This window comes from Megalobrama amblycephala, linkage group LG2 (assembly GCF_018812025.1).
Source record: "Megalobrama amblycephala isolate DHTTF-2021 linkage group LG2, ASM1881202v1, whole genome shotgun sequence".
Taxonomy (NCBI): Eukaryota; Metazoa; Chordata; class Actinopteri; order Cypriniformes; family Xenocyprididae; genus Megalobrama; species Megalobrama amblycephala.
In genome coordinates, this window is record NC_063045.1 from 5,116,237 (window position 1) to 5,188,325 (window position 72,089).

Sequence of the window (72,089 nt, forward strand, 5' to 3'; positions counted from 1 at the left end):
ACTTATGGTAGGAAATTTAAAAATTATCTTCATGGAACATGATCTTTACTTAATATCCTAATGATTTTTGGCATAAAAGAAAAATGGATAATTCTGACCCATACAATGTATTTTTGGCTATTGCTACAAATAAACCCCAGCGACTTAAGACTGATTTTGTGGTCCAGGGTCACATATGTATTGATGACCGAAGTTTGTTTTAAACCCTATAGCCTCATTCGAATGCTCCTTCGAACCAATACTTATTCTTCACCCTGCTAAGCAAACTTCAGCACTGGGCAGGTTCCTAGCAGGGGTGGCATAAGTACTGAAAAATAAAGAAGTATCTATTGTTGTTTTAAAAAATGTAGTGTGAATAGAGTCCCCAAAACCAAACATATAGGCCTACTAATTAGCCCAATAAGAGAAAGAACAGGTTAGTAAGTGCAAGTGTTGTTACAGCATTTAAAATGTAAAAATACACTTTTTTACAACTCATGTAGTTACTGAAAACATTTGCTTGACTAAAATGTTACACTTTTGGTCATTTATAATTCAGCTCATCTCTAGTAGTAGCCTAACCTAGTATTTTTTATTTACTAAATGTACAAGATATGTACAATATTCAGACATAATTTGTGTTAATTATATGTTTTTTTATTATTATTATTTTTTTATAGGAGGAGTTAAATGAGATACAGGACGTTTGGAATGCTCACCGCATAAGGCCGTCTAAAAACACCAATGTACCCTGCGGTATACCTGACGTCATGTTTATGGCACCTCACCTGTGGGGTGTGGGGGATCTTATTGTTCCACTGACAGAAGACTTGACTACTTGCAAAGAAAACTGCAAGTTCTTAAGTACTGTTCCATGTGATGAGGACGTGTTTGATTTGTGCACCATCCTAATGGAGGAATCAGGCTTGCGGTTTCCCTCTACACGAACACAAGCACTTGAACTATATTTACATCTTAGAGATGCTGTGCGTCTACATATATTTGGACAGGAAAATTAAATTACCTACAGTTACACATTGCCTGAATTTTCTCTTGGGTAATGATTAAAGGACTGTATAATACAGTGCATTAAGTTAATTATAATGTTTATTTCTATCGTTTCTAGCCTGCAGTCAGAGTTGTTTTGTTTAATATTCTTTAATTAAATAATTTAATTATACTTTCTATATGAACAAATTTGTTTTACATTGTTTTAAATTTGTTTTTGAACAAATTTGCTTACATTTTTATTTTGTTATTAAAAAGATATTGTTTGTCAACATAAATGCACAAATGACTAGGCTGGTAAGAGGTCCAATGGTGCAGTGTCAATCAGGTCATTGCATTTATTTGCTTACAGTTCGTTGTAATACATTTGTTTTTTTGTTTGTTTTAAATACTTTAGGTTTTGTTTTGATTTATTCTGTTAAATCAAGATCATGTGTCTTTGTTTTAAGTGTCACCACAAATAAAATGTACTAAAGAACAAAGATGAGAACAACTTTATTTTAAGAACAATTTAGTGTGTTATGAAATATTTGATAAACCAAAATAATTATAAAACTCTGAAAATGTAATACAACATTTCTAAATAAAAATGCACTTTACATTTATAAACATAGAAATGTACAGAAAAGTGCAATTTCCAATATGAGCTTCATTAAGAAATTAAAACTGAAACTAAATAACATAAATAAAGTAACAGTATTTTTTTTTTTTTTGGTTACAGTACAGACTGAACAGAATTCACCCTAAACTGGTGTGTGACCTTATGAAGGAGAGTGAACATTTACAATAACTGTATTGAATAGTGCTCTATACAATTTACAATTGCACAATTATAAATTTAAATGAATAAATGTGCTGACCAAATTAATGTTTGAACTGGTACTTTTAAACAGTAACAACCCTGGCAAAATTTACCTAGTACGTTTGTAGTACCTACAAATTTCTTCTTGATTTCTTTACGTGTTTACCATTGGGTCACCATGCACTTTGTTTATGGGTTTAAATAATATCCATGACCCACATGGAGCTTGTGAGGATTTTATTGAATTCACTGCGGAGATCTGGATAACTGTGATAGCCTACTGGCAGCTTTAAAATGCATGCACATGTGTGTGACTGTGGTCTACGAAGAAAGTCACTGGTTTCAGTGAACTCAATTGTAATATACTTCTCCATTATATCTGATCCAGTACAGAACCGGAGGAAAAGCTGAAGGGTGTTCAGATCAATTTCACCAATGTACTTTTTCAGGTAGTGTGCAACTGCTGTCTGGGGAGCTGTCATGTTCTCTGGAAAGTGTAACAGCTCCTTTACTTTTTTTGCTGTTGGTTTCTTCTGTGTAATTGCTTGGTGCAGATTATCTGGTGCTAGCATACTTGCTACATGCACCATAATGGGACGCCAGCACTCAATCACATACATTGGGGCCTGTATGATGGCCTTGTGCCCTAATTGTGCTATCAGAGGGACCAGATTGTCCTTGGTAGGGACGTGTTTACACTCGTGTGCATCAAGAACATCAAAAAGTTCTTCAGAGTCAACAGCATCAAAATCTTTTAAAGCATTTGTCAGGACAGCTCTTTCTTGTACAGACACATACAATAAAAAGGAATCCTTTAAGCTACTGGTTGTAGTGCCATAAAGTACATCTTCCAGGAAAGGTGTTGCCAGTTTCACTGGTAAATAGTTAGCTTGCTTCCATCCCACAACAAACACTCTAGCTACTGCTTGCCATTCCTCACACTGATAATCATGTCTAATAAAAGGCACTTTCACATCCACCCCCAGAGTGCAGCTGTCATAAAAATCACTCCAAAATTCAGTCAGGCAGTCTCGAAATACACCAGTTCCTTCCCCTTCTTCAAGTTCTCCATTTGGTAGACGCATCTTAATGTGAACTTCACAACTTAAGACATCTGGATTCTTAAAAGCACTGATTAGATCCTCAAGACAGTGCCCTCTCCTCACAATCAGTGTGGCGGCAGCACGTTGTGGTTCATGGCCTATTTGAGCTGGAAGTAAAATGTCATTGTGCCCCAAAACGGTTTCTGTTGTAGAGGCAGACTGTATTTGATTCATAACTGAAGAATTCAGAATATATTCCCTTGATGATAATAGGGTTTCAGAATTTGGATCATCATGCGGTGGATTCTCGGTGACACCTTCACTTTCAGGAGCAAGAATTGCATCTTCAATTACTTGATGTTGATAACCATCCCATGGCAATGTGTCATCCATTTGTAGAACTTCTGTTTGGGAAGCACCAACAGTAATTTCATAGTCAGTTACTGACTCTGAATCCCTGAATCCTTGCATTTCACATTCAGTGAGATCTACAACTGCAGTAACATCATCATCTTCGGAGAACTGCTCTTGTGATTTCATTTTGGTACACAGGTACAGTCTCAGCATTTTCACTTTGCCTTCATCATACAACTGCTCTACTGTTTTGGACATTTCAACATGCATCTGAGAGCACTCAATATCAGTTGTATAGAGCGAAAGCATTTGTTGTTTCTTTGAGTAACCATTTGGAAAAAACAGACTTTCAGCTTCATTTTTCAGATCTTTCACTGTTTTGTTTTTGTCAACACAGAGATGTCTTGTTCCTCCACCATTTTTTGTCTTCACTTGTTTGTACCGCTGCTCTTTCTCATCAAAATCCATCCACCCTAGCTCAATGCGTCGCTGTTTCTTTTTAGCGCTTGAGTTTCCTACCCATGAAGAACTCTTCTTTGCAGGAATACTGTCATCACCAGAAGACAGTCTATGTCGCAGTCTTGAAAGTATGGAATTTTTCCTGGACTCTGCCTGATGTGATGTACTGGCTTGTCTGCAAAAGGCCACAGTAGAAATTCTATCTCCAGCTCTTGGGATGTACTTTGCCAGGTCACTGTCTGTCATCATAAGGATCACAGTTTCATCAATCTAAAGAAAAACATATACATATGTACATATTACGTTTAAAACAAAATGATAATTTACTATACAATTATTATGTGAACGTGGTCACTGTATAACCATTTCTTTCTGTAAGTACACTGCTTTGCTATAAACGGTTCATGTAATCTACTTAAACACTGATCACTGTAAAATCCATGAATCAGAATTAGTGACATGTAGATCATATTTATCTTTAAAATAGTAAACTATACTCTCAATTTGCATTTAAAATGGCAAAGTAAGACTTAATGTTAACATATAAAATGGCAAAGTAAGACTTTATTTTTACAAATTAAAAGATGAAGGAATGAAAATGTGGCAGATTTACTAGAGTTAAAATTGAAGAACAGTGGTTTTACTACAATTAAAATTGAAGTACCATGGTTTTACTACAGTTAAAACGTAAAAAAAAAACAAAAACAAAAAAACATGGTTCCTGTAGAAAAATCATGATTACCACAAAATAACCATGGTTATGAAAACCATATTTTTATAAAAGTAAAAAATGATGGTTACTGTAGTTAAACCATGGTTTTGCCAATCATTATACCTAAAACTATGGTTACTACACTTGTAGTTGATATGACAATGTTTTTTGCATGAATAAAATGCATATGATATGACAGTTTCGTATGTACGAACATTTACCATGTTTTTTTAACAAAGGTAAAGATAACTTGTACCCAAACCCAAATACATAATACATACAGGTTATTACCTGTACCCTAACCAAAACTCTAAACCTAAAGTTATTGTTTTATTTAAATCGAGGGAACGAATTAATAAAACGTGGGAACGATTTAGCTAAATCGAGGGAACGAATTAATAAAACGTGGGAACGATTTAGCTAAATCGAGGGAACGAATTAATAAAACGAGGGAACGATTTAACTAAATCGAGGGAACGAATTAATAAAACGAGGGAACGATTTAACTAAATCGAGGGAACGAATTAATAAAACGTGGGGACGATTTAGCTAAATCGAGGGAACGAGTTAATAAAACGTGCGCACGTATTGATAAATCGTGGGAACGAATTCCTAATTCGTGGCCACGATATAATTTTTTTTTTCTTCTATGTCAGGATTAGGGCTCCGTAGTCTAGATTGGCGATATGTGGGTACAATTTTTTCCAATACATGTAATATTTTAAACTTTTTTTTTTTTTTTTTACTTTGCATTTGTGCAGTAAAATTAACATGAATTAATATTATAACAAATTTGATCAATTAGGATATTGAGACTACCGCTTGTTATTCCAAAACACGTTTTTGTGCATGTGAAGTATGCTGTTTTACGTGGATACTGGGACACGAGTAAGGCACAATGCATTATTAACATAATAAATAATAGTTTAGCGTCCAAGTGCGAAAATAGAAATATTTGGATTTGTGCCAAATGAGAGAGAAGCCCAAGTTTCAGTTTCAGCTTCGCTTTAAAATAAATATTGTTTGTAGCTAATGAATGCCACTATAATTTATTTTATAGGCTACTTATATTTTTCATTCTTGTTTTGTATCAAACGGTTACATTTTAAGGATTTGTTGTTGAAATAGCCTAAAATAGACCTACAGGTTTATAGCCTAATTTTTTGTAAAATTTTCGTTTTTACCTGTATTTTAGCTACATTATTTCTTAATGTATAATAAATTTTCTTTTTTCTCCTCTCAAAAAGTCTGACCCGATGCATGTGACAACATGTGTGACGTATTTTCCAGAAAATAAGGAATGCTAAATTATAAAATTGTGCTTTATTATTAGAAACGTCTCGGTTACGTATGTAACCCTCTTTCCCTGAAGGAGGGAACGGAGACGTACGTCAGTAGTGACCAACGAATTGGGATATCGCTAGAGAGCCCTATCAGCTTCGAGTGAACTAAAACAAGCCAACAAGCTCCGACAGGTGTATATAAATAGGAAGCAGATGCAATCGCACTCTGTTTTTCGCTGAGGAGACAACTGGTGTCCGCACAACAGCAAGGGTACAGAAACTGTGGCGACGGGACGTACGTCTCCGTTCCCTCCTTCAGGGAACGAGGGTTACATACGTAACCGAGACGTTCCCTTTCAGTCGGTCACGTTCGACGTACGTCAGTAGTGACCGACGAATTGGGATCCCAAATAAAGCGCCACAGTTACGAAACCCCTTCCAGTGCCCAGTGCAAGCTCTAGCCACCCGTCGCACCAATTGGGACGGTGAAGGGGGCGAGCTTACGCCGAGAGAGTCTACTGCTGTTCCGACATACCCACTAAGTAAACTAGACTACACTGGGGAAGCGAACCCGTAGGGGACGCTGCGGAGGCCACTACCTACCCAATGGGGGAGGAGTTTACGTGGAGAATACACATATGGACTGGCCCGGGGGGCAGTACGCATATGGAGTACCTGGGATGGCTCCACCTGGGTAGGGGGAGACTCATCTGACAGGTGACAGCAGAGCTGGCTCTGCTAAGGGAAAGACACAGACTCGCCGTAGGGAGTTTTAAACCGTGGACAATTACACATATGGGACCGCTCACGTAGAGGAGTCACGACATATGGAACCCAGCCAACAGACAACGTCAGGGACGGATGTTGGCCTGGCATCAGACACTGTCCGAGCTGAAGGGGGAGGCGGAGGAACTCGACAGGGTTCGCCAAGTGGGGAACACGACTGGAGTCAATAGATGCACGTATCCGGCCCAGGGGGCGGGAATGGCATTGCAAGCCGACACTTAGAGCGTGTGTGAAAGTCTCATTAATGACAATGATTTATAATATGGATGCATAAGAGCGCTTTCTTCCAGATCGCGGGACTTTTATTTTGACGGAACGCAGCGCATCTGGTGGAGTGCTTCACAGTGCTGCACGCACGCAATTCAATCTTGCATCAGCCGTCATCTGTCTCCAGCGGGAACGAGCCGTAAGATTCGGTGAAAGACGAAATTATATGATCATCTTTATGTTCCTTTGAGTGTTTAAAGTTGTGTGCGTCCAGAGAGAAAGTGAGTATTGCAGATTTCATTATATTACTCAAGCTTAGTTGATTGCTGTTTCCTGAATATAGACGTTAAAAGAGTGATAATACAAAATGGACGCTAGTGTAATGTTTAGCAGTATTTGAGTTCACATGTAATAGAGTAAGCTGTCTATAATGTTATACGAACCCTGTCTGTTGTCAAATGCTACATTGTGTTGATGTTTGGGGGAAGCCAGTAGCTTATTAATGCCATTCATGTTGTTGTTATGAATGTGAGCATATTGATATTGTGAATTGTAATAAGAAGCATTGTTTGTTAGAACATATCTTTATTTTGTTTGTTGCAGACCACACACACACATGAGTATATACTGACTTCTAAGGACATAAAGCACAAGACCATACCACTCTGCACCAGTATTCATGCTCATCTCCTATGTGTGAACAGAGAACATTATTTAATGTAACGCACTACAATCTGGCTCCCCCTCTGCGTATGCCTGTACAAATAAAACTGTTGAACAGGATTCCTTCTCCGACTTTGGTGTTCTAACCGACACACCCGGACCAACTCCACCTCCTTAGTGACAACTAGCACATTACAGTCCTTAGCCCCTCAGCTACATTTGGTCCTTCGAGCCGGATTCGTAGCTGTTCCGGGAACATGCAGCAAAGCGGTGAAGCATCCTGGGTCCCATCAACTCGACCTAAGCGGCAGCGAAGACCGCCACAATATCTAGAGGACTATGAGGTTGGTCCATTGAGACAACAGACACATGTCTCGCCTCGCACAAGTTTGTTACAGCATATGCATGAGCTAGAGGGGTGGAGCTCTCACCATGAGGGAGCGGCTATGATGACGCCAGCTGAAAGTGTACGTGTCTCAAGGTCCCCTCGTCAGGTTCAGTGGGACTCAGACATTGGTGAACATGAAGAGTATTCTCCCAGCCATGATACACATTCGACTGGCCGACGTGCAGAGTGGACAGACATTTCAACACCCTATGCAGAAGAAGGAAATGAGCTGTATGAGATGCGTAGAGAGAGCACATCATTACGCCGATCCGAAGAGAACATGCAGAGCAGTTATGCACAGCATTGGGGTATTCAACGGGAAATATGTTCTCCTGTAGCCTCAGTTAAGACACTGCAGAGAGCACAACAAGAATCGTGGCCAGTACCACCCCCTCCTATGCAGGATGACTTTCTGACCCAGAGGGAGGAAGAGGAGTACGATGACTGGCTACCGCCTCCACCATGGCCCTCTGCTGAACCAGTGTCAGTGCCTTCGGAGGGTGAGGAGAGACAGATGGTTACCATCATAGATAGAATGATGAATGAACTCCAGTTAATGAGAGATAGTGCTGTGTCCAGCTCAGCAGTTAGAAGTCATCCGTCTTCAACCCCTAAGAGACCTTCAGCTAAGAAGCTTCATGATACTTATTCCCCGACTCAGCGGTTACAGTATCACTTACCTGAGACCAGCTCTCCTCCTGTCATGGACTGGGCTAAATCTAAGCCTCCACCTAAACACTTATCAGTGCCTCACATGAGTCAGCGTACTTTCTCCCGGGACCTACCATATCAGCCTTTATCAGCTACTGTGGGAGAGAAGGAATACCGAGGGCCAACACCGAAAATCCCACTCTTTATCCATAGGGACCCCATGGAATTCTCCAGGCTGAAGCTCGCTCTAACGAATCTGTTGCCAAGGGATGCCACTGAGCTCTTCAAATATCAGGTTCTCGTGGACCATCTGAGGTTGGAGGAGGCTTGCCTTATAGCCGACTCGTACATCAATTCGCCTATGCCATATTCGGACACGATGGCTGCTTTGAATGAGAAGTTTGGGCAGCCGCATCATGTTGCTTTAAAGAGAATTGCTGCTGTCATGGACTCACCAGAGATAAAACGGGGAGACACAGCAGCCTTTGAGAGGTTTGCTTTGCATGTTCAGTCGCTAGTGGGCATGTTGAAGACCCTAGGCCCTGATGGAGAAGTTGAGCTAAGATGTGGCTCACACGTTGCACGGCTGCTCACGAGACTTCCGCCAGAGTTGAGGGCGAATTTCCGCCGGCAGATGTTCCATCGACTTGGCTCTACTCATACCCTGCTTGACTTTGCAGAGTGGCTCCAATACGAGTCGTGGTGTCAGAGTTATGACATCCCATCCAACACCCGAGTTCAAGGGCCACTGAGCCACAAAGCTGAGAGACGACACGGTAGATCAGCGGCTACTGTGCTACATGGGTCAGAGAGCTCTGCAGACAGTAAGGCTGTGAAGCATGAGGGTCAGAGCCCTTCAGAGTCTAAAAGGAGAGGCAAGATGAAGCCATACTGCCCATATTGTGACAGTTCAGAACACTTTCTGAATAAGTGCACAGCCATTCAGAAGCTCACAAGGGATGAAGTTATACAGTGGATCAAGGTGAATAAGAGATGCTGGAGATGTGGGTGGTCCCACCAAGCAGCACAATGCGACCTCAAAAGACTCTGTGATCTATGCCAAGGAAAGCACTTGAAAGTCCTTCATAGTGTGAACACCCGTCCAGCAACAGAGCCGCCTAAAGAAGAGAGTTGTCTGGTAAACACCAGTAGTGAGATTCTTTACCTGGATCGGCCATCAGCTTCTACCCGTGTTCTATTAAAGGTTGTGAGAGTGCTTCTTCAGAGCAAGGATCGTACTCTTGACACCTACACTGTATTGGATGACGGATCGGAACGCACTATGCTCCTTCCAGAAGCTGTCGACCGACTTGGATTGCAAGGTAGACAAGAGGATCTTGTCCTTCGCACAATACGGCAGGATGTCCAGACGTTGAAGGGATCATCCGTGTCCTTTCGCATAGCACCCCTTGCACATCCCAGGAGAAGCTTTCAGATTACAGAGGCATTTACATCACAGCGTCTCAGCCTGGCGGACCACTCATATCCCATCTCCATGTTGAAAAGGAAATATAAGCATCTGGCAGGCCTCCCTATTGAACCATTCGAGCACGTCAAGCCACTTGTATTAATAGGGGCGGATCACCCCCATCTGCTCACTCCTGTTGAGCCAGTGAGGTTGGGCCCTCCAGGAGGACCAGCAGCTATCCGTACGATACTGGGTTGGACGCTCCAGGGGCCTACTCGCCTCATCCAGTGGACAACATGCCCACAACAGTGCCTCCTCACCAGTGTTTCACCACAGACAACAGAGTTGATGCGGAATGTTGAAAAACTCTGGCAGATGGACGTTCTGCCCTTTCAGAGTGACAAGATGGTAGTCAGATCAAAGCAGGACAAAGAGGCAATAGAGCTTCTTGAGGCAAAGACAAGGAGGGTAGAGGTCGCTGGTATTCTCAGGTATGCTACTCCGTTGCTGCGGAAACGGGATATGCCCTTGTTCCAGGCATCCAAAGAGGCTGTTCTACCGAGCTTGAGGAGTACAGAGAAGCGATTGGCAAAGGACCCTCAACGTGCTGAAGCCTATTGTGAAGCAATCCACCAGCTGGTACAATCAGGTGCTGTCAAGAAGCTGAGCCCAGATGAGATCTCGACGACCGGTGAATCGTGGTATATACCTCATCACCTAGTTAGCCATAATGGGAAGAATCGGCTTGTCTTCAACTGTTCCTACCAGTTCCGTGGGCTGAATCTGAATGATGCCCTTCTTCCAGGACCAACCTTGGGCGCATCACTTCTTGGTGTCCTGTTGCGCTTTAGGCAACAAGCAGTAGCAATTAGTGGAGATATTAGGGGTATGTTCCATCAAGTCAGGCTTCTGCCAGAAGACTGCCCACTTCTCAGGTTTCTGTGGAGAGATATGAGGCGGGAGGATGCCCCTGATACCTTCGAGTGGCAAGTCCTACCCTTTGGCACCACCTGTTCACCTTGTTGTGCCACTTTTGCTCTCCAACGGCACGTCAGAGATCACAGTGTTCCAGAGGATGGTGTCAGAGACTCGGTAGAACGCTGTTTCTACGTCGATAATTGCCTTCAGAGTTTGCCAACAGCAGCTGAGGCTACAAGGTTGGTGGACAAACTTAGGGAGATTCTGGCATCGGGTGGATTCGAGATTCGCCAGTGGGCATGCAACATCCCAAGTGTCATCGGACATCTGCCAAAGGAAGCAAGGTCGGACAGTATGGAACGCTGGCTCTCACATGATGACACCGGTCTGTCCGAATCAACTCTCGGACTTAGTTGGCACTGGAAATCGGACACCTTGGGCTATAAGAGCCGCCCACTGGATTATGGTGTACTGACTATGCGCGATGTGTATAAAGTTCTGGCTCGACAGTACGACCCCCTGGGGTTTATATTACCCTACACCACCCGAGCCAAACTGCTTGTCCAAAGGGATGACCCACTCCTCCCTCAGGAGCTCCAGCAAGCTTGGGAAGAGTGGGAGGCTGAACTCCATCTGTTGCCTTGCATAACCCTACCTCGATCTTACGTTCCAGCTCATGTGGTTCAGACCGCTGTCTCTAGACAGATCCACATATTCAGTGATGCGTCGGAGAAAGCCTATGGCTCAGTTTCTTACCTGCGGACCGAGGATGCCCAAGGCCAAGTCTATCTGTCGTTCCTGGCAGCGAGATCAAGAGTTGCTCCCCCGCGGCGACACTCGGTTCCACGTCTAGAGCTCTGCGGTGCCCTAACAGCAGCCCAGTTGGCAAAGATGTTGGAAGGTGAGCTGACCTTAAAGATTGATCAGATCATACTTTGGAGTGATTCAACCACGGTGCTCACCTGGCTGCAGTCAGAGTCGTGCCGTTTTAAAGTATTTGTGGGCACCCGTGTAGCTGAAATTCAGGAGCTCACAAAACCTGATGCCTGGCGTTACGTGGACTCCTCACTGAATCCCGCCGATGATGTCACACGGGGTAAGACTTTGGCGGAGCTTGCCTTGCCTAATCGCTGGAGCCAAGGACCCTCTTTTCTCCTTAAGGGACCTGATGGCTGGCCATCTCAACCTCCTAAGCTTCCTGATTCAGATTCATCAGAGTACAGGAAGTCTGTCTCCTGTGGTATTGTGACTAACATGGCATGGCCATGTTCTCTACAAGGTACCCAGCTCACTTGGAAGGATCTGGTTGAAGCCATGGTGCGTGAGCTTCATGGGGCGGCTGGACAGGGCAGCCCTGTTACTGCTTCAGATTATCAGCAAGCAGAGATGATGATCTACAAGAGAATCCAGCATGACTGTTTCCCAGAAGAGCTGCATCACCTCAAGAGGGGCAAGCCCATACCTAATAATAGTCGCCTACTTACCTTGTCCCCGGAGTTAGACCCTAAAGAGGCGATCATACGTGTTGGTGGTAGATTACGCCGGGCTGAGGGTCTCGACCCTGCTTTCAAACACCCGATCGTCCTGGATCCTAGTCATCCAGCTACAAATCTCCTTATACAGGATTATGACGCTCGTCTCTGCCACCCTGGACCTGAACGGGTATATGCAGAAATGCGCCGCACCTTCTGGATCCTGCGCGGGAGAGAGGCGATCCGTCATGTACAACACCTCTGTAAGGAGTGTAAAAGATGGAAGGCTAAGCCATCAGTGCCTAAGATGGCAGACTTACCCGTGGCCCGTCTACGTCTATATAAGCCGGCCTTCTATTCCACGGGTATAGACTGTTTTGGACCTTTCCAGGTAAAGTTGGGACGCCGCTCTGAGAAGAGATGGGGCATTATTTATAAATGTCTCACCACACGAGCGGTGCACCTGGATCTCCTACACAGCTTGGATTCAGACTCATTCCTAATGAGCCTGAGGAGATTCATTGCCCGTAGAGGTACACCAGCTGAACTCTACTCAGACCAGGGCACTAATTTCAAGGCAGGGGAAAGGGAGCTGCGTGAGGCATTTGATGATCTATCCTTGGAGCTTCAGCAACTTCTTGCAAAGCAGAAGATTGCCTTCCACTTTAACCCCCCGGCGGCACCCCATTTCGCTGGGGCATGGGAGCGAGAGATAAGATCGGTCAAATCTGCTTTGTATACGGTTATAGGAATTCAGCCGGTCTCCGAAGAAGTACTCCGTACTGTCTTGCTGGAAGTAGAGGTGATATTGAACACAAAGCCCTTGGGATATACCTCATCCAACATAGCAAATCTGGATGCAATCACTCCAAACATCCTCTTGATGGGGCGGCTGGATGGTGCTCTACCCCAGGTGGTATACAACAAGAGTGAAGGCCTGAGCAGGAGAAGATGGAAGCACTGTCAGGTTTTAGCAGACCACTTCTGGTCTAGGTTTATAAGGTATTACCTGCCAACCTTACAGCACCGACATAAGTGGCATACTACCACAGTGGATCTAGCGGTCGACTCTGTTGTTCTTATGATGGACCCGCAGCTTCCTAGGGCTCTCTGGCCAGTTGGCAGAGTAACTAAGGTACATCAGAGTGCTGATGGTCGTGTAAGGTCAGCAGATGTCCGTATCAAGGACAAAGTCTACACCAGACCAGTTGCCCGTCTCATCATCCTCCCAGCTATCCCAGACTCTGATAGAGAAACGGATTCCGTTGTAGTGCCTACAGAAGAGGCTGAACAGTGAGCCTTTCTCAGGAGCAAATTGCATGCAATTTGGGGGCGGCTGTGTGAAAGTCTCATTAATGACAATGATTTATAATATGGATGCATAAGAACGCTTTCTTCCAGATCGCGGGACTTTTATTTTGACGGAACGCAGCGCATCCGGTGGAGTGCTTCACAGTGCTGCACGCACGCAATTCAATCTTGCATCAGCCGTCATCTGTCTCCAGCGGGAACGAGCCGTAAGATTCGGTGAAAGACGAAATTATATGATCATCTTTATGTTCCTTTGAGTGTTTAAAGTTGTGTGCGTCCAGAGAGAAAGTGAGTATTGCAGATTTCATTATATTACTCAAGCTTAGTTGATTGCTGTTTCCTGAATATAGACGTTAAAAGAGTGATAATACAAAATGGACGCTAGTGTAATATTTAGCAGTATTTGAGTTCACATGTAATAGAGTAAGCTGTCTATAATGTTATACGAACCCTGTCTGTTGTCAAATGCTACATTGTGTTGATGTTTGGGGGAAGCCAGTAGCTTATTAATGCCATTCATGTTGTTGTTATGAATGTGAGCATATTGATATTGTGAATTGTAATAAGAAGCATTGTTTGTTAGAACATATCTTTATTTTGTTTGTTGTAGACCACACACACGAGTATATACTGATTTCTAAGGACACAAAGCACAAGACCATACCACTCTGCACCAGTATTCATGCTCATCTCCTATGTGTGAACAGAGAACATTATTTAATGTAACGCACTACAATCTGGCTCCCCCTCTGCGTATGCCTGTACAAATAAAACTGTTGAACAGGATTCCTTCTCCGACTTTGGTGTTCTAACCGACACACCCGGACCAACTCCACCTCCTTAGTGACAACTAGCACATTACAGTCCTTAGCCCCTCAGCTACAGAGCGGGTTCAACGCGTCTACCGGCTAGTGGAAGCGAGTACACGGGAAGATACCGGCTCTACACGTAGGCTATAGAATCTAGCGAACGTGTTAGGTGTCGCCCAGCCCGCAGCTCTACAGATATCTGTCAGCGAGGCGCCATGAGCCAACGCCCAGGAAGAGGCCACTCCTCTGGTGGAGTGGGCTCTCAACCCAAGCGGACAAGGCACGCCTTGGGAATCGTACGCCAAGGCGATGGCATCCACTATCCAGTGGGCCATCCTCTGCTTGGAGACAGCCTTTCCCTTCTGCTGGCCTCCGTAACAGACGAAGAGCTGATCTGAGGTCCTAAAGCTTCGCGTTCTGTCCACGTACACACGCAGAGCGCGGACGGGACAGAGCAAAGCTAGGGCTGGGTCTGCCTCCTCCGAGGGCAGCGCTTGCAGGTTCACTACCTGATCTCAGAAGGGAGTGGTAGGAACCTTGGGCACATGAGAGTCACCGGGCCCGAATTCTAGGCACGATTCGTCGACCGAAAATGCGTGCAGATCCCCTACCCTCTTAAGCAAAGCCAGTGCAACCAGGAGGACGGTCTAGAGAGACAGTACTTTTAACTCGACTGACTGCAGAGGCTCGAAGGGATGACCCCGGAGAGATGTAAGAACCAGGGTCAGATCCCAAGAGGGTATGGAGGAAGGGAGAGAAGGATTCAGTCTCATCGCCCCCCTCAGGAACCTGACGATCAGATCGTGTTTCCCCAGGGACTTACCCTCAACTGCGTGCAGCGATAGCGGCGACATACACCTTGAGGGTGGAGGGAGACAGCCTTCGCTCCAAGCCCTCTTGCAGGAAGGAAAGCACAGATCTGACCGAGCATGATCGGGGGTCCTCTCAGCGAGAGGAGCACCATTCAACGAACAGGTTCCACTTCAGCGCATAGAGGCTCCTCGTGGAAGGAGCTCTAGCGGAAGTGATGGTGTCTACGACCGCTTGCGGGAGATCACTCAGAACCTCCGCATCCCGTCCAGGGACCACACGTGGAGGTTCCACAGGTCGGGACGCGGGTGCCATAGGGTGCCCCGTCTCTGAGTCAGGAGGTCCTTCCTCAGAGGAATCGGCCAAGGAGGGGCTGTCGTGAGGAGCATCAGGTCCGAAAACCAGGTCCGAGTGGGCCAATACGGAGCCACTAACAAGACCTGCTCCTCGTCCTCCCTGACCTTGCACAGGAGCTGTGCGAGAAGGCTCACTGGGGGAAACCCGGGGGCCAGCTGTAAGCCAGGGCATCCGTGCCGAGCGTGCCGCCGGTCAGGGAATAGAACCACTGGCAGTAGGCAGTTTCTGGGGAGGCAACAGGTCTACCTGGGCCTCGCCGAAGTGCTGCCAGATCAGCTGGACCACCTGGGGATGGAGCCCCCACTCGCCCGCAAGTGGAGGCTGCCGTGACAGCTCGTCGGCTGCACGGTTGAGCACACCTGGGACATGAATGGCACGAAGCGACCTCAGATGCTTCTGACTCCATAACGAGATGGCGGGCGAGTTGCGACATGCGACGGGAGCGTAGACCACCTTGATGGTTGATGTACGCAACGGCCGCAGTGCTGTCCGAGCGGACCAGTACGTGCTTGTCTGACAGCAGCTTCTTGAAGCGGCCCAGTGCAAGACGTACTGCTAGCAACTCCAGGCAATTGATATGCCAATGCAGTTGAGGCCCCGTCCACAGACCCGACACTGCATGCCCGTTGTACGTGGCCCCCCCATCCGGTGGCAGAGGCATCTGTGGAGACCACAGCGTGCCTGGACACCTGTTCCAGGGGCACTCCTGCCCGCAGGAACGAGGGGTCCAACCACCGGATGAGGGTGCGACGGCAGCTCGGTGCACGGGGAGCCAGTGTTGAAGCGGCCTCATATGGAGCAATCTGAGCGGCGTGACCGCGGCTGCAGATGCCATATGACCCAGGAGCCTCTGAAAAAGTTTCAGTGGGGCCGCTGTCCTGCGCTTGAGCGTACTCAGGCAGGTCAACACCGACTGGACGCGCTCCTCGGTGAGGCGCGCAGTCCGGGTGACCGAGTCTAGCTCGAGACCGAGATAAGAGATCCTCTGCCCGGGGGTGAGTTTGCTCTTGTCCCAGTCGACCTGAAGACCCAACCGGCTGAGGTGAGCACCATGTCCCTGTGTTCGCACAACTGCTCTCGCGAGCTGGCCAGGATCAACCAGTCGTCGAGATAGTTGAGAATACGAACGCCTTGTTCCTCGAGGGGAACAATGGCCGCCTCCGCAACCTTCGTGAAGACGCGGGGTGACAGGGCCAGCCCGAAGGGTAGGACTTTGTACTGATATGCTCGACCCTCGAACGCAAACCGTAGGAAGGGTCTGAGGCGAGGCAGAATCGAGACATGAAAGTACGCGTCCTTCAGGTCGATCGCTGCAAACCAATCCTGGGGACGGACGCATTCGAAAATGCGCTTCTGCGTGAGCATCTTGAACGGCAACTTGTGAAGGTACCGCCTCAGGACGCGCAGATCCAGGATTGGCCGTAGCCCACCGCCCTTTTTGGTACAATGAAGTAGGGGCTGTAAAACCCCCGACTTCATATCGGCTGGAGGGACCGGCTCGATTGCATCCTTCGCCAGGAGGACAGCAATCTCCGCCCGGAGAACAGGTGCATTGTCCAGTGACACCTGAGTGTAGTGGACACCCCTGAAAACCGGGGGACGTCAGGCGAACTGAATCGCATAGCCGAGTCTGATGGTACGAATGAGCCAGCTGGACGGGCTGGGGAGCGCTATCCACGCTTCCAGACACCGAGCCAGCAGGACCAAAGGCACCACAGGCGCACCGGGGGTGGGGCAGCGAGGCAGAGTACGGGGACCCGACTCGGACGGCATGGAAGCGGCCCGGAGTGTGGTCAGACTCTGCGAGGCAGCAGTGCGTATGGGAGACGGCGCACGGGGCGCGGCCTGCACCATCACACTGCCACCTGCTGGCGATGTGAGGGGGGGCTGCGCGTGACAAGGCAGGGCCTCGCACGCTGACAGCCACCAGCAGAGTACGGGGACCCGACTCGGACGGCATGGAAGCGGCCCGGAGTGTGGTCAGACTCTGCGAGGTAGCAGTGTGAATGGGAGACGGCACATGGGGTGCGGCCTGAACCACCACACTGGAACCTGGATGGTGAAGTGAGAGAGGGCTGAGAGCGGCAAGGCGGGGCCTTGCACACTACCAGCCACACCCTCTTGGGACCTGGAGGATCAGATAACAGTTCTATTCGTGGGTACCGCTGGACTCCGGAGAGCCAGCGGCGGAACAGACCAGAATTCTCCACCCGGCCCTCCTCCGGGAAAAGAACTGTTTACTTCAGCTTCAGGTCGCCATATCCCCAGGATCGCCTCCTGCTAACCAACTGGGTTGGCTGCGGGGGGGGGGCGGGCTGGGTTTTAGGCCAGCTTGTGAGATGAGTGCGACGAGAAAGTGTACTTTGACAACGACACATCCCAGCAAGACTAGCCAGGGGTGTTTCCGGACCACCACAGTGGACATTGTCTGGCCAGGGGCCTGCTCTATGACCTGGGTCATGCGTAGCTCAACCCTGACTCAGAACTACCCACATGCAATGAGTGCTTTGGCGTACCACGGACTTGCCAGGGGCCAAGACCCATGCAGGGCAGAGGTGGTGTGCCCGTAGCACTGCCACCCCACCCTAAAGGGTAGTGAGAAAGAAAAAACTTGTAATGCAGATTATGGCCCCCTTGGCGTACCATATTTGATACCAAAGAGGCCACAAACTGCCAAGTTTTTCCATGCACGTCCGGGCTAAGACAGGGGCGGGGCAAGGCGAGTACGCGTCGCACAACGCCCCCAGGGGCCCGGGAAAGCATGGTTGTCAAGTCTGAATCTGATTCAGCATGAGCACATCACAACAGTGGGACACTCAGCATCATCTTCATGTTCAGAGCCCAACAGTACTCTCTCCAATGTAGCAGTCGGCATCTGATCCTCTGCTGGAGCCCAGACTAAGATGCTAGGTCTGGACAGTGAATGTGGCCGTCCAACTGGACGACACACGGCGCACTGGGCGCCGACGTGGCCATGTTGTACTAAACATGAACCACCCACAGACATAGTCACAGCATGTTTGCGATGCACTTGAGGAGTGGGGGGCCCACGGAGAATGACTCGGCGGGTATAGCCCCACTGTGATCCTCTGGTCACCCAGGCTTATTAACCAAAGTAGTATTTTTCTGATTCAGAAAAATAAACTAGATCGGGGAATAAGTGAGGGGACTCCACCTCATTAAAGGCACTCGAGTCTCGACCGTGCATCTAGAGCGCCAGACAACGCGCAGGGTTGCCATGGCAACGCGTGCCGGCAGCTCGACGGCACACGGCGCGCTGAACGCTCAAGCCCTTACGAGAAAGGCGAGACAAACAACGCGCCGACGTGGGCATATTCTCATAAGAAAATATGAACCACCCACAAACACAGTCTCAGCATGCTAAGCAGACATGAGAGAAAGTGATTGTGGCCGTCAATGAGGATAGGAAACGACCGCCTCCAGAAACGCACAGACAGAATGACGTCTTGAAAAAGACGCAGTGTCTGTCTGTGAAACTCTTTTAGAAGGGGAAGAGTCAGCTCTCTCGTGCTGAAGCACACAGGGAGTGACGCGATGTGTTCGGGTACACCACTCCCCGAACACACCGGGAGGAACCGGCCCAAATCGCAACATACAACTGCGTTTTATATGGGAATTCAGTTGCTGTTAAAACAGCAGTTGAGAGCTTAGCTCAGGCTCCCCGGGAAGCTCGCGACCTTGCTCTTGTGCCTTAACGCCAACACAAACAGACGCTGAATCTCCAAGGCTGTTTAGTTTCACTCTTGTGAAGTCTGAAGCTGGACACCAACTGTTGGCTCCGAAGCGAAAGACAGAGTGCGATTGCATCTGCTTCCTATTTATATACACCTGTCGGAGGCAGTGCGCATTATGCAAATATCGCACGCCAATTCCATTGGCTTGTTTTAGTTCACTCGAAGCTGATAGGGCTCTCTAGCGATATCCCAATTCGTCGGTCACTACTGACGTACGTCGAACGTGACCGACTGAAAGGGAACTGCATTTACAAATGGGGATATACACCAATAAAACAATAATGTGTTCATTACTCTATGGGCACAGCCCTTGATACAGGCATCGAACAGTATTTTACATTATATTTGCTTGCTTTGAGAAAAAAAAAAATCAATTTGCAATTTATATGTCACAATTCTGACTTTATAAGCCACAATTGTGGCTTTATAATCATGCAATTCTGACTTTTTAAAGGGATAATTCACCCAAAAATGAAAATTCTGTCATCATTTATTCACTCTCAAGTTGTTCCAAACCTGTTTGAATTTCATTGTTCTGCTAAACACAAAGAAAGATATTTGGAAGAATGTCAGTAACCAAACAGATTTCGCCTAAGAGGGTTGTTTTATAATTTTCACAAAATGTATTACAAAATAATTCAAGCACTTTCAAGGACCAATATTTCTTTTCAAGTACTTTCCAGGCACATGGGAACCCTGGCCTGTTTATGGCAATATAAACACTGAACCAAAAGAAACCATATTAGTAATTGAGAAAACATTCATCTTGATATCTGTCATTTTCAGGAAGTGTTTGTGTGAAGATCAGAAGCTCCAGAGCAGCTGCAGTGTGTTTGGTGCTGTCGTTTGTTCTGTTGACTGCAGTCATAGTGCTGTGTGTCACGTTCACTCTAGAGAGACGACACTTAATATCCAAGAATGAAAACCTGACCAATGAGAGAGACCAGCTACTAACTAACATCACCAACCTATCAGAAGAGAGAGATGGGCTGAAAATAAAGAACAAAAACCTGACCAATGAGAGAGATCAGCTACTAAACAAGAACATAGACTTGACAAATGAAAGGGATGAATTAACTAAAGAAAGAGACCAGCTCAATCAGGAGAGAAATGAACTGAGAAAGATGCTCAATGAAATGGGTAATGTTAAATTATAGTACAAGTGTTTACTTAAATATCTAAATGGGGTCATTCCATAAACTTGCACTTTCTTTATATACATCAAGTTATATATACCAATATATACTTAATATATATATTAAGTGCCACTATCATAAACTAATATCATAATTCAATACAGGTGGAAAAAAGTACTAGTCGATGATCTGGTTGTGTTTACAGATGGATATATTTATCAATCCAGTTTTTACTTCATTTCCTCTGAGAAGAGAAACTGGACTGAGAGCAGAAGATACTGTACAGAGAGAGGAGCAGATCTGATCATCATAGACGACAATAAAGAAAACGTGAGTGAAAGATAGATTGGACACCAAAGGTTGTGCTGCTCACAGTCTACTCACCAACACAGACCTTAAAGGGGCTCTATGTAATAATGACACCCAGTGTTCAAAATAGGTACTGCAGTCCAAATTCAAAATATTGTTTGGCCCGCCCCCTCGTTCAAAGACGCGGGTTGCCAGCTTTTACAGCATATGGTTGCCAGCAACAATAGAGAGCGCAATTGACAATGAAAGCTGAGGAGACTTACACACTGTAAGCTGATGAGTTTTGATATGCTGTTGTTCATAGAGATTTTTAGATGGATTCAGAGGCTTTTTAGTACAGATGCACCGATTGCAATTTTCTTGGCCGATTCCGATTTCCGTTTTTTGTTAGTGTGATCGGCCGATACATATTTTTGCCGATTCCGATTTTCTTTCTAAGAACTATAAATAACAACATATACAAACAAAAATCTACTTTTCTTCAATGCAGAGTTTTATTTTCATAAAAAAAACAAAACAAGTAAAAGTCAGTAATAAAATATAAACAGCTCAAATAAATGCAATAGAATAAAGAGAGCTATGAAACTAAGTTTTTTGGGTTAACTGGGTTTTTATTCAGTTAAGAAATACTACAGAAATTAAAGTAATTAAATGTAAAATAACACATTGTGTTATTTTGCATTGGTTACCTTAATTTCTGTAGTCTTAATTGCAAATAATTCTTACTATTAAAGTTATAAAACATATTCAGTAAAGAGCAGAAAGTGATTTTCTTTGCCTTTTGTTCTTTGATTAACATGACAGACAGCAGCAGGAATATTGGACTGCTGTCCCTTTAAGAGTTTATGAACGGTGTTCAATGGACCCAATACTGCTACACACAACATGGGTTCACTTTCTTAGCTATTTAACGATTAAAAACTGACAGTGTTTATCTGTGTACTCGCCAAGATTGCCTGTGCCGCTGGTTTTGACATACTTTTGTATGTATTTGACAGTTTAAGCGCAGGAAGGCGCATATTTTGGAATTGTGACTCTGTTTGAGACTGAGCGTGGCTTGTACGCTTCACTAATATAGATCAGTAGTGCGCACGCTTGTGTGACTGCGAAACCTGCAGGAATTACTAAAATTATGCGCTATACAAACACTATTTAACCGGAGCGAATGAGACGAGAGAGAGAGAGAGAGAGAGAGGAGGCGCCCGCGCGGGTGTGTGTCACTTCACCGTGACAGAGAAAAGAGCGAGAACGCGCAGCTGACGTTATTGCCGGATTCTCTGACCCAGTTTGTTTGCTGGTTTCCATGGTTGCAATACGCGGTGTTTTCCGCCAACTGGCAACCTGTGATGTCGAAATACTATTGGATAAACTGCAGCACGAGGTTTCGCACAGACCAAAACAAAAACACACATTCCGACACAGAACACACATTTTCAAAGTAGAATATCTGGCTGTAGCGTTGTTTTTCTGAGAAACAAGTAGGTGAACTTAGCATGTTTCCTCAATATCTGCAAACATATTGGGGTATTTTTATGATTTATTAAAGTAAAAATCTTACATAGAATCCCTTTAAACACATATTGTTGTTAGCTGGTTAGCTGGAGAACTACACGCTGCGTGGAGCATACACAACTTTGATGACAGGATTTCAGTTTCAGGTGAATTAACCCTTTAAATGTGACTTCCTGCTTCATTCTACTAGGAGTTTGTTAAAAAGATATCTGATGGTACTACAGTCTGGATTGGTCTGACTGACAGTGATGAGGAGGGCAGATGGAAATGGGTTGATGGCACCAACATGACCTATGAGTAAGAAATCACTGAATTAAACTGATTATTCTCTAATAAATGATCATATCTCACAGTCAGTATCATATCACACAGAAAGCAGCACTGAACATCTAATGCTGATCTGTTCTTTCAGGATCTGGGCATCTGGAGAACCAGAAGGACAAACAGCGGAGAACTGTGCTGTGTTATATTCATCAAAGTGGCATGATTATCCCTGTAATGATGCTTTTAAATGGATCTGTGAGAAAAATATTTAAAAAATGAGCAATTAAATATATTTTAATTACACTCATAACTATAGAGACAGATGTGTCTCGATTATAATTCACGCGTGAAACCTAATTCACGTGCACAAAAAACAATTCACGTGTGCAGAAAAAAAAATACATTCACAAAAAGCAATTTACACACCCAAAATAATGTTATATATTCATAAAATACAATTCGCAAATGCAAAAAACAATTCATAGATATACAACTGTGCACAAAAAGTTTTGAATGTTTGAAACCCATGACTTTATACTCAGATTCGCGTGTGAATCAACTTGGATTTGTGTGTGTGTGTATTTCTGAGACAATCCTGGCTCCAGACACCTCCCACACGGGTCATTCGTACTCTTTAGCCAATCAGATTGAAGCTTATCAATCGACCAATCATTATCACGTGAGGGCGTGCCTACCTGGGTGTTACATGATCAGCTGTTGCCCAGTTTACATCACTCCGAGAGTTTGATCGGTTCATCTGTGTTTACTGAAGTAAACGAAGTTAGAGGTCATGTGAAGCTATAGTTTAACAACTTGTTTAGTCCGAGTGTGAACATAAACATTTATTTTAGGTATTGATGGATTCTTATGTTTACTTCATAACGTATTATTCATGTGCATATCATACAACGTTAGGATTTTCGATTAATAAAAGGTTTGACTGATGAGAGATGTTGTATATAAATAGACGATTATAAAAATAATGTTTATTTATGTACTGAGGATAGGAAAGAGCAATCACAGCTAGGGGTGTGTGCGATAAATATCATCTGCTATAATATAGTAATTGTTGTTTTAAAAATGTGCGATCTGATCGAGTATATCCCTCACACACACACACCCAGAGTGCTGTGCACATATACTATGTGATAGTCTTGTAGATAGGCTAAGATTTAGAATGCACGCTTTCGCTGCAATATTTAGTCATATTTATATCATTTTAATATAGTTAATAAGTAGGCCTATCACACGAAGAGTGCAGTTTTTCTCCAGATCCAGATATCAGCATGATAATAAATGTGACACTGATTTTATACAATTTTAATATACAAGTTAATATTAAGTGACTTGTATTTTAGATACCATATTGCCTATTTCACCAACGAAAATAGTTCAAAACAAAGCGACAGCACTGCAATTGCATCTCTGTGGTTACTGCTTACTGAATGAATCAAATTTTTGAACAAATCAGTTGAATTAATGATTCAGTGACTAAGATAGATTATTATAGACAAATGCTTCATTCCTGAATGAATCATCCATTTGAATTTCAATGACTTTGTATCCTTTCATGTTTTAAATCATTTCAAATATCAGTATTCAACGTTTTGTTTAAAATATCAAAAGATTGTTTATGCATTTGTAACTGCAGGTTATTCATTTGTCACCTCAGAGCTGTATTAAACTGTCTATGTAAATGCATCTAAATGCCACTTCAGATGCAGCTTCTGTTTCCTCTACTGCAAAGATGAATTTTGTTGGGACTTATTTAATTTAGTCGTGTAATAAATCTTTAGCGATATTATAAGTATTTAATCAATTCATGGGTGAAATATATGAATATAATAAATCATAAAGCCTTATATATCGACCCAAGAGGGAATTATGCACATATATTGTGAATTAATTACAATGAATTATAACCAATTACATAAATGATTAGTTCTAGTTTAATAGTTGTTTAGAGAAACTATCCTAGTTTGTCCAGCAAACTGTTAGTTTTCTCACAGACTATTATAAAAAGAATGTTATTCTCTGGCCACGAGAATAACTTCCTATTACAGCATCAAAGCATAAAGCAGTGTTGCAGAAACGAAACGAAGAAGTGACGCAGTTTTTCTGAATGAACAGCAGAACAATCGAGCATGAATATAATGTGTTTAATATATGAAAACTACTAATACAGAGGTTATTCATCTAAATATGCACAGAGGATATACATATATACAAAAGCAAAAGTAAAGACAGGAAAAGAGAGAAGACAAGTAGCAAAACTTACAGACAATCCTTAAGAGCCAGCAAAGAATCAGTATCATTAAGTCGTATGACTGTTATCGCATCTAAGATAGAGAAGCAGTACTTGCAGTTAATTTGCATGCAGAGTTTCAGTTCAGTGCTGCTGCTTCTTCCGTTTCCGTGGGAAGATTTGAACTGAGGACTTGAAAGTTCGTTTCGCCGGAGATGGTGGTCCCAAAAGATGAGCGCGTGATGGAAGTGCGGTCACCCGAGATGTCCGGGAGAGACGTGCATGAGAGGGAGATGGACAATTCAGGGACAATCGAGAGACAAAGGAAAAATGTTTGTGCTTGTCTTTTATGGACTCACAAACCAACACGCCTCCTTGGTTGAAACAACCAATGGTCAGGGTGCAATGTTTGGCAGGAAAAACTTTCTTTGTCTTGTCTTGCAGCTCGATTTGCATAGTTTCCGGGATTTCTCGACACACGCTCCGAAGCTTCGGCACAGAACGTAACATCACTAGCTAAAAGCATTCTGAAAATTCCAAAGTTGGTTGACTACGACGGATCTTATCCAGACGTTAGAAATGGCAACAGTCCTATTGTGTCTTATTATTATAACTGAATTTGATTAAATTTATGAAATTGACATAAAAGATTTTGCATGTATAATTTGGCTTAAAAAAATGATTTATAATGGTAAAATACCCCCCTAAAAGGTAAAAAATCAGTTGAAACACTGGGAAAAAAATTATTTCTGTTACTGCTGTGAACTGACCATCACACAGAATATGAAGAATATTACAAACTCCCGAGTCAGCTGTCCACGACAGTCCCAAACCTGACAAGGTACCAGCACAGTAACACACTCAGCAAAATATCATTTAATTGTCATTATTGATTAAAATCTCAGATTGATCTAATGTTTTTGTCAATGTTGCACATCTCTAGTCACACCAGTGTGCACAGCAAGCATCATTTCATCTTAATTTTGGACAAAATGGGACATCTGATTACCACAGCAGTTACTTATATCTGTTAATAGTTAATAAACTATAGCTTCAACTGATCTCTAACTTCGTTTACTTCAGTAAATGCAGATGAACCGATCAAACTGTCCCTGCATTCCATTCGGAAGGGCTCATGCCCTAATCCCTTCAAATGGGTTACCCTCCGGAGAGAGAGCTTCGAAGGGATGAAGGGTGTAGGGGTCAAAAAACTTTTTTACCCAATCTAACTCAGCTGATTATCAATGCACTAGCCTTTTTCCCCAATATGTTTATTGTCCTTTTCTTATTTTATAAACACACATCAGCTAGGCATATAATAGCCTATGAAACACCAGAACAAGTACACAATCATACTGTCACGTTATGTTCAGTTTAGTTTCAGTTTTCATTTAGTTTCAGGTTGTTTGCATTTGTCACGTATCTTTGTTCTGATTCCCGTCACTCGTTTGTCTCCTTGGTTACCGTGATTATTAGTTCATTCAGTTCAGCTGTGTTCACCAATTACCCACAGTATTTCTGTCACTCTGTTTTAGTTCTTTGTTTTATGGTCTCATTTCACGTCATGTTTGTGAACTCTACCACCTGTTCTGATCTGTACTTTACCTGTTTGGATTATTATATTGAACTTTATTTGTTTTCGTCCTCATCTGCCTATGCACACACTACTTGGGTAAAGTTGGTTTTATATTCGCACATTCGGACACCCGTATTCAATAGTCTTGTTAATCACACTACATTGGACATTCAGTGGACATTCACAAGTAAATATGCCATTAAAACAATACTTGCCTATTTTGATCAACTGAAAAATGTTGTAAGTTGACAGTCGTTGGTTGTCAATATCATGTCGCTGCTTAAAGTTTGCAAACATTAATTTATTGTACATTTATTGGAAAGTCTGAATTTATCAGAAGTCCGAATGTGCGAATATAAAACCAACTTTACCGAAGTGCACACTGTTACACATACACTGTTTTACATACACATATTCAATTTACACTTCTTAAAAATAAGAAATGCATAAATGAATAAAAAAGATAAAAATTAATAAAATAAGTAAATATATAGATATATTATATATATATTTTAGATGATATTTATCTCCCATAGCTGATCACAGTCTTAAGCCACGCACACACTTAACGATTATAAGGCCGATTATGAATGTAAATTGATGCTTATGACTGATCGCGCTCAAACGCATCCAGTCAGAGCCAGTTGCATTCAGTCTGCGATTACAGTCGGTGTTCAAATTCCACGTGTAAGTATTTAAATCTGCTTCAGTCGCAGGAAACAATCGCTGTATGTTGAGCACAGTTTTAGATAGTCGTTAAATGTGTGCCCGGCTTTAGCCTTTCCAGTCCGATACAGTCTGATAACTCCTTTCTCCACATTTTCATAGATGGAGCATCCATACTCTTCCAGCATAATGCAATAACTCTTCTGGCTTGAAGGAGACCAAAGTTTATAAGTTTAATCTGTTTTGATTTGTGTATATTGGATATCTTCCAAGAATGCAAAGTTTTACATTCAAAGGAATTTTAATAATAAACATGTCTGATAAACATTTTATAACCTCCTTCCAAAAGTTTTGCATCTTTGGACATTCCCAGAGGCAGTGATACAGTGTCCCTTTATCGTCCAAACATTTAGAACACACGTGTGGAATATTAGTGGACATTTGATGAAGTTTGACAGGCGTTATATAGTTTCTCATGAACCATTTATATTGAAGTAATTTAACCCATTTTAGCCCACCGGCAACTATAGTTGCCGCAGTGTATGGTTGTCATTTTCCTTTTGTAAGTTTTTTTCTAGATGTTTTCCATGTTTTATTTCTCAATGACATGCAAGAAAACATCCAAATAAAGGATTTGAAGAACAAAAACAAGGTATTCACTTCCTTTCTGTGACATGAGGCTGTCAACTTCCTACCCCTACTTCCAGGAAGCATAGCGAAGGCAAACCCTCCCAAAGAAAAGTAATTTTCATGTTAATATTAAGAAGTTTTTGTTGACATATATATATCTATGTAATCATGAGGGTCTCTAGAAGCAACCAAACAAAACAAATCTTACAAGAGATCTATAGTTTTTTGTATACTTTGTCAAATGTCCAAGCGGTGGGCAAATGACTTGTAAGTACATATATAATGGGGAAATGGGGTATACTGTGTTTAATGGGTTAATAAATCAAGGTTATTGGTCTTGTTTAGTGCTTTTATAATAATATTTTATATTGTTATATATTATATATTGTTATTTGTTAATTTATTTTTAAATTAATTTATTTTTTGTTTGTTTGTTATATGTGATCCTGGACAGTCATAAGGGTCAATTTTTTGAAATTAAGATTTATACATCATCTGAAAGCTGAATATATATAAGCTTTCCATTGATGTATGGTTTGTTATGATATGACATTTGGCCACATATAGATACAACTCTTTGAAAATCTGGAATCTGAAGCTGCAAAAAAAAAAAAAAAAATCGAAATATTGAGAAAATTGCCTTAAAGTTGACCAAATGAAGTCCTTAACAATGTATATACATTCACAAAAAGAATTTTTTATATATTTACAGTAGAAAATGTACAAAATATCTTAATTGACCATGATCTTTACTTAATATCCTAATGATTTTTGGTATTAAAGAAAAAAAATCAATAATTTTGACCCATACAATGTATTGTTTGCTATTGCTACAAATATACCCGTGTGAATTCTGACTGGGTTTGTGGTCCAGGGTCACATATAGATGTAATTTTTTCTAATGAACAATGTATTTTAATATTTTAATTCACAATGCTCTGTTGGAGCAACTTAATGGCTGCACTTTGTTCTGCACTATGTTCCACCACTTTAAGACAAACGGATTTGTTGTTTGTTGTGTTTTCATATTCAAGAGATTATAAGCTAGATGCAGCTTTTTTGTGTTCGCATTGAATGTTCTTTGACTTTTATTGATCTGTTGATCTGTTGAAAGCAGTTATTTTGAGTTAGATGCATAAATGTTCTCCTCCTATTCAAATTTTACATTGAAGGGGTGCATACAACATATTTGAATATTAAAATTTGAAATTGTCTATTATCTGACCTTCTGTTGGAGGAAACTTAAAAAAAACAAAAACAAAAAAAAACATGAAATGAAAAATAGTCATGACGCTGTTATAAAATTATTTGTCAGAGTATTGTCACTTAATGACATTTTAATGACAAGTTCAATTTGTACCACTGTACTTGAGCTCAAGATACATATTCATGACACTATTATAATGGCCTCATGACAGCCAATGTCAAAACCAACCACATGACAGTTTAATGCAATGTTAACCCATAAAGCTAAATGATGTCAAATTGTCATGACAAAGACACTGACAGGTTATGATGTGTTGGTTTATGTCAAGTTGTCATAACTCGGACATCTCAAACAATGTCATCTTTGCATTAAAAATGACATAATTGAGCGAATGACACTTAATGACAGTTGTCATAAACATTCATAAAACCTCCTTCATATTCATGACACGTGTCATGTCAAGATTATGAAGGTGTCATGTCAGTCTTATGCACACCCCTTCAAGTAAAGTGTTACCGACACTATTAACAGGACTATATGCATGAAACCATTTTGAAAAATTTGGGCACAAATGGGTTAAACCTTGAATTTATTGTCTGTGTTTGTGCTTTAAGAGACGCATCATTCCAGTCTGCCTCATCTATATCTTCCTTTATATCCATTTTCCAGGCATATAATTGGTCCAATGTTGATTCAGTACTGTTTCACCATTACATCTAGTACACAGATAAATGACCCTTAACCGCTTAAACACTGAAGGCATTTTCAGTGACATACAAAAAAGTAAAGACTTATAACTCCAAAATTATAGGAGAGTCAAAAGGTTATCATTTAAATGAAAACTAAAATGAAAATTTTTAAAATAAATAAATAAATAAATTTGGACATTCTCATGCTGAGAAACTGCTAATAAAAGGCAAACAAAAAATGCGTTCAAGGGATATTTTACATATCTTTCTAATTTGTCATGTAATATCTCATGAAGGAAATAAGGTAGGGGGATAAACACCTTCACCTTATTCTTCATTATTCTCTGGTAAGCAAGTCAAATTTGATCTAAATTATAAGCACTTTAAAATACTTAGAATCAGACAGAAGACAGTCTGTCTCAACGACTTAAATTAATGCCACATGAGGCCGAGTTTAGTTATAATGTTATAATTTCATTTATTTATTACAATAATATATTTAACATTAGATTCTAAAAACATCTATACACATAATTAAATAAAGTATTAGTATTAAAAGGTTCTTCAGTCAAGGCAATATCAGCGATGAAGGCATCATCAACGTTGGTTCTGGTGTCGGAGAAGCAGCCCCCCCCCTGTTCTCTTCACGTTCCAGCCTTTTATAGACTATCTGACCACTTGAGGTCATCTTCTTTGGAATTCCCCTCGTTTGAGTCTATATATAAAGGCCTTGTCTCTTTATTCTCAGTCGCTTATCCTTGGCTGTGGAGGTATAGGGTTGCTAACGATCTGAGGTGTGTATGAGTGTACATATATTTTTTTTTTCTGCACAACAATAATTGAATCTTAGATGATGGAATAAGTGCAATTCACCTTTATTCCACAAGGTGTCAATGTCTGATACACAATGATGAAGTGATGATTCACTCAGAAAATGAAAGAATAAGCAAAACATTAAATGGCTCAGTGATTTACTGCAGAGAAAGTACCTCAAACATACAACTAGCCTATTTTCTGAGTTTACTGGGAAATAAGCTCTGACGAGGACAGTGATGATGGCATAAAACATCTGCTCAAATTGAGCCCTTTCAAGCTCCAAAAGGTAACAAAATATGATTTATTTTATTCTTCTGTAATTGTTACTCTAATATCAGAAAAGTTTTAGTGTTAGATATAGTTAGGTTAGTGATTTGAGCTTGAAAAACAGCAGTCCACTAGAGAGTGCGCACGGACTTTGAAAGAGCCGCGCGCTGAACTGTGCACGAGATGGAGCGGGACACGGAAAATGAAGTAGGCCTAATGCCTATAGCCTACCCGCGGGCGCGGCTTAAGACAACTTTTATTTTCTTTCACAGCACAGAGAAACGTCTTTCTAATAAACCGACCAAACTGCCTGTCAAGTGATAGACGACAACTGATAATGATTTTATCTTTTTTAAACAAATGAAAGGCAATCTGGATAAACATTCACAGCCACGATGTACAGAACACTCTCAAAGCTATAGAAGAAAACGAATAAAAACATTTTAGATCAATAAACCTTAAAATATATATAAAAATAACTGCAGAAAAGCCACACTGCAGATATACATTTCATATGTCGGCAAATCAAATTACATAGGCTAAACTGTCTGTGCAATCAAGCTTTAACTCTACAGCGCAACATTGATGCACCAAAAAATTAAATTAATTTAATAAAAAAATTATATATTTTTTTTTATCAAACATTAATTTACAGAATTGAATTAGAACAGAAATATGATCGAGTCAAACTGCAAAATGTCTGAAGTGCAGGGGAACATATATTCAAAACACAAGCCACAAATAGTTAAATTAGATAACCCAGAGTGATCAATAAATAAATTAAAATTAAAGAAATTATTTAAATAACGAAAGTATAGCCAGAATTGTCAACTTTGTCTTTTTAACTGCAGAGACAATAGACAGAGGCAGAGGCAGTCTTTTTAGCTAAACATTCAAAAATCAAATTAGATCCGTCTAAAATACTTTGAAATCACTTGTATCTACCCTACCTGATTGAGAGAGAAAAATCCATTCTTTCACGCGATCTGCCGGTGTCCGTTTGGGTCCTTTCAAATAGCGCGTTGGCCGGCAGAAGCGCGCCGCAGTGTTTGTCATTGTTGAGTTCTAGGACATGAACTGTTGGCACAACTTGCATCATACGTTTTTTGACATTGTTGAAGATTTAATCCCTGCCGCAAAAATGCTCATCTGCTGGTCACGGATCATGGAAGTGAAACTTAAATCGGTCACAGGGGTGGTTGGATTTATTCACGCACATTAAAAATGTTTATTAAAACCTTCTTTCTTTTCACATTTTTATTTATGGTATTAACATAATAGGCTGTATATTAACCTATTGGGAAAGAACCAGTATGTCTATGTAAAATCAGATATTGAGTGCACCCATATCTCTCTCATAACACCTCTGCGACGATTCGACTGTGAGATTGGTAGTCGAATCAGGCTCCTCCTATCGAAGATTTGAATCGTCGACTATTCAGGGTCACCCCTAACAAAAACTATAATATAAAATAAAAAACTACCTCCTTGATTGTTATTCGTGTTCATTGAAGCTGTTCGGAAGGCTGGTATTCAATCTCTTGATCCATAGATGCTCCCTAAAACATCTCTGTCTCTTAGTCCATCTTGGGTGATGTTCCAGACCCTGGATCCGCAAGCACTGAATTCCGTTTCTTCTGGAATGCCCCAACAGGGACCATCTTTAGGGACCGGTGCTGGTGAAGCCGTGATTGAATTTTTAGTCTTGCCAACATACTGTCTGCCACATTTAATACATCTGATGACAAGCAAATGCAGTTCTCCGCATTTAGAGAGATGTCGGGCAGAAAAAAGGCCTCCCGCCCTCCAAAGGCCTTGATAACACAGAGATTTCTGACTGGCCGAAAATTTTCTTTGGCTCTAGGGAGGTTGCTATGGACTAGCAAGTCCCTCAAGTTGATATTACGCTTGTCCAATTTTGGCTGTGCAGCCAAAAGCGAAAAATCTTCCCCTGCTGTGGTGTCTGTCAAAGTCTGTGTGAAGTTGCCCCTGATTCATCATGCCAGGCCGACAGTAGCCGATTAGAATGTGAAAATCGCAGGGACCCGAACAGTGTCAGACTGGGGGTACTGAGCAACCGGATTTGCACTAGACTCACAATGTTCCTTATAAATGGCCTGCAACAGCGACCTGGAATAGCCTCTTCTCCGAAGAACCTTAAACAGAATCTGCTTAGTCTCCTGAAAGCTATTATCCTGAGAGCAAATACTCCTAAACCTGATCAGTTGTGCCAAGACAATCCATCTAAAGTGTGGTAACAGTGATGTAACAGTGCATGAGTATCTGTTTCTTTGAAAAAAACTTTGAAATCCAACTGTCCTGTGATGTGAAAATCATGTCCCTTACAAAACGTAGTGTCCAGAAAATCGATGGCTTGTTTGTCCATTACAGATTTTACCTTGATGGAAGCATAATGTGAATTAAGTACCTGCAGGAAGACTTGAAACTTCTGCAGGCCATGGTGCCACACTCCCCATAACAGGAACCGGAGATAACAAAGCGGCAATTTGGGGCATTTGGGGAATAGTGTTTCCTCCCATTGCGCCATGCAGATATTTGCATAGGGCGGCACAAACCTCTTATCCATGGCCGTGCCCTTAACTTGCAAATAAAAAAAGCCCCCTCACACAAAATCGTTTTTTGCAAGACTTAGCTCAAGGTTCTGCAGGATTGCATCATCCGGTCTGGAGGTATTCAGAAATTTTGCAACGCAATCTCGTACTGCATTTAAACCAAGAGGAGTTTCTATATTCATATAAAGACTATCTATGTCTAATGAAAACAAAAAAGCTTCCGAAGGCACCTTAAGTTGCTTTACTTTTTTCAAAAAATCATAAGTGTCTTTGACATAAATTAAATGCTTAGTGGACAAGGGATTTAAATAAAAATCAATGAACTCCACCACCCTATAGCTTTCACTCCCACAGTCGGAGACTATGGGGTGACCTGGGGGCAAAAACGGGGTAGGCCATTTGTCACTGGGCTTGTGTACTTTCGGAAGCAAAAAAATCTTCTTGGCCTCGGATTGGATTCCCTAAACCCTCCTGTAGGTACTGCGGCCTGTCTATGATCACCACTGCACTGCCCTTGTCCGCTGGTTTAATGACAATATCCCGCCTGTGCGATCATCGGGTGACAAATTGAGAGACAGAGCCTGTACCTGTGTGGCTATTTCATTGACATTTTCAAAATTCCTGTCAAAAAAAAAAATCAAAAACCTCCCCTGGCAAAACTTGGGGAGGGGGAACCCAATCCGACTTGGCACAAAATGCCGGGCCTGGGAGGAATTTAAAGTTGGCCCAAAAAAATGTCCTCTGCATTTTTTTATGAAAATGACCCAAATCAGCCAATACGGCCCCCTTGTCAAATGTTCTAACTGAATGTGATGGAAAAAATGATAAGCTCCTGTCCAATAGCTGGAACTGTGCCGGGGATAACTGAAAAACTTGAGACAAATTAATGACCAAATTATTCAAACGAGGGCCCTGCACCGAGGCCCCATTCACAGCAATTTTAAATGCCCCAGCCAGTGCTTCCACTGTAGCCGCCGTCCAGTGAATTTTATCAGCCTCTGTCCTGAATGATTCCCATGGCAGCAGGGGAATGCTGTGGCCCATCTTTTTAAAAATCCCATTGAGCATTTCGATGTTTTCTAATCACTAATCTCCCTGGCATGATCTTGTCATAATTGATCAGGGGGATATGGAGAACTGCATTGGGGAAAGTTTGGAAGGCCACACCCTGCAACCGCTCCACTCTCTTGCTCAGAATTGTAGGGTTCCCCTGCTCCCTATTATTCAGCCCAAAAGAGAGGACCACATGTTGGGCCCCCAATGACACAGGAGTCGTATGCTTGATTATACTGTATAATAGGCCAGATTTGCGCCTGGACAAAAGTCCACCTCGACCTTATCGTTGGCAGTTATAGGTAACTGACCCAAGTTAGAGTCACCCACAATCAAAATTGGCCTGCTCGGCCTCAACCCCCAACCCCCGCTGCTCATGCCTCCTGTGCAGACTCTGAGCCATCATCCACACCTCTTCCTGGAGGCCAGTGACGGGCTCTCTCTGGACTGTGAGATAAATCTACTCCATGGAGACTTTATAGGGAACCTATTATGCAAAATTCACTTTGGCATGGTGTTTGGACATAAATGTGTTGGCAGTATGTATACACAACCACTCCTTTTTTTTTTAAATCCCCATAAATCATAAGCAGTGTCTCTGAACAAGCTCTCTCCATTTACTCCTGAAATCTGAGCTGCTGAAGACGAGGTGGAATAATTTTGTTTTCGAAGAAAATGCTCCCTCAACTCTACCAAAATTTGTTTGTCTATTTTTTTTGGTAGACAGCAGAATTCATGGTTCCATTTATCACAGCAATTCTTCCAGGTCTTGAAGCAGCAAAACAGCCCCAGACCATCACACTATCGCCACCTTATTCTAACATTGGTATGATGTTCTTTTTCTGAAATGCTGTGTTACTTTTACGCCAGATGTAATATGACACACACCTTCCAAAAAGTTCAACTTTTGTCTCGTCTGTCCACAGAGTATTTTCCCAAAAATATTGGGGATCATCAAGATGTTTTCTGGCAAAACTGAGACGAGCCTTTATGTTCTTTTTGCTCAGCAGTGGTTTTCATCTTGGAACTCTGCCATGTAGGCCATTTTTGCCCAGTCTCTTTCTTATGGTGGAGTTAATTAATCATTAATCTGATGTCACTAGCTTTTAATCTTTGAATCTAAATCGCTATTACAACGTGTTTGCATCTTGCGAGCTTGTTAACTTGTCATCAGTCTCTCGCACGCTCCTTTTTCTGCGCGTTCATCAAACGGCTGTGGTAAGTCGGATCAGTCTACAAACAAGGTGAGTCATGTCATCCTCTCTTAGTATTGCAAGTTGTTCCTCAGTCCCTGAGGAAAAATTAAATTCATTTACTGCTTTAGGAGAGGAAGAATTGTCTAAACTTGTTAAATCATCAAAATCAACAACATGTATGTTAGACCCTATACCGACTAAGCTATTGAAAGAGATGCTTCCAGAGGTCATAGATCCTCTTCTTAATAATCGTCAATTCATCTTTATCACTAGGATACGTACCAAAAACTTTTAAGATGGCTATTATTAAACCTCTTATTAAAAAAACACAACTTGATCCTAAAGAATTAGTCAATTACAGGCCGATCCCAAATCTCACTTTTCTGTCAAAAATACTAGGAAAGGTCATATCATCACAACTATGTTCCTTTTAATGGGGTGTTCACACCAGATGCGACTTGCGAGATTAAATCACGCTATTTGCACGTAGTTGGATGCTTGAACATTTTGAGTTTACTCGCTTCATTCGCGCCTCCAGTCACATTGCAAAATGGCTGACTTGGATTTTGTTGAGAGAGTAGCTGCGCTTTATGTGCTATGGAAGGCTTAAAAATGGTGTAGATTCGTTCGGCGCCGTGTCTGGGTCCATCAGATACTTCAAAGGCGCACCCAGCTTGGTGAGTTTCACCAACTCCTCCAGGAGCTGTGCCTGGATGACAGTCTCTCGCGGCTTTCAGCGGTACTTCTGACTGAGCCGGTCCCAGTTTGATGGCCTGTTGTCCCGTGTCGGTGGGAGGATTTCCCTCCAGGACACCAACTACAGGCGCTCTATTCCACCTGCAGAGCGCCTGTCCATCTGTCTCCGGTCAGTAAATCATTTAATATTCTGTGCGATTACAAGTAATTAATGACTGAGAACCTCCACAGACATATAGTCTTCTCACTCTTTTGAACAAACAGTTATCAATACAACACGTTAATGAAATGGCAATTAACTTGTCTACAACAGTCAAAGTGGGTTTTGAATTGTGCAGAGAACTGCTATATTATAATATTGATTAATAGTCTGCTTTTGCAATGTAGCAAACAAATCAGAGCAAATGCTAAATAAAGGTAAAGTATTAAGGGCATTTTATCAAGCTTGTTGTTGTTTAACTGTAAAAAAAAAAATTAAAGAGAATTGAAAATGTCACAAACACCAGTATTATAAATTTATATTTGATAATATGGAATTGCAATCAGCATTTATAACAATGTTTATTTTCTTTTTTTATTTTCTCTCTCTTTCAGATATCTTGCCACTGGAGACTCAGGACTATCGCCAACAGCCTCCAAAATCAATTCCTGTCTTGTTGCTTACAACTATTTACATGCAGGAATAAAAAGGATCTTGCTTGGAAGAGGGAAGAGTGAGGGCCAAAGTGAAGGAGAGGAGAAAGGAGAGAAAGTCTGGTTCATTCCCTGCAGAGATTGCTGCCTCTTTTTTAAAATTATTCTGTAGGCTCCACTTGTTCCAAATTAAGGAGTACCTGAGAATCTTGAGATATGGACACTTAAAGAAATACCTAAGAAAGTGTTATACAAAGTATGTGTGAAAACTGACACTTCACAAAGAGGTGCTAAAAGAGTGGCAACCATCGACGTGGACAAGGTGGTTCGGGATGTGTTTTCCCTTGCAAGATCAATGGAGGATCCTGTACAAATATCCCGTAGAAAAGTGAACTGGAGATCTGCAATGGCGAATAATGAATTGTGCAATAGCTACAAACAGATATGTCTCGCCCTAATCCAGCAGTAGGGGGAGAATGTAATTTCTGTGGTGAAGAAGAAACTATTGAACATCTTTTTTTGCATTGTAAACATTTAGAAGGGCTATTTACACTGTTAACAGAATGGTTTAGAGGGTTAGGTGAAGATTTCTCCGAATGTGGTTTTATTGGAAGTGTAAAATACAAAGTCTCAAAAAAGTTAATATGGTGTCTTTTAAATTATGTTTTGGGTACCGCAAAATTGTCAATTTGGAAAACAAGGAAAAATAAATTACTGGGTGTAGGTGCAGTGAACCCTGAAGAGATGATGAAAGGTTTAATTGCAAGCAGATTAAAGATAGATTGTGCTTGCTATGAATTGGTGGGAGATAAAACTTTTAGGGAAAAATGGTGTATAGGACACATGTTGTGTAGGATATATGAAGAGCAACTTGTGGTAAATTTTTAATATTTGGTGATTAATTAAGTGTGGGATGAATGGCATTTTCATTGTATTTATATAATTAAGAAACAATTGATGTAATCAATTGTTTTCATATTAAAGATGTTGTAGGGAACACACACCCAAGGAAGTAAAATTAGCTCAAATGAAATAATTAAATTGTAGGAAATTATAAAGTTGTTTAGTTTACGACCGAGCAACTGAGTCGTCTAGCGTTCACTTCCTCGAGCCGTAATAAGCTCTTGTAGCGGATATGAATATCCAACAATCGTGAAACCTTGCTCTATCAGTGTTAACTTTAAGATCGACAGTTTAAGACATTAAATTTTAGAAGCACATAATACAAGACACTTTCTTTTAAAATCTACAAGACTTTATTTATTCTAACACAAACTAATCTAACACACACACACACACATTCATACACGTATGACACAGTAAGAAAGGAAATGAGAGAGAAAGAGTTTTAAGAGAGAGAGTGATATGATGAACAGGGTTCCTAGCAAAATATGCACTTCAAAGACCTGAATGAACCATGAATCATTCATTTAAATGCACCAGTTCAGTTATAAACTGGAGCTACTTGATTGAGTCGACTTTAAATATGAATTTCACTCGTCGTTAGGTGTTACTTCCCATCTCTGCTTAAATGGAATATGATACATTTTACACAGATTTCATTCAGTCTGCTCGTTCGTTTTCCAGCCACAAAGAGAAATTTCAGAAAGGGCTTTTCTCTGCCTCCAGAATTAAATTCCTTCCAAATAAGGCATACTTTCAGTCAGTCATTCAAGAGTTATCACATTTACATGAATTGTGAGTGTTGTAAAGCAGCGGTTCCCAAACTTTTTTTCCTGCGCACCCCCTTCTATGTCCCATCCGGGTTGGTGCACCCCCAACTTCCCCACTTCAAAAAAAAAAAAAAAACGCAACAAAGCTTTGTTTTATCGCCATATAAAGACTCATGGTTAATCATGCGCAAATAACCAGAACATGCATGACAATAACAACATCAACAAAGTTTCAATATAATGCAACAAAGCTACGAGCTTCCACTTTTAAGAGGACGAGTGACAGACACAGGCTCAGTAACAGAAAGCACGGTTATTTTCAGCCACGTAAAAGAAACATTGCAGCAATAGGCTAGCCTGCAGTGCATAAAAGAAGAGCAGTGCGTAGAACAGTGGTTCTCAACCTTTTTCCCAGTGGGCCGCACAATGGTCCAAGTGCAAGTCTCACGGGCCGCGTATAATTTACATATGACGTCACCAATGCAAACCAATCAGATTTAATGTTATGGTATTAGCAGATAATACTATTATTATACCTAGATGTTGCACACAATAAATAACAAATAAAAACTAACTTACTGACATTAGCTTTACAATAATAATCAGATAGTATTGCTCAATGAACACACAAACTGTATATACAATCACCTTAAGTTGCTATTTAATTCTGTATGACTGTATGACTCTCTTCAACAGCATCGCAATAGTCACTAAACAATCACACAAACGCCTTAATAAGCAAATATTACTCAGCTCTTTTTACAAACAACGAGTGCACTGTAGGCTAATTACAATCTCTGACGATATCAAGCTTTCTGTCATGTCGCAATCCCTCGCGCAGCATCGGATCCGCGAGCGTGCGGCCGAGTTGGGCTCATTCCAGCCGCGGGTGCGCTGATGCGGTTATTTTTACTAATTTAAAATACATCAAACACACACATCGAATTCACAGTTCAGTCTTTTGAAATTGTAGGTTTTGCTTGTCAAGTTAGTACTTTACTACAGAGCAAACAGGAAGGCTGCCCATCTCGCTCATTAACAACCGATTCTTCCATTCTTCTTACCTTTACTGCTGATGCTGCGACTCTTCTTGTTTGCATGTGTTCCTTCTTTGTATGTTCCACATTTAGTTTTTCTCCTCTAATAACAAATTTGACCATTTTGAGGCTTAAATTTACAAAAATAATGGCAACTGTTTGAATTCTTCCAAAGCGCGCACTTGTAAGTGTTCGCTTCGTTAAGTGAGTGATTTCGTCACTGCCTGATGTCTGAAAATAATAAATGCTCACCAAAATGATTTTATATGACAAATAAAGCATTATAGCTCATTTATATTTATTTAATTCACTTCAATTTAAATTTAAAAGCAAAAATAAATTGTGATGCTATAATTTAATTTTTTTAGTTGTGGTCGGCATATCGCAGGCCGCATTTACATTCGTGACGGGCCGCAGGTTGAGAACCACTGGCGTAGAAGAAGACAGCAGCTGTCTTCTTCTACGTTTCTATCAAAAACTAATAAATTATAGTTTTTTTTATTTAAAATAAAAACGATTACAATGGAAATGTTTACTGTTCATGTTTTTTTTTATTGTATGGAAAAATCCCACTTAAAAAAACAGACCGCCATTACATTTTTCCTCTCGCGCACTTCCTGGTGGCAGCTCGTGTACCCCTGGGGGTGCGCGTACCACACTTTGGGAATCCAAAACTGGTTACAGGTAGTATTTGTGGACACATGAGGTAAAATGTATGCAGTTAAAAGATGTTTGAAAAGTCCAGTTAAAATTGTTTGGAACTATTTTGATGCAGTTTTAGTTGTAGAACAGTCTTTGTTGTTTTTTTCTGTAAAGTTTTAGGTCCCTCAGAGAAACAAAAGGTTTGCATTGTCTCTCTGTCTCTTTTGATCTGGTGATCAAAGGCTCTTTATCTTCTGACCATTTGGTATCACAAATGGCTGTCACTTCTCCTTCTGTCAGGAAACATGGATGTCGTAAAAGTAATTAATGTTGGTTTTCTCTGTAGATGAGCTGGAGCCGGAACCTCGATTCTGAATTAGAATTATTTTTTGAAAGAATCATCTGAATGATTCATTTTTCTGGTTCGTCCATGGTTCCTACAATGTGTTAAACCTCTCTTCTCTTCTCTTCTCTTCTCTTCTCTTCTCTCTCTTCTCTTCTCTTCTCTTCTCTTCTCTGATGTGTTTACTGGAGCAAGAACGGGACAACCTGTCAATCACATGGCATTGCAGCAATGGCCAAGTTTCACTCGAATATACATCACAAAAGGGAAGGGAAGAAAGACTTTCACAACTTCTGTTTATGTCACAGGTTTTTGTTTCCACACATTGAAGTTTGTTTGCCACTGGCTTTAAAAAGAAGACGAGTGCTGACTACATCTACAATGAACAAGGAACATTTAATGTTTGAAGGTTAAAGAGCAGAAATTTCTGATGGTATTAATGTAGATGTGATCAGGACTAAGTCTGAGGGAATGAAGACAGACAGAATGGAGATGATAGTGGAAATCTATGAGAGTGCAGAATGTGTGAGAGAACCACTTCAGCGTACAGGTAATCACATTCATTACTTTGATCAAATCATCAAAGTCTGCACATGTTCAGTCATCTAATGTCAGACCTGTGCTGTTCAGAAGTGATTGTGTGAAGATCAGAAGAAGCTACAGTGTGTTTGGTTCAGCTTTGTGTTCTTCTGATGCTGTTGTACGATTTAATAATTAACCATCTGTATATGATTTTGGAGAGAGAAAAAAATGACTAAAATGTTTACTCAGCCTGTGTGTTTCAGTTAGGATGGTCACTCCGTTTCATCCGATGCCTTTTTTGTCTGAGGCCGTTTCGTCTGATGCCTAATTGTACGAGACCTGACACTGACGCTGTTTTTCATGAAGCTTTTCTGTCTGAGGCATGATGCCTTTTCGTAATATGATTTAAGTCTGTGGATGTCCTAAAATGTACACCGTACCTGAGGCCTTCATAACAATGTTCATGAAAATGCTGCTCTATCTTTGTGTTGGTGTAGAAACAGAGAAACCACAGGCTTGACTTTACAGGCATAGTGGTGTTACAATCGTTCTGTGGCAAACACAAACATGTTTTGAAATCTTTTGAAGATCTTAAAAAACATCATCGTAAAACCTGTGGCATATGCTGATTTTAATCACATTAAAAAGACATGCAAACACTTTAATCACATTTATTCCACTCTGACCACTGTGAGTGTGCATGTGCATTTTTGCAGGCAATAGAAACAAACATGCAACAAAAGAACACAGACTGATTTCAAGCACAATTAAATTACATTTTATCATTAATTTTGATTTCACTGGAGGAAGTAAAGTGACTTTTCTCTCATGTTAAACTGTACTGTGCTAATTTGAACCCGACTGCTACATCTAACCACAATATCACAATAGTGCCCTTTAGGAAGAGCTTTTCGTTATGCAAATTAATTGGTTTTAACAGGAAGGGTCACAAGCTCTTGTACTGTGACATACTTTTCCACTTATTTGCCTCAACTACTAAAATTAAAGTCTCAAATAGCAGAGGACTACAGAGTAGAAACACATATAGCTTCATCATGAGAACAAAAATGTCTCAGCCTGTTCATGGCAATATAAACACTGAACCAAGAGAAACCATAAAGGTACACATACAACACAAACATACAATTAGGAAACAGAAAACATTCATCTTGATATCTGTCATTTTCAGAAAGTGTTTGTGTGAAGATCAGAAGCTCCAGAGCAGCTGCAGTGTGTTTGGTGCTGCTGTGTGTTCTTCTGCTGACTGCAGACATAGTGCTGTGTGTCACGTTCACTCTAGAGAGTCGACAGTTAATATCCAAGAATGAAAACCTGACCAATGAGAGAGACCAGCTACTAACTAACATCACCAACCTCTCAGAAGAGAGAGATGGGCTGAAAATAAAGAACAAAAACCTGACCATTGAGAGAGACCAGCTAAAACTGGAGAAAAATGATCTTCAGATGAGTCTTGGTAAACTGGGTGAGTTTCTTTTGTCATTTTAGTAGTTGCTACAGAGCAGGAATATAATCTGGTTAGTATTCATAGGTGTTTGAATGTCAAGTGTAATTCTAGTGCACATATTCACAGCATGGAAAGAGTCTATAGTACAAAATAAATTCAGTAACACTTTATTTCAATTGTCCACTTTACACATTCTACTGACTACAAGTAACTTTACAACTACATGTCAGTTTATTCTCCTAATTCAGACCCTAACCCTAAACTAACAGTCTACTGATACTCTAATGAGAGTTCACTGACTGCAGTTGAAAAGTTATTATAGTTAGTCAATGTCTAAAGTGAACCATCAAAATAAAGTGAACCATACATTTAAATGTAAAACCTTTTTACAATGTAAAATGTAAAGAATGAACAAACAAAGTCTTGTTAGAATAATTATAATAACAAATTTATACAATTCCTAGATTTGGAGTGTAGGTACAATCCCTATGAATACTATTGAGATTGTGTTCATAACTGACACTTGTTAAGTGATGTGTTCGGGTTACGTGACTTATTTTAAAAGAGATAGTTACCACCCACTAACACTAAAGCTCACAGATGAATGAGACGAGTTAAAAAGGTGCTAATAGTTAAACTGGTGCCGCGTCACCCCTGTGTTTCTGCCGCGAACAACACTTTCTTGGTCACGAGCCACTTCCTCTATTCATATTACTCAACTCCTGTAAAAGGTTTATTTATAGATTCAGATTAGGCGTACTATTTTCTTTTTAATTATATTATCCAGTCTTTACTACCGTCCTCCTAGGCCTACGGTTCAGATATCAACCAAGCCTACCGGGTGGGGTGGGTTAGCCTCCCGTTCAGTGCACCACAGCTGGCTCTTCGCCCTCAGAGGACAGCTATGCCTGCTATGCACTCCCACGGCCACTCTGTTGCGACTGGTTGGCAACCTTGACTGACTTTGAAAGTCCGTCGGGATATATTTATAAAAATCTATCTTTTCAGACAATCAACTTCTGATACCCCAAATGGATTTTCACTCTACAACAATAAACAGACTGAGACAATACTATCAGAGTTTGAGGGCAGTCCCCATTCTCAAGAAACGTTTTATTATTTCTTGCAAAAGCAAAAGCTAAATACACAACTCTATGCCAGCTAAGCTGGAAGTTCCATGGGCCAGATAAATAATTACATTTTTAAAGCTTACCCTCTTCTCTATTCAGTATATATTCTTCTTTAAGAAAATCAGGTGTCTTCTTTGATCTTCTGAGGGTTGTGGTCTGGCGAAGGCTTCCTCTTGCTGCTTGCTTGTGTGCTCTTTCTTTCTTCAGCAAAATTACACAACAACTACTACTACTACTCCAACTACTCAGAGAGCTATAAAGGCCCCAATATTTATATTCTCTGTTGACGCACTTTATCTTTTCATTTACGCACATGTGGTTTTTTACTTACGTCAATTGCTAGGTTACTTGTCTATCACCTTTTTTTCACTTGCGTCAATGCATTTCCTATTTGCGTCAATGGCTTAAGCAACACACATTTTTTTATTATACATTTTTATCAGATTTCTACCTTACTAGACATTTTTTCCTAACTGTCTTCATTCTTATCAGTTACACACAACAATGCTTCTATCCCCCAGAACCCATGTTCACCTACACACATAATGCAACATTTGTCACCTTTACAGGATGTGGTATACATTTCACTCAAGCTCACAGCATGTGTTTTTGTCTCATTTATGAAAACTTTCTTCTTCAAGTTTGATTTTCTGCTTTTTATTATATCTTTTAAAATCTTTATCAAATTGTTTGGAAGAGAACACTCCATTTCTCTTGACAACTGGTTGTGTTAACAGATGGATGGATTTACTATCAATCCTGTCTTTACTTCATTTCCTCCGAGAAGAAGAACTGGATTGAGAGCAGAAGATACTGTACAGAGAGAGGAGCAGATCTGATCATCATAAACAACAGAGAGGAACACGTGAGTGAAAGAGTGAAAGTGTGTTTAGCTTCTAACCCTAAATGATGAAATGTATATGTGTTTTTATTCTTAGGAATTTGTCAAGAAACGTTTTGATGATTTCTGGATTGGTCTGACTGACAGTGATGTGGAGGGCAGATGGAAATGGGTTGATGGCACCAACATGACCTCTGGGTGAGAAATCACTGAATTAAACTGATTATTCTCTAATAAATGATCATATCTCACAGTCAGTATCATATCACACAGGAAGCAGCACTGAACATCTAATGCTGATCTGTTCTTTCAGGTTCTGGGTGGATAGACAGCCTGATAATTACAATGATGATGAAGACTGTGCTTCGACTTATTCACCAGGATGGAATGATTATCATTGTAGTGGAGCATTAAAATGGATCTGTGAGAAGATTATATTGAAATGACACATTTCAATAAATATGTGAGCATAATGCATTATGAACACAAGCAACTCATAATAATGTAATAAAGCAAAATGTAATAACTTCAAATTATGTAACAAGTATTACATTACTAATAACTTAAAACATAAACTATTATTCATCAAAAAAAAAAATGAAAAGCATCTCTATAGAGAATCATATCACTAAAATTATAGTTTTTTAGCAAATTAATTTATTTTTATGACAATCATTTAAATTTTTATTTCTCAAAAATGATTACAAATGTATAATTACATAGTTAGAAAGCAGAAGCTTAATTTGATTAATTTAGTGCATAAAACTTAAACCCCCGGTTTCACAGACAAGGCTTAAGCTAGTGTCAGACTAAAATGCATGTTTGATCTGTTTTAACTGAAAGTAACTTGTACTGACAGATCTTAAAATATATCAGTGTCATTGTTTTGTCTCAAGATTCACACCAGTAATGTGTTTTTCTAGTGAACGTTTATAAAAGTACTTAAATGCCTTAATTAAACTAAAGCTTAATCCTGGTTTAGGCTAAACCCTGTCTGTGAAACCGGGCCAAAATGTGTTTCTGGGTCAAATCAACTCAAAATGATGGAGCACATCATGATCATAAAGTTAATAAAGTCTTTATGAAATTGTTGAGTTCACAATGCAGCCTAAAAGTCGACTTTTCTTTTAATGTAATAGTTTGATTACTCTTTATTTTAAGATGTCTTAGAGTGAAATTATACATTTAAGTTCTGACTTATATCAATAACAACATGTACTTACTATATGGTTAGGAATAGAGTTTGGTTTAGGGTTAGTTTCATGTATAATATAATTATGCATAATTTACTGTTATAGTACTGTAAAATAAAGTATTACTGCTAGTTTTACATTAAACTTATTGCAATTGTGCTGAAATGTATTATTAATATCAAATATTACCTTATGAACTGTCATTACATTAAAAGGTACTATAGTGTGTTCATAATATAATAAATTTCTCCTACAAAAACCTGACATTATGTGAAAAAAAATTATTACATTGAAAAATCATTACATGAGCTCAAGATTTTTTTAGAACATGACTGTCATGAGCCAGGTTTGATTACTCTTGTTTTTGGGTGTCTTTTCCCCCTCTATCGTTCATCTTTCATTGGTTTCAGCTCTACCCTGTTACCTCTGGCGTTCGCGCTCCCTTGCGCGCAACTGTTCTGTGTCTTCGCGCTGATTGCGCTGCCTACTTCTCCCTGTTCTTTGTTCTTGTCTGTGTCCGGGAATTGTTGTATTGTGAGTGTGACGTGCTTCTCGCTCGACGAAATTTGTGTGTGTGTGTTAGCAGCTATTATTCTGAATCTGAGTCCCAGTCCCAGCCCAGAGCCCGACCTTGCTGTCCTGTTCGGCCGTACAGAGTTAACCGTCTGCAGACGTGGTTGCTTCTATCTGATCTTCTATCTGTAGTTGGACTACAGTCGAGGATCTGTGACTCGGGAAGCCGCTGTATAATCCTTTGTTCACCAGCTGCAGCGTGTTTGCTATATCGCGCCTGGCAGTCTGTTTCTGTTTGTGTTTGGGACTATAATAAACTTTGCAAACTACTTTCGCCTCTGGGTCATCTAGGGTCACCTGACAATGACTACATTTTTGAAGAATTTATTACATTAATGATGTAATACTTGTTACATTATGTGCATTTATTACATTAAGCTTTATTATATTATGAGTTGATACAACTCCTAAATCACAATTATTGACTTAACAAATTCATGTTACTGTTTGAAAGGCACTTTTCTTTATTATGCTCTTCTGTAATAAACTAAATGTAATATTAAAGCTTTAAAACTGAATTATCACGGGGGCACCAGTGAGTACCGCATGGAGTAGACGTATTTTTTCTGTGTGCTTCATTTCCCTCGATTATTCTTTATTTTTACCAATATTTCTACTGTTAATTTTTGCTCATTGTCATCCTTAATGATCGCAGACATTATGACTAAGCCAAAATCAAAGAAAGGAGATAAATCAGCTGAGGATTTGGGTGAACAAGGCGTCTGTCAGTCAGGCGATGCACAGGCCGTTGCTAGCCCCACGGACCCTGTTAACCTTCCTGACATTATGGATATTATTATAAGTTAGATGATCTTGAAGGGCGCTCGCGGTGGCAAAATATTAAGATCATTGGTCTGCCCGAAAAAGTGGAGGAAGGCCACCCGTTTGTTGCTGACTTCCTTGTGCAAATACTCGGCGCCAGTAATTTTCCAAAACTTCCGAAGATTGACCGAGCCCATCGTACGGGCCCGGTTGGTAACGCACAGCCCCGTCCTCGGACTATGCTGGCCAGGCTGCATCATTATCCTAATAAAGAGAAGATTCTACGTCTTGCGCAGCTGTCTTCACCTTTGACATACAACGGACTGCGCATTCTCATCTTATGACTTCACCTCAGAGGTTCTGAAACAGCGTCAAGCTTTCAACGCTGTGAGAAAAAGTCTGAAGGAGGCTAATGTTCGACACGGGTTGCTCTTTCCTGCTCGCCTTCTCGTGACTCGCAACTCAACTAAACATGTTTTTGACTCAGCCGAGAAGCCTTTGCTGACTCTATCACAGTCGAGGACAGCAGTCAGACTGTTTGGCAAGTCTTTTGACTTTTATGTGTTTGGTCATACCGTCTGCGGGGCTTTCGTGAGTACTATATCATAGCTGGCACAGATCAGTTTGATCTGCAATTTTTCTTTCATCTAACATTATGTTAAAAGCACAATATGTGACAGAGCATTCTTAGTGTTTATCGATTTGATGACTAACTTGTCTTTTTCTTCATATGTAAATATTTAAAGGGATTTGAGGTGCGGTTCATTCTTAGGCATTTTCCTATTTTTTGCTTTGTTTTATTGGTTTTGTAATTTTGTAATACTGCTATTCTTTATGTTACTTTTCGGCTCCACAGTATATATGGTTTTTTTTACACCGCTTGGTTCGGGGAAGCGGCTTGGATGGGGTGGGAGGACGTAGTTTGTGTTTATTGTTTATTATTGTTCACCCTTCATTTTATCTGTGCTATTCTGCAGCTAAATTGATATATTTTGTAAAATGGCACATAATATAACTTCACCACAAGGAGGCGATATTACTTTAGCTAGCTGGAATATGCGCGGCTTGAATAGTCAGGTGAAGCGAGCTAAAGTGTTCTCGTATTTACGCTCCATTTCAGCTGACATATTTTTCCTACATTAAGCATGGTGAACAGAAGCGCCTAAAATGTAATTGGATTTCCCATGTATTTCAATCCAGTTTTTCATGTAGGGCCAGAGGAGTTACAATATTACTTCGTAATTCTGTTCCGTTCAAACATATATCCACGTTAACAGATCCTAATGGTCGTTATATTCTTGTTACCGGCTTAATCGCCTCTAAACATTTTACTTTTTTAAATCTTTATGGCCCTAACCATGATGATCCTGCTTTTTTTTTCGTAAGGTATTTAATCTTCTACCTTCTCTTACCGATACTCACTTTATAGTTGGTGGCGACTTCAATTGCATATTGGACTCCCTATCTGGAGGCTACACCATCCCACCGATAAGGAGTACTCTTTCTTTTCCCATGTCCATAAATCGTATTCAAGAATAGATTTTTTTTTTATAGACTCTAAATTATTATCTAACGTCTCTGCATCTAAATATTACAACATACTGATCTCTGATCATTCTGCCGTTACTGTATCTTTTGATTTTGGTTGGGCAAAGCCAAGTTATAATTGGAGATTCAATGCATACCTCCTTACAGATGTGAAATTTTGCCAGCATATTTCAGATTTTTTGACAGAGTTTATTGAGATCAATGACAAAGGTGATGTTTCCGACTCTGTCTTATGGGAAACTTTTAAAGTAGCGATGAGGGGACATATAATTTCCTATGAGTCAGCAGCAAAGAAACTCAGACATAAACGTTTAGCGGAAATACATGTCCATCTTACCCAATTGGAAAAATTATACAGGGATACTGCAGACTCAGATGTTTTAAATGATATTATGTCACTTAAATATGAATATAATAAGATTACTTCAGATCAGGTGAATGAGATGTTGTTAAAAATTAAGCAGAAACATTTCGAGATTTCCTTCCTGAAAAATTTCCTCCTCTTTACTTTGTCAATATTTCTTTACTTCTTAAGAAAGAAAAGGATGAGACCAATGTGTCTTCGTTTCGTCCAATTGCTCTTCTCAATACTGATTTAATTAAAAGTGTTCACCAAAATTTTGGCAACTAGACTAAACAAATGTATTTCGACTTTGTCATTCATCCTGACCAAGTTGGCTTTGTCCCTAATAGATTTTCTTTTTTCAATGTCAGACGTTTTTTAAATATAATCTACTCTAAGCAAAAAACTCACTCTAAATTGGCAATTATTGCATTAGATGCTGTGAAACCTTTTGATCAAGTTGAATTGAATCTAGGAGATAAGTTTTCTTCTTGGGTCAGTAGGTTGTACCACGATCCATGCGCATCTTTTTTAACAAATCTTGACAGATCGCCACAATTTGAATTGCATAGGGGCGCATGACAGGGGTGTCCACTTTTACCCCTGTTGTTTGCCATCGCAATAGAACCTTTGGCAATTGCTATTAGACACCATCCACAGGTTCTGCCTTTAAGCATAGGCCAGATAGATCATGTTATATCTCTTTATGCCAATGAAGTTCTTTTGTACCTTTCAGATCCTGAGCGCTCTGTTCCCCCTCTGTTGGATTTATTAAATTCATTTAGCACCTTTTCAGGTTCCCTTTCGAGGGAACTCGCACTGCGTCCCGAAGGGGGCGCTATGGGAACGCCCTCAGCGTGAAAGCGTCTGATGCACGTGTGTCAACTAGTCCAATGGCGAGAGTGAACGTCACCGGCGGGTGACGTCACGACCAGGAAAGTATAAATACACATCCGGAAAGACCGGCTTCAGCTTTTGTGCCTCAGCAAAGCGCTCTGTGTTAAACTGTCTCTGTCTATTTATTGTTGTTTGTCCTCAAGCATTATATATATATATTATAGACAGAAGCTTATTGGCGAGCAAATAGCAACTTGAGTCGTGTGTGCTTCCCTGCCCTCGCTACTATACGAGTGGGAATACACGCGATTCATGTGTTGTTTGTTTTAGAGCAGAGCATGCACGTCAGTTCTTGTAAAGAAGGGGATCTGACAGTGTCCATTCATATTTCCCGATGTGATGCACTATCGAGATTTTTAGCTCTGCTCCTCTTGGCTTTTTTCTCGAGGGAATAAAGTCTTAAGCAATAAGAATCTATAGCCTTGGATCAAGCGTTTGCCGAGGCGACGCGTTGATTTCTGGTCTGCAAACTGCAATAAAGATTCTAGTGGCTCTGATCTCGCGTCTGCCGAGGCGACGCGTAGATTTCGAGTCTGCAAACTGCAATAAAGAATCTAGTGGCACGGATCTCGCGTCTGCCGAGGCGACGCGTAGATTTCGAGTCTGCAAACTGCAATAAAGATTCTAGTGGCTCTGATCTCGCGTCTGCCGAGGCGACGCGTAGATTTCGAGTCTGCAAACTGCAATAAAGATTCTAGTGGCTCTGATCTCGCGTCTGCCGAGGCGACGCGTAGATTTCGAGTCTGCAAACTGCAATAAAGAATCTAGTGGCTCTGATCTCGCGTCTGCCGAGGCGACGCGTAGATTTCGAGTCTGCAAACTGCAATAAAGAATCTAGTGGCACGGATCTCGCGTCTGCCGAGGCGACGCGTAGATTTCGAGTCTGCAAACTGCAATAAAGATTCTAGTGGCTCTGATCTCGCGTCTGCCGAGGCGACGCGTAGATTTCGAGTCTGCAAACTGCAATAAAGAATCTAGTGGCACGGATCTCGCGTCTGCCGAGGCGACGCGTAGATTTCGAGTCTGCAAACTGCAATGAAAGATTCTAGTGGCTCTGATCTCGCGTCTGCCGAGGCGACGCGTAGATTTCGAGTCTGCAAACTGCAATGAAGAATCTAGTGGCACGGATCTCGCGTCTGCCGAGGCGACGCGTAGATTTCGTGTCTGCAAACTGCAATAAAGATTCTAGTGGCTCTTATCTCGCGTCTGCCGAGGCGACGCGTAGATTTCGAGTCTGCAAACTGCAATAAAGATTCTAGTGGCACGGATCTCGCGTCTGCCGAGGCGACGCTTAGATTTCGAGTCTGCAAACTGCTATAAAGAATTTATGTGGCTCTAATCTCGTGTTTGTCGAGGCAACGCGTAGATTAGGGTGTGCAGACGGCAGTTATAAATATTCAACCAATTATTCAGACCGTGTACACTTGTCTGGTGGTTCATTGATGCATTTAATTTGAGGAATTAAGTGGGATATTGCCTGGTTTTTAAAAGCTATATGTCTGCACTAATATCTCTTTAATTTTGAGAGATTAAATGAAATTTGATGTGTGTATGGCTATATGCCTATATATACATAGCATTTCTTTCAGACCGTATTAACTTGTCTGATAGATCATTTGAAATTAAATGGACAGTTGGCTGTAATTTAATTTTGAGAAATTAAAATAATACATATTTATCTGACTTTAAGTAGTTAGATTCATGTATTAGTTCAGCCTTTCATGTAGATCCTGACGCCTGTGGTGTTAGGCTTCTTGGGGCAGCCCCTGCGGGGTGGAGCGGTGTACACCTCCGTATACGGTGCCCGTGCCACTTCGTTGCCCTCAGGGGACTGATCTGCCAACCCCATCACTCTTAGTGCTCTGGGGTGCAGCGGTTTCCAGCAAGCTTTGATTCAGCGCTCACTCGATGCTGCATCAGGTTTGCACCCTCTGAGGAGGGTCGAAAAGCAGTCAAATGGGTTATTTCCTGCCAGTGTATTTCAGGTCACCAAAGTGGCTGCTCTAGGTATACCAGAGACCAGTCTTGAGAGGCTGGTTCCCTTTTGTGGATTTTCTGGCAGAGTTGAGGCTTCTGCCAAAGATGTATCTCAATGGGCAGGCTCTGGTAATGGAACAGAAAGTAAACTCTTTTGCGAAAGGAGCTACAAAATGGGTTCCTCCTCCCAGCAGAGAGTTAGGGTTTTTAGGGCCACTACTATTTTGTTCCAAAGAAGGATGGAGGGTTGCATCCTATATTAGATCTTAATCATTTGAATCAGTCAGTCAGGAGACTTAGGTTCAAAATGTTGACTCTAAACCAGATCCGAGGACTGGTTTGTCATGATAGTTCTAAAGGGTGCATACTTCCATGTCTCCATTCTTCTACAGCATAGGAAGTTCCTCGGGTTTGCTTTCAGGGGCAAAGTATACCTATATTAGGTTCTTCCATTTGGTCTAGCTCCATCACCCCACACGTTCATGGAATGCGTAGATGCAGCTCTGGCCTTGCTCAGGCTGCAGGGCATACGCATTATGAACTGATAAGATGACTGGCTAATATTAGCGCAGTCGGAACAGATGGTCAGTTCAACATTGAGATGTTGTTCTTGCTCATAAAAGATTGGGGTTGTGGCTGAACGCCAAGAAGAGTGTGCTTTCTCCATTACAGAGAACCACCTTCCTGGGCATGGTATGGATTCAGTGACGCTGCGGGCTGTTCTGTCGCCCACTCGTATTGCTGCAATCTTTACAGTCACACAGGAAATATAACTAGGCCAGTCACTCACTGTAAAACAGTTTTCTAAAACTGTTGGGTCTGATGACAGCTGTGTCCAACGGTGATACCTTTTGGCCTGCTGTTCATGAGACCCTTACAGTGGTGGTTCAGGACCAAGGGTTTTCCCTGAGGGGGAATCCACTTCCTAGGATCAAGATCATGCAGCGGTGTCTCCGCGCCTTGGTTATATGGAAGAAAAGTTGGTTCCTGTCCCAGGGACCTGTGTTAGGAGCTTAATATCATTGAGTCACTCTCATGGTAGATGTTTCTCTCACAGGCTGGGGAGTGGTAATGGAAGGCCGCTCAGCTCAAGGGCTGTTGAGGAGTCATCATCTTTCGTGGCATTAATTGCCTGGAGATGATGGCGGGCTTCAATGCGTTGAAGTTCTTCCTCCCAGACCTGAGAGGTCATCGAGCTGTCTGGAAAACAGACAATTCATCGATGGTCTCTTATATAAATCAACAGGGGGGTTTGCGTTTGCGCCCACTATCTGGCGCACCAGATCCTCCTGTGGTCCCTGGGGAAGATGCTCTCCTCGAGAACAATCTTATTTCAGGGACCTACAGTATAGGAGCAGACATCCTGTCGAGACAGGGGCTGAGGCCAGGGGAATGGAGACTTCACCCCAAAGTGGTGAAGCTCATATGGATCTTTCGCGTCTCAGGATACGACGCACTGTCCACTGTGGTTATCCCTTACACATTCAGTTCCTCTTGGACTGGATGCCATGGTACAGACATGGCCGAGGCTACGTCTGTACGTTTTTTTCCCCCCAATTGTTCTGCTCCCAGGAGTTCTGGACAAAATTCGCCGGGAAGGGATAAGTCTACTGCTAGTAGCGCCTTACTGGCCAAGTCGGATATGGTTCTTGGACCTCGTGTCTATCCTTGACGGCTCTCCCTCGGAGATTCCGTTCAGGAGAGACCTATCTCATGCAACGGGCTGGATTTTTCACCCCGCCCAGAAGTATTCAACCTGTGGGTTTGGCCCCTGAGGGGGCCCAACTCATAGTATCTGGTCTCTCAACCGAGGTTGTGGTGACCATACTTTACTCCAGAACTCCAACCACAAGGAAACTATCCTCGTATTTCTGCAGTACCATGTCCCTGTGGTTGGTACAATTGTGGGGAATAACCCTTTGAGGTATCGTTTCCTTCGTGGCACTCTGAGGCTGAGGCCTGCAACATGCACTAGGGTTCCTGCTTGGGACTTGGCCTTTTATGTTGGAAGGCTTATCTGCAGCTCCATTTGAGCCGCTTGATTCTGTTTATACTGTTTTCCTCCTTGCCATTTCTTCCCTAAAAGAGTAGGAGACCTTCAGGCCATATCTGTATCCCCTACGTGCCTTGAGTGTGCACCAGGGATGGTCAAAGTGTTCCTTTACCCTACCGGGTTATATACCTAAGGTTCTGACCAATATGACACGGCCTATAGTGCTGCAAGCTTTCTGTCCTCTGTTCTCAGATCCAGACCAGGAAAAGTGGATTCTTGTGTGTCCAGTGTGAGCACTGGACACCTGATATCCACAGAGCTGCCCTGTGGGAGACCTCAGATCAACTGTTTGTTTTGGACCGCGCAATTAGGGGTCTCCCTGCGTCCATACAATTGGTTAGCAAGTGGATAGTTGAGACTATATCACTTGCGTATGAGGTCTCCGGCCAGCAGTATCCACTGTCTGCCAGAGCTCGCTCTACTAGGAGTATGGCGGCCTCCAAGGCCTTGATGTTGGGGGTTTTCCTCAAGGAAGTCTGTGATGTGGCGGGCTGATCCTCGCCACTCACGTTGTGAGATGATGTATCTCGACCTGGATGCAGCTCCAGGCTCTTCAGTGCTCTTGTCTTAGTGTGCCACAGTTTCACACAGACAGGCATTTTGGAATTATGGCGTTTTGGGATATCGTTCCCATAGCGCCCCCTTCGGGACGCAGTGCGAGTTCCCTCGAAAGGGAACGTCTCAGGTTATGACTATAACCATAGTTCCCTGAGAGAGGGAACGAGACACTGCGTCGCGTTGCCATACTCCCTGCATCCCTGTGATCGATTTGCTTCGGCAGTTTAAGCTGAAGCCGGTCTTTCCGGATGTGTATTTATACTTTCCTGGTCGTGACGTCACCCGCCGGTGACGTTCACTCTCGCCATTGGACTAGTTGACACACGTGCATCAGACGCTTTCACGCTGAGGGCGTTCCCATAGCGCCCCCTTCGGGACGCAGTGTCTCGTTCCCTCTCTCAGGGAACTATGGTTATAGTCATAACCTGAGACGTTATTCTGCTAATTTGCAAAAAAGCGAGTTCATGCCCATCAGCAATACTATAGATCCAGTTTTCATGCAGAGTCTGCCTTTTAAACTGGCTTTGGACATGATACAATACCTCGGTGTGGTCGTCTCCAAGAATCCAAAGGATTTAGTTAAATTTAATATTTTTGTGCTACTAGATAACTTGAAACAGGACATAGAAAGATGGAGATCACTCCCTATATCAATGATTGGCCGCATCAATGCAATTAAAATGCCTTCCGAGCCTTCAGAGATATTTATAGCTTTTTCAAAATGTGCCCTTTTTCCTACCCAAATCTTTCTTTAAAACTCTTGACTCCAATATTATGCCTTTCATCTGGGGTTTCAAAAGTGCTTGTATATCTAAGACTCATGTGTATAAACCTAAACACTTGGTCTGCCTAACTTTCGTCATTATTATTGGGCAGTGAATTGCAGAATTTTAATGTATTGGCGGGATTCTTTTCCAGGCAATAGAACAAGCAATAGAACAAAGTACCTTTCACTCTTCTCTTTCTGCTTTGCTTTTTTCAATACCCCTGCTTAGTAAAGAGGTTCCCAAAGATAATTTAATCCTATCAAAATATGGTACCAAATTAGAAAGGTAAGCAAGTTACCAAGTACTTCCCCACTTACTCCTATCTGGTATAATCATGCATTTAAACCATCTCTCACTGATAAAGTTTTTAAGGAATGGCATAGCAAAGGAATTTTCAGTGTTAAAGATTTATACTTTAATAAGGCTTTTGCCTCCTTTTCTCAGCTCAGTGAGAGATTCAGTCTCCCTTCTTCTCATTTCGTCAGATATCTTCAGGTCAGGAACTATGCTCGAATTAATATTTCAAATTTTGATGTTTTGTCTTGAGATTGTAAAATATTTGACTTATTCTCAAATTCTCCTAATTCTAGAGGCCTAATATCCTTATTCCTTAATGCTTTTAAAGATGAAACAGACTTTTCCTCCCTTCATTTGAAAGCTGCTTGGGATTTCCGAGAGTGACTGGGATAAATGCCTTTTGTCTATTTATTAATGCTCTATAAAATTCAAGACATCAACTTATTCAATATAAGGTATTACACAGACTTCACTATTGTAAAACAAAGCTTAGCAAATTCTATCCTTCCGTCTCCCCCATATGTGATAAGTGTACCCTGGCACATCTTTTCTGGTACTGTGTACAAATTCAGAGTTTCTGGCTAGAAATTTTCCAGTTTCTTGCCAAGGTTTATGACTGTGTTTTACTCCCCGATCCAATGATAGCAATTTTTGGCTGGTCAGATTTGCTGGAGGCTCTCAGTTTGAAGGTACGGTTACCTGTTCTATATGGAATGATTGTAGCTAAGAAAGTTATTCTGTTGTTGTGGAAGAAAAATGTCAGGCCTCTCTTTTCTGACTGGCTTACTGCACTCACTTCCACCTTACACCTGGAAAGAATGAGATATACCATCTCTGGGAACTCTGCAAAATTTGACAAAATGTGGGAACCAGTTTTTTCTTTTCTGAAGAGCCACAAGGACTAAAAGACTTACACAGTTATTCCGGATCTGTAACAGTATTTTTCTATAAATATGGTAATTACACACTGTAGGAAATGTTTTTGTATATCGTCATTCTCTCTCTCTCTTTTTTTTGTGCTTTATTTTACACATTGCACGGATTGTTATTATATGAAGGGTCTGTTTGTTGTTAGTTTTTTCTGTATGTTTGTAAAAATCATAATAAAAATATATTTTAAAAACTGAATTATCACAACAACTTTTATGTATTCAAATATGTCAAATTAAATCAATGAAATCAAAATTCATCACTGATATCAGATATCAGGTTCCAGGTATAATTATTAAACTTGTCAGTTCAAGCACCTGTGTGACATTCTGTGTTGAGCTGAACTTCCTGTACCTGAACACAGGGCCGCATTAACAGTAGACGGGGCTGAAGCTCCAGGGCCCGAGCAAGAGAGGAAACCTGTGGTTAGGTCTGTCATGATAACTGCAATATTGTAATATCATGATAATGACAAGCCAACCGCTGATGAATCCAAGCAACTGCCACAACCACAATGTTCATGTTTTTCTTTTCATAAGGTTATGCCCTTCTTGTTTTAAACAATACATGTGTAGCAAATGAGCTCAAAGGGAAATATGAATAAATAATTATAAATGTTTGGATCAGTTATTATAATTAACTTGATGTACCTGAATTAATATTACAATCAATTAATCTGTTCATCCAGCGAACACTCAGTATTGATCATCTATCAACTTTCAGAAAGAATATTCTTCCAAACAATTGAGAATGATTGATTATTATTGATATTCTGAAGATTTTTATTTTTATTACAAATATTAAGGATAATCACAAATGCTTTGTGCATATAATCTAGTGGTACAGTTGAGGTCAAGTTTACATAAACCTTGCAGGATGTTAATAATTTTAACAAAGTAATAGGCAAAAAATTGCCTGTTTTTATTTAGTGTTTCCCTGAACAAGCTATTTCACATAACAGATGTTTACATATAGTCCACAAGACACAATAATAGATGAATTTACACAAAATTAACCCATTCAAAGGTGTACATTTACTTGAATCTCAATACTGTGTGTTGTTTCCTGCAGAGAGATTGGGACGATTCGAAGGGCTCTGGTCAGTCAGGGGGTCCATTCAATGTATTTTGTATTAAAGCAAGAGTTCAGAACTGCCAATTTGATTTATGAGGTCCAACAACACCTGATGAACGTGTCTATCACTGTTTGTCGGCGTCTGTCTGTGGTGTGAATTGGCCTTTAGGCGCTTCACTATCCAGACAGTCCATTTTCGGCTCAGATCAGAGCATGTGTGGAACAACACTTTACTGAACTGCACCAAACACTTTATATACAGAAAGACGGTGCACTCAATGTCAAGAAACCAGCAAAAACACTCTAGAAACCAGATCGAAAACCTTTATCTTTATTACTTCTGTTAATGTCAGTAGGTGTTATTCATGAGGTGTTATAGTCTTCCAATTAAAGGAATATTTTGGGTTCAAAACTAGTTTAGCTCAAATTCAATTGACAGAATTTGTAGCATTATACTGATTATCAGGGAAAAAAAAAAAAAAAAAAAAAAAAAAAAAATATATATATAGGGTAAAGTCATATATATATATATATATATATGACTAACTTTGTACTTCAGACTTTACATATAATGACACTGAGTGATTGTGATAATAAATGTGTTTAAATGAACACAATCTGTATTGTTAAAAAATATTTTCAGTTACTCTTGAAGTTCCTTAATGCATAAATACTTGAAGTATTTCCACAGAACAGTTCCTTTTGCATGAATACAATCAATAAACACAAACACTGATGAGGAACAAAACACACTTCACTCCAGAGGAGAAACTAGCACTAGTTCGTTGGCATCTTGAAGACACTAAAACTGAAAGTGTAAATGAAAATATAGAGAGGACTACAACCTGCAAAAATGCACAGAAAAGATGGACAAACCACTAATATCTATGAAAATGATGACGTTATAAAAGGTAAAATTGGAAAAGAGATCACAGACTCAACGCAAGGAAAATCATCTGAATTCACAAGTACTGAGATTAATAATTCAGTCAGTTTTCATGCTTTCAGTTGATGTTTGATGTGTTAAGTGAAAAAGTTGTGTAATGTAAATTCTTGTCGACCAATTAATGCAAACTAGGATAAATGCAGTAAAGTGTGTTTAATACTGTTCTATGTACTAAATTGTTGAAAAATATTAAAAAGAAAACAAGTATACATTTTTTGGGACTCTATGAATTTGTAATCTTGTAAATGTTTGTGATGGGGATGGACCGATAGGGGGTGGGGGTCCATGAGAATGGTTTGAGATGTGATGGGGGTCCAGTACTCAAAAATGGTTGAGAACCACTGGTCTAGACAGCTTGGACTTCAATAGGGCATCTGCTCAGTTTTAGACCCCTCTCTTTTTTTCAGTTTTTATGATCCTAATATGGTAACGTGTTCTGATTGGTTTGGGGTAACAAGGAACAATAAGAGGCGTATATAAGACAGTCGCTCCGGGTGAGGGTGTTCTTCTCTCTAGAACTGTGTAGAAATCTTCTTTAAACAACCTTCTTGCAAGAATAAAATCAACAAAGACATTTCCTGAGTGTTTGTTTCATTACATTCTCACCACTGAAGGAATAAAGAATAAGTCACTGAAATCAAAATCAACAATTCTTATTTTTTATGGAATATTACAGTATTTATGAATGATTTATCAATGCACGTCACATTTAAAATTCACGTGCCCCCATAATCTTTAATTAAAGTAACTTCCCCTCCCTCTTGCAATGACTTCTCTTCTCTTCTCTTGTAGCGAGATGTAGGAGAGTGGTGGAGGGTGTGGTGGGAAAGGATGAGCGTCTTAGACTGTCCACTTATATTTTTTTATTTTTTCCTTTTTCTTTTCTATTTTTCTTGGTTATTTAATTGTGAATTAATTATTCAGAGTGTTAAGGATTAATCTTTTTCATAGGGATTTGGAACTAAATGACGAGTGTGAGGATGGCATCGCTCCCAGGTGAGCGTGCGCCATCTGTTTCACTTCGCCATGGAGTCAGGTGCGTGCCGGAGCAGGGAGTGACGGTGGAGAGTGTGCTGTTAGCGGTAGGCGAACAGGTCGGTTGTGAAAATATAGCATCGCCATCAAGGATGAATAAAGCAATAGTTGTTTTTCTTAGAGAAGAACAGCTAGTTGCTCAACTAATTGATAGCAGAATAGTGATAAACTGAACTTTTTGTTCAGTTTTTCCTTTGGCCACGCTAACAACTAAAGTCACTATTTCAAATGTACCGCCTTTTATTTCCAATGATGTTATTGAACTCGTACGGTATGGTAAGATTGCTAGCCCAATCAAAACTGTATCGCTAGGCTGCAAGAATGCAGCCTTAAAGCATGTAATGTCGGTCAGGAGGCAAGTTTTCATGTTTCTAAAGGAATCAACATATCGTTTCGTGTTTGGAATGACGGAAATTACTTTATGGTCTATGCTACTGCTGGCGTAATGAAATGTTTAGAATGTGGCGATATTGGCCATAAGCAGGTTGGTTGTCCTCATAAGGCTCAAGCAACACGAGAGGTGTTGAAAGTATAGTGCATGATAAGAATGAACAGATCAAGGAAAGAGCTGCTGAAGAAGCTGAAGTAGTAAAAAGTTTGAGTTCATCAGAAGAGGGCATGGTTCGGCTAAATGAGAATGTGGATGGAGATTTAGAGGACCAAGGAAAAGTAGTAGAGGAACAAAGTCAGTCTGTAGAGGTAGATAGAACTGTGGAAGGAAAGAGTTTGAGTGCTGAGGCTGAAAGTATGAGTGAGATTGTAATGTTGAGTCATGAGATGTTACAAAATCCAAAAACACAGACAGCTGAGATACCAGATGATGATAATAGGGTAGAGTTGAGAGATGAGGATACACTCTCCCAAATGTCAGATATTTCTGAAACTGGATCACAAGTAGAGGACGGACAATATTATTCTCTTCAGGAGATAAATGACTTTTTGGATGAAACATTTAGTAAAGCTGTAGACATAGAGGATTTTTTTTCCTGATGTTGAAAAATTTGTGAAATCTGTGATGAAGCTACAACGTAGTGTTGGATTGGATGTTCTAAATGAGAAAAAAAGATTTTGATTAAAAAAGATGCTTACAAAATTGCGAAAAACAATTACAAATTTATATCGTTCAAATAATTAAGAAAAATGTCTCAGTTGCGCTTGGTGTCTGTTCTTTACTGTTTCCATTTGATCTTTGCTATCCTTTCTTCATTTTTTGATATGGGGCTCATAAGAATAGGCTCTCTTCATATAAATGGAGCGAGAGATCAGATTAGAAGAGCAGTATTGGCAGAGTATGAAAATAGAAAATTTGAAATATTGACATTTTATGTGTTATTTCAGAAATTGAAGGTATAAAATTTCTATTTACAAATGTATATGCTCCTAATATTGGTGTAGAACGTTTTGAACTATTTTTAAAGATTAAGAGGTATTTACTCAGTGGTGGAAAGAGTACTAAAAATTTGTACTCAAGTACAAGTACTGTTACATTGCTGAAATAATACTCAATTACAAGTAAAAGTACTGGTGTCAAAAAAGTACTCGAGTAAAAGTACAAATTACTCTTCTCAAAAACTACTCAAAGTACTAAAATTACTAGTTACTTTTTAGCCGGCGATATTTAATGAATTGCCAAACAATATTCAATCAATCAGTAGAAAGTAGCTACTTTTTAACAAAGCACTTTCACCTTATTCATTAAGTGCATGAATTAGTTGTCACAATACTGTAATTTCTAACTTCAATACAATACAAATTATCAATATTCAGTATCATTTTAAATACCAATAACATTGATCAATTACCGTTACAATAATCTCACTTAAATATTTGCTCACTCTGTGTATTTGTGTCTTTACAGTAGGGTAACTTTGTTGCAGTAGCTCACATGCAGCACAAGAAAGCTTGATTTCAAACTGAATTGAATTTACAAAAAAACAAGAAAACCACTTTAGGAACAAAAACAAATTCCTCAACAGTTGATTTATTCAACACTGAATTTTTATATGCTTATCTTAAAGGGTTAGTTCACCCAAAAATGAAAATCTGTCATTAATTACTCACTCTCATGTTGTTCCAAATCTAAGACCTTCGTTCACTTCAGAACACAAATTCAGACTTTTTGTAAATCTGAGCGCTTTCTGATCCTCCAAGACTGCACATTATTACCACTTTTTATGGCCCAGAAAGGTAGTAAAGACATAGTTAAAACAGTCATTGACAACAATGGGTAACCCTAATGTTATGAAGCGACCGGATACTTTTTGTGCACAAAATAAACAAAAAAACCCACTTTATTCAACAATTTATTCTCTTCCATGTGTCTCTGACACTGTTGACATAAACACATGCATTTTATTGCGGATTCTGTGTCAGTCACATGCTCGCTGTGGTGCTCACACGAACACCGTCAGAGAGTGACACGGAGAGAGGAAATTGTTTAATAAAGTCGTTATTTTTGTTTTTTTGCACACAAAAAGTATTCTGGTCGCTTTATAACATTAAGGTTGAACCACTGTAGTCACATGGGCTATTTTAACAATGTCTTTACTATCTTTCTGGGCCTGCAAAAGTTGCAATTGCGTTGCAGTCTGGGGTCAGAAAGCGGATTTTATCAAAAATATCTTCATTTCTGTTCTGAAGATGAATGAAGGTCTTACGGGTTTGAAATGACATGAGGGTGAGTAATTAATGACAAAAATTTCATTTTTTGGTTAAACTAACCCTTTTAAGAGCCATATAATATGTTATTTAGATAAAAAGAACATCAGAATGGTTTGACCTATAATGTCTGTATATAGTGATGCAGTTGCACAGACTAGGTTATTTATATGTAAAAATCATATAAATGCCCCATTCTGAAACATACATCTAGGCTACATTGTAAAGAAATTAAAGATCCACTTTTGTTTGTTGAGACTGTAGCATTTTCATCGGCCAGGCATGGAAGTCTATTATGATTGTTTGATAACTTTTGACAACGTTTAATTTAAGAGCACGGAGAGATTCGCGATTGCACACTACACAGAGCGAGCGCTCAGTGGAGAGGCAGTTCACTTGTTTATTTGAGAGCTCGTGTCGTTTTCGGCCATTACATGAATGTGCTCTCGCGATACAATAATGCGCTCTCCACAAACCTGCGGGTATGATTAAAATTATGCGCAATAGGCCTTTTTCACAAGAATCGGAAATCACGTGACGCAGGGTAAAGTTAGTTCCGCTATGCGTCTACGGCTATTAGATTGATATGCTCTTTTCTCAAATATCGCTTCTTACCTTTTCTGTTTTGTCTGTTTTCCAAGTTGCTGTTGTATAATCTACAAAGAAATTATTTTCTACTTGTTTGTATCTTATACAGCCACTCAGCCCGTTGCTCGAATTTACCGGCAGGTGGATTTATATTACCAGCTGTCATACAGTAAAGGCTACGCAGCTCATTCAGCAATTTCCCCGAACATATTACATACGACGAACATTATTTATATAATTTAGTCATTAAAAAAATGAACTCCCAATATATTCTTTAATGGGGGATATAAAGTCGTGAGATAGCCTACAATATTGACGTGAGTTTAATACGTTTAAAAAATATATAGCATGTTAATCTCATATGGCATCACATCCCACATTCAAGCATATGTTATAACTAATCCTGATCGATTAAAATGATTAAACTAAGACAATTTCCAACACCATACTGTACACAACTATCAGTCTTTGCATTAATGTTGCAACAACACAATAATACTGTGCATAATACACACTTTATGATGATGACGACAGGAAAATATGAGTGAGAGATGACTGAAGTGTTTATATCCAGAAATATCAGGGTGCGAGTGGTCCTGTTTCATGAATCTGAGGATCAGGCTTGCCTGATAAGGGACCTGCCAGCTGATCACTTCCCCAGCACGACACTAAAAACACTCTATAGCCTACATCCCAATGTGCATACTATCCACCCTAAATAGTACTGAATATTACACACAGACTACTATTTAGGATGGATAGTGTGCACGTTGAGATGCAGGCACTGTCTGTACAGCACATGGAGCGCGATAATGCACAGCCGCGCCAAACAGACACTGAGAATATAACCAGTTTAACCGCCATCACTTCGAATTATTTATTAAATTTAGCTCTTAATGAGAGCTCTGTAGTCTCACCAATAATTCACCAAGAACGTTCAAACATTTTCATGACATTTAATTCGTAAAACGACTTTGATTCCCGAGCTGGTTCTGATCGAGGCTATCTATCACTGTAACCGGAAAAACTTTTACACTGCGTGGATTGTTCCGGAAGCCAAAAACCCGGAAGTGTGAAATTGGCCTATACCTGCAATCCTGCGCTGTAACTGAAACGAGTGACAGGAGGAGGAGGCGTCGGGGAGATGAGAGATGAGAACGCGCCGCTGGTAAAATTTCAGGGTTTTCATTGGTCCGTTTACGATCGGATAACTTTATTGGCTACCGATATGCTGGTCAAAGCAGAGCCATATGGTTTCAATATTAATTCAAATTGTTGGCGTACTCAGTAACGGAATGTGATTTTACAAGTAGAGAAGTAGATTTCTAAGCTTAATTTGTACTTAAGTACAAGTAAAATTACAGATTTAAAAATGTACTCAAAAAAGTACAAAAACCCGAAAAAACTACTTAATTACAGTAACGTGAGTAGTTGTAATTCGTTACTTCCACCTCCGTATTTACTACAGTGTAATAAAGATTTGTGCATAGTGATGCCTGGAGATTGGAACTGTACTGAAAATTTTAAGTTGGATAGAACTGGAGCAGAGCCTCATTTTCAGTCAGGTCTGGTACTGTCTGATCTGGTCAAAGAGTGTGAATTGAATGATGTATGGAGGAATAGAAATAATCAGATGAAACAGTATACATGGATTAAAATGGGTGACAACGAAGTTAAAGGAGCCTGACTGGACAGGAATTATTTAAGTAAATGTTTTAATAATAGAGTGATTGAAGCTGCTATTACTCCTAGTGGGTTTTCTGATCATCATATGGTGACAATTGATGTAAACAAAAAAAACTTCTAGAGCTCATTATTACTGGCATTTTAACAAAAAAACTATTGTATGATACACTTTTTTTGTGAGAGATTTGTCTCTTTATGGAAGGAGTGAAAGTTGCAAAAAGATAATTTTTCAGGCAATGGTGCGATGTTGGAAAAACATACATAAGAACCTTTTGTCAAAATTATGAGTTTCAAATGAGATCCAAAATTATAAATGCATTTCAGAAACTGCAAAGTGAAATGGAGGAAAAGTTAATAAATGAAAGTGGGTGTATGCAAAGTACTGGTATTATATAAAAAAAATTGGAGCTGAAATATTTATTGCAAGAACAAACTAAAAGTACTTTGATAAGGTCATGTTATTGTTCAGTTAAAGAAATGGACGCTCCTACAGCTTTTGTCTTTCATTTGGAGAGAAATGTGGTAAAACAAAATCTTATGCTTCATTTGAAGCATTCAGATGGATCAATAACGGACAACCCAAAGCAAATGAGGAGTATTGCTATGAGGGGCCGTATAAGCCATAATTCATTCTGGCACTCTCACACACATACATTCTCCTTTCACATACATACATTTTTACTCTCACACACATACATTCTACTCTCACACACACACATTCTCCTTTCACACACATACACTTTTACTCTCACACACATACATTCTCCTTTCACACACATACATTTCTACTCTCTCACATACATACGTTCTCCTTTCACACACATACATTGTTCTTTCACATACATACATTTCTGCTCTCACACACGTACATTTCTACTCTCTCACATACATATATTCTCCTTTCACATACATACATTTCTACTCTCTCACATACATATATTCTCCTTTCACACACATACATTCTACTCTCACACACTTACATTCTCCTTTCACATACATACATTTCTAATCTCTCACACACTTACATTCTCCTTTCACATACATACATTTCTAATCTCACACACACTTACATTCTCCTTTCACACACATACATTGTTCTTTCACATCCATACATTTCTGCTCTCACACACGTACATTTCTACTCTCTCACATACATATATTCTCCTTTCACATACATACATTTCTACTCTCTCACATACATATATTCTCCTTTCACATACATACATTTCTACTCTCTCACATACATATATTCTCCTTTCACACACATACATTTCTACTCTCACACACTTACATTCTCCTTTCACATACATACATTTCTAATCTCACACACACTTACATTCTCCTTTCACACACATACATTGTTCTTTCACATCCATACATTTCTGCTCTCACACACGTACATTTCTACTCTCTCACATACATATATTCTCCTTTCACATACATACATTTCTACTCTCTCACATACATATATTCTCCTTTCACACACATACATTCTACTCTCACATACATATATTCTCCTTTCACACACATACATTTCTACTCTCTCACATACATATATTCTCCTTTCACACACATACATTTCTACTCTCTCACACACTTACATTCTCCTTTCACATACATACATTTCTAATCTCACACACACTTACATTCTCCTTTCACACACATACATTGTTCTTTCACATCCATACATTTCTGCTCTCACACACGTCCATTTCTACTCTCTCACATACATATGAAGAGTTTATTTGCAAAAACAGATAACTCCATTTTTATAAATTTTCACAAATCATGTTTTTTTATTGTGCATTCCAAATAATATCAATCAAACTGCAGTTAGGTTGTTTTGATTAAGTAATGATAACTCAAAAAAATACAGGTAACTTACAAAATTACAGTTCATTAAAAATATGTTTTTTTATATATATTAAAGTTTGTTTTTTAGCAAAAGCAGATAACTCCAACAGTCGTTTTTTTGCAAAAGCAGATAACTCCATATTTCATGTTTCAGAGTTAAACAATACCAAGTAATTGCTTTGTAATTGCTGTTAAGTGCAATATTTAACATTCTTTAATGTAAAACAAGTAAAAGCACTAAAAATAGCCCATTAATGAGCAATATTAAACATTAAATGGATGACAGAATTCCAAATTCAGTAATCCAGAGTTTATTACACAACACATTGTACACAACACACACATTACAATATTAAAAATCAATTAAACCTTAAAAAACATGTTAAACATTTAAAACATATTTTTACTTATTGTTTCACAGCATTTAGTTGATTTAGTCATCAATGTTATGGGGTCACCTCTCATATCTGTCAGTATTCAGAATTCAGCAATCCCGAGGTTATTAGAAAATACAATGTACAAAACATTACAATATTAAAATTTATTAAATCCTAAAAAAAAAAAATGTTAAAATATTATTTTGTACTCAATGTTTCACAGCATTTAGTTGAACTCCATGTTATGGGGTCACCTCCCATATCTGTCAGTGCATCCTCATGGAAGTTGCGGTCTGCCTAACTCCTAATATTAGCATGCCTATAAAGAGAACATGAGACAAGTAAGACCATCCTGGACCCTCTATCATTACTGCTGTGGCAAATCCAAATGCTAGGGATTAATGAAGGTTTATCTCATCCTTTCTTACCTCATCACTGCTTTCCTCCAAGTCCTGCCTACCAACATGGTAACCTCCCACACCAGCCAGTGCATCCTTATAGAATTTGTAGACTCTCCGACTAACTCCTAATTCACCTAGAGGGAGGATGAAAGACAAACTGCCCTGAACCTTTTCCATCATTGTGCAAGCACTGCAGCGGTCATAATATCCTATCTTATCCTATCTTACCTAGCAGTTTCAGCACATCAGCTTTCTTTTCTTTCTTGACACAGTTGATCCTCGGAGCAACAGCTGGCATGAAGGTGTCCCACTTCTTTCCACGCTTTAAGACAGAATGGTAACAGAAGTCACTGGCGTACTGCTGCTTGCAGCCCACCTTATCACCACAGATTTCCAAGATCCGGGTATTGCTTAACTTAAATGATCGAGAAGAGGAACAGTATTCAGCTGCTGCAGCTTTAAAGTCATAGCATTGCCAGTGTTGCCTGTACACATAGACATTTACATGTCTCTCCATGATTTCCAGGTACTCAGATGGTAGCAGAATGGCATCCTTTTTCTTTATTTCCTGCTCCAAGCGACCAAATACACGGTCAGGGGGCAAGAAACTGTGGCCACGGATTGGAAAGGTGTAGTTTATGTTCAGGTCTTTGAACTTCTGGTTTCTCAGAGCGAAAAGCATTGATAGCACACTAATGTTCTTATTTTGCCCATAGCAGGAATCTGAGAAAAGCCTCAAGGTGTTGTGCTCCCTGAGTTCATGCTGAACGACAGTACCCAAATAATACAGCAAAGCTGAGGCCACCATGTTGCTGTCTTTCTTGTTTTCGCTCTCTAACCATGTAAAAAGGTGAATGTCCTCTTTTCTCTGATCTTGACCACGACCACGGTGGCGAACAACACCAAAAAACATACAGATACAGCTGTCTAGAATAGAAAGTCTGTGAAATGGGTGACTTTGGCAGCACCTGATTCTGCATTACATCAAATGCAATTGTGAAAGTTTCCTCAACAGCATTTAGCAGATCATAGAATTTACGCGCTCTTCGTCTGTGTAAGAGGTACAGTGCCCATTCTGTGCGTTGTTCCTCATCTGTGATTTCTGGGTCCTTCAGCTTCAAGCGAGATTTAACACAGGTGCTGCACACATCTTTTGAAGGGTGTCCAAATGCCAGGTTAAAATCATACATGAATACGCTGTAATACAAAGAGTATGTTATGTGCTCATCATTTTGACGGCGGAAAAGTTCATGCATCTTTTTCACGTTCAAGTCAGCTGGAAGATACTTTCTGCCAGGTGCTCCACGGCGGGCATAATGGCTGGCTCTGCAGGTAAATGTTTTAATGTGGTCTTTCACTAATTGTCTTTTGGCTGCCTTTTCACTTGAGTTGCGAGCACCACCTCGGTTTTCAGGCATTGGCACCCCATTTTTCATCCAATGGTTGGCGATGTTGCAGAGCCGATCTTTTTTGATGCCTGAAAAAATAATTTCTTTATTAACACTGCCACTCTCATGTAAAATTCTTGGTTAGAGCATTGAGCAGTTACTAGACTGAATGGAAAATTAGACTGAATGGAAAATAATTTACACAATTTTTGATAACTGAGAATTTATTAAAATTATTTAAAGTTTTTCCACTTAATATCACCATCACAAAAGCAACATTCCCAGGAAGAGGAAGAAGTTGTGTGTGTCAATTCAAGTGCTAATCACCTCAAGTTAACAACAAACACACAGGCCTGTCTCAATCTCTCTCTCTCTCTCACACACACACACACACAGGCTTTTCTCTCTCTCTCTCTCTCTCTCTCGCTCTCTCTCTCACACACACACACACACACACAGGCTTCTCTCTCTCTCACAAACACACACACACACACACACACACACACACATACACAGGCTTCTCTCTCTCTCACAAACACACACACACACACACACACACACACACACACACAGGCTTCTCTCTCTCTCTCTCTCTCACACACACACACAGTTCCAGCACAACAGCACCACATTTTCCCCTAGCCCTTGCCAACACGTAAAACACTACACATCCTTGTATGTCTACCACACCTTATTCTGTTTAGCTAGCCTCCATAATATTCAATAGGCTAATGTAAACGTTACTTACCTAAAATGCTCATGAATGATGCTTTGCAGACAGGTACTTTTTCAGTCTCTTTGAGAACGAGGTACTTCAACGTCAGATCCCTTGTTTTTTGCTTGGATAATAAAGCGAGCACGCAGCATTGTCAAGAGGTATGGAGTGCTGTTTACGTGTCTGACTATAAGAGCAGTTCATATTAAGGTAGCCAACAGTCTTGATACCTCATCATGCATAAATGCCATACGACGCTTCATCGGCAGGAGGGGGCAGGTGTCTACAATTCGATCGGACAATGGTACGAACTTCATTGGTGCTGAAAGAGAGCTTAAAGAAGCCATCCAAGAATTAGATCAGTCCAAAATAGCTGAAGTTCTTGTCCAAAAAGGAATCAAGTGGATCTTCAATACCCCTACAGCATCGCATCAAGGAGGAGTGTGGGAGAGACAAATCCGCACAGTTCGAAAGATTTTGAATTCTGTATTGAATCAACAGATATTAGACGATGAGGGGCTTCACACAGTTTTGTGTGAAGTTGAAGCCATTATAAATGACCGACCGATTACTAAAGCGTCAGATGACCCAAATGACTTGGAGCCTCTGACTCCAAATCAGCTCTTTCTGATGAAAAAACAACCAGTCATGCCACCTGGAGTTTTTGTGAAAGAGGACTGTTATTCTCGCCGAAGAGGGAGACAAATTCAGTATATGGCAGACCTTTTTTGGTCAAGATGGACTAAGGAATACCTGCCGCTATTGCAGGAGCGACAGAAGTGGCAGAAATTGAAAAGAAACTTGGTACCGGGAGACATTGTTCTCATTGTGGATAATTCTGCCCCAAGAAATTCTTGGATTATGGGAAGAATCCTCAAGACCACACCAGATGCTTCTGGTATTGTTCGATGTGCTTGTGTTCAGACAAAAACATGTCAGTTGGACAGACCAATATCAAAACTCTGCTTATTGCAAGAAGCTGAAGAAGAATAAGAGCTTTACATAAAGACTGTGAATTTAAATTTCATGGACATTGTGAGTTTTCTGATATAACTGATTAAAAGATCAGAAATTACTGTTATGTCTCTATTCAAGTATAGAAAAAGTTAATTGTTATGCTACCAGCATAGACAATTAGGGGCCGGAGTGTTAGAGCCATAACAACATTGAATAATTTTGTAATATTTTTTCCTTATATTAAGAATGATTATGTTTTCGAAAAATGTGTATTTTGGATTATTTGTATTTGTATCACGTGACTGTGACTAGTTATATACGTATTACGTATGCGTAAAAAACTTTGAGGAAGAATACGGAAGGAAGGAAGGGTTGGAACTAGACAGTCTTTTGACCGTGAAAATTTCTTGTTTTGGAAACTGGAATAAGTGTAGACTTTCTTTTTGAATTTATTTTGTAATGTAATAAGACAAAGAAAAAGTAAACATTTACAAGAAAAGTATTTGATTCACGCGTCAAATCCTTTGTGCCACACCCTAATGGAAATGGTGAAGAACAAGGCTTGGATCGCCATTACACCAACATTTGATTGAAAACAAACACTTTTATTTAAAAATAAAGACACAAAAAATAGGCTGCCACTATAACCAGTAGATGGTGGTAGATAAGCACTTATTGGCTTATAAAGTTAAGCACTTTATGCACTAAAGTAGGAAAAGTCAAAGTCTTTCAAATCTTTAAATTACAATGTGTCAACTACGCTTTTTATGAGAGGATTTGTGAGCTTAGGTCTTATTAAACTGGCACTAAAAAGAAACTTATTCAATGTTTTGAGGGATATTGAGCTGAGTTTAACAACAATTCTGACTGGCCATTATTTTCAACAGTAAAGCATGTGCTTGGCTACAGTACTCAATGCTGCAAAATCATGTTGTAAATATACACATTTGCAGCGATTAACATGCCAGGTTGGGGTGAAGCTGGGGCGACTGACTGCACTCAGCAAGTATATTACACTTAAGCGACAGGGGACATTAAAACGCTCAATGTACTAAGTGATATTAACAGACCAAACTTAGTAGCTAAACATCGTACTAATAAAGTCTACTACAGAAAAGCAGTTGAGCCCAGAATTTGAATTTTCCTCCCATAGAACATGGCTTATTGTACTAAGACAGTGATATTAAATGACCAAACCAAGTAAACATCATACTAATATACCATACATGTACAGCAAAGCAGATGAGCCCAGAATGTAATCGCAATTCGTTTAATTACACGTTTTCCTCCCATAGAAAACCATTATAAAGAAAAAGCTTAACGTCACTTAATGTAGCCTACTAAGTGATCAAAGATCAAATTCTGCACAAAACAATCATTCTATATAGTATTCTTTATTAGTATAGTGTTGACTAAGTTTGGTCTTTTAATGTCACTGTCTTACATTAATCCTCGTTTATGGGAGGAAAATGCTTAACGTAATTAAACGTGTTGCGTTCATATTCTAGACTCATGTGCTTTTCTGTACAAGTTATGTGTTTTGGAATGTCCCAGCGACAGGAATGAACAAACCAAACAAAATCTAAATCTTTTGCGTACCCCCGGTTGGGAATCACTGATCTAAACATGTGTAAAATACTCCACACAACAACTGGTTTATGACAGTTTTATTTTCGATACAGCTTATTTTATATAGTTTTTACCATGCCTAAAAATATATTTAACAAACATTAGAAGTAGCCTATTAGAAGTAAAAATGATACATTTAGGTCTAAAAGTTATTCATGTGTAATCAAAAGTCGCGTCCCGTTTCCACCGTAACGATGCTGCTTCTCCTGCCGGTTGATGGGCTCGCGTTCGGCGGTGGAACTCATTTCAGACCACCGCCCTCCGTCTCACTCGTAGCCGAAAGATGCTTTGGCTGCTTCCATAACCTGCCCATAAACAATCAGTGCACAGTTCTGAGAACATATTTCAATATCCAAAGTAATTATATTCAGTATCTTTGGGAATAAATTGGATAATTTTACGCAAGGCTTCAAGTGTTTCCTTCATCCGAAAGACGGATGCGACACTCGTTAACTGACATCGCATCCCTGTAGTTTGCTTTGCATTAAATAAAATGATTTACAGCACAGCAACGATTTTATAGAAGAAATAAAACATACACAAACCTGTATTTTATAGACAAAATGCATCAAGTCGGCGGGGCGGGG

At 40.4% G+C, this 72,089-nt stretch overlaps 3 protein-coding genes across 3 annotated transcripts in view; all 3 read left to right on the forward strand.

Annotated features, from left to right (window-relative positions):
* LOC125263260 overlaps positions 1-1,493 on the forward strand; it is a 4,080-nt gene extending 2,587 nt beyond the window's left edge. The window contains exon 2 of the mRNA XM_048182257.1: positions 660-1,493. Within this exon, the coding sequence (XP_048038214.1) occupies positions 660-998 (339 nt within the window). The 3' untranslated portion in view covers positions 999-1,493. The remainder of the gene's footprint in view (positions 1-659) is intronic.
* A 16,952-nt stretch (positions 1,494-18,445) lies between these two features.
* On the forward strand, positions 18,446-22,752 carry LOC125262598 (CD209 antigen-like protein C). The gene is made up of 5 exons (XM_048181441.1): positions 18,446-18,488; positions 19,962-20,315; positions 20,517-20,641; positions 22,323-22,429; positions 22,512-22,752. The coding sequence occupies exons 1-5, from the start codon at positions 18,446-18,448 to the stop codon at positions 22,666-22,668; spliced, it is 786 nt and encodes a 261-aa protein (XP_048037398.1). The 3' UTR covers positions 22,669-22,752.
* An 18,180-nt stretch (positions 22,753-40,932) lies between these two features.
* On the forward strand, positions 40,933-44,947 carry LOC125263262 (C-type lectin domain family 4 member E-like). Its single transcript, XM_048182259.1, has 4 exons — positions 40,933-42,343; positions 44,193-44,320; positions 44,394-44,494; positions 44,610-44,947. The coding sequence occupies exons 1-4, from the start codon at positions 42,325-42,327 to the stop codon at positions 44,740-44,742; spliced, it is 381 nt and encodes a 126-aa protein (XP_048038216.1). The 5' UTR covers positions 40,933-42,324; the 3' UTR covers positions 44,743-44,947.
* The last annotated feature ends 27,142 nt before the right edge of the window (positions 44,948-72,089 follow it).

Bases quoted from the DNA above. Each gene is read 5' to 3' on its own strand.
- LOC125263262 (XM_048182259.1), top strand. The intron at 44,321-44,393 runs GTGAGTGAAAGA...TTTTATTCTTAG, and splicing joins TAAACAACAGAGAGGAACAC to GAATTTGTCAAGAAACGTTT. The intron at 44,495-44,609 runs GTGAGAAATCAC...CTGTTCTTTCAG, and splicing joins GGCACCAACATGACCTCTGG to GTTCTGGGTGGATAGACAGC.
- LOC125262598 (XM_048181441.1), top strand. From the start codon at position 18,446: ATGCACTTGAGGAGTGGGGGGCCCACGGAGAATGACTCGGCGG. The intron at 18,489-19,961 runs GTATAGCCCCAC...TGTCATTTTCAG, and splicing joins CACGGAGAATGACTCGGCGG to GAAGTGTTTGTGTGAAGATC. The intron at 22,430-22,511 runs GTAAGAAATCAC...CACAGAAAGCAG, and splicing joins GGCACCAACATGACCTATGA to CACTGAACATCTAATGCTGA.